At 40.5% G+C, this 72,089-nt stretch overlaps 3 protein-coding genes, 2 long non-coding RNA genes and 2 pseudogenes across 17 annotated transcripts in view; 1 reads left to right on the forward strand and 6 right to left on the reverse strand.

The window, feature by feature from the left end:
• Nucleotides 1-3,269: 3,269 nt before the first annotated feature.
• Nucleotides 3,270-6,540, reverse strand: LOC131241478 (G-type lectin S-receptor-like serine/threonine-protein kinase At2g19130; annotated as a pseudogene).
• A 9,692-nt stretch (nt 6,541-16,232) lies between these two features.
• Nucleotides 16,233-17,368, reverse strand: LOC131241673 (G-type lectin S-receptor-like serine/threonine-protein kinase At2g19130; annotated as a pseudogene).
• Nucleotides 17,369-18,347: 979 nt separating this feature from the next.
• On the reverse strand, nt 18,348-19,510 carry LOC131241777 (uncharacterized). Its single transcript, XR_009169349.1, has 2 exons — nt 18,682-19,510; nt 18,348-18,523 (listed from the first exon to the last, which is right to left on the reverse strand). It is a non-coding gene; the product is annotated as an uncharacterized LOC131241777 (long non-coding RNA).
• A 39-nt stretch (nt 19,511-19,549) lies between these two features.
• On the reverse strand, nt 19,550-22,824 carry LOC131241741 (uncharacterized). 6 transcript variants are annotated; one of them, XR_009169326.1, is made up of 3 exons: nt 21,638-22,582; nt 19,840-20,370; nt 19,550-19,613 (listed from the first exon to the last, which is right to left on the reverse strand). It is a non-coding gene; the product is annotated as an uncharacterized LOC131241741 (long non-coding RNA). The 6 variants fall into 6 exon arrangements; XR_009169313.1 differs by having other exon boundaries at nt 19,785-20,370; XR_009169319.1 differs by having other exon boundaries at nt 19,604-19,739.
• Nucleotides 22,825-22,837: 13 nt separating this feature from the next.
• Nucleotides 22,838-25,354, reverse strand: LOC131241689 (uncharacterized). 8 transcript variants are annotated; one of them, XR_009169296.1, is made up of 5 exons: nt 24,191-25,354; nt 24,026-24,058; nt 23,752-23,908; nt 23,500-23,557; nt 22,838-23,356 (listed from the first exon to the last, which is right to left on the reverse strand). XR_009169296.1 is itself a non-coding variant. In XM_058240309.1 (5 exons), exons 2-5 carry the CDS (start codon nt 23,814-23,816, stop codon nt 22,842-22,844), a joined length of 321 nt encoding a protein of 106 aa, XP_058096292.1. In that variant the 5' UTR covers nt 23,817-23,908; nt 24,026-25,354; the 3' UTR covers nt 22,838-22,841. The 8 variants fall into 8 exon arrangements, 1 of the variants encoding a protein (XP_058096292.1); XR_009169284.1 differs by having other exon boundaries at nt 23,500-23,565; XM_058240309.1 differs by having other exon boundaries at nt 22,838-22,996; nt 23,114-23,148; nt 23,500-23,565; nt 24,026-25,354.
• A 16,222-nt stretch (nt 25,355-41,576) lies between these two features.
• On the reverse strand, nt 41,577-44,233 carry LOC131241641 (G-type lectin S-receptor-like serine/threonine-protein kinase At2g19130). The gene has a single exon (XM_058240307.1). The coding sequence runs from the start codon at nt 44,088-44,090 to the stop codon at nt 41,667-41,669; it is 2,424 nt and encodes an 807-aa protein (XP_058096290.1). The 5' UTR covers nt 44,091-44,233; the 3' UTR covers nt 41,577-41,666.
• Nucleotides 44,234-68,901: 24,668 nt separating this feature from the next.
• The window catches only part of LOC131244449 (uncharacterized), a 3,415-nt gene continuing 227 nt past the window's right edge, over nt 68,902-72,089 (forward strand). Inside the window, exons 1-3 of the mRNA XM_058244047.1 lie at nt 68,902-68,975; nt 69,318-69,552; nt 70,534-70,657. Of these exons, the coding sequence (XP_058100030.1) occupies nt 69,400-69,552; nt 70,534-70,657 (277 nt within the window). The 5' untranslated portion in view covers nt 68,902-68,975; nt 69,318-69,399. The remainder of the gene's footprint in view (nt 68,976-69,317; nt 69,553-70,533; nt 70,658-72,089) is intronic.

Raw genomic sequence — 72,089 nt, forward strand, 5'->3', positions numbered from 1 at the left:
AGCCGACTCAGTGTACAGTAACGAAGAAGACTGGTGTTGCCCGCTGAGTTCGGGTTCCACCACTATCACCTTTTTCTTTCTTCTCGCCATTTCTGGCAAGACCTTCTAGCTTTTCGTTTACATTTCCCACAGATGGTGCTAAAAAATATTGAAGTCAAAATCTGGATCACCCTCCACTCAATGCAGCGGACTTCCAACGAACCTTGGTCCTGCACAAAAGGGCAAGCAAAGGAGACCATGGCTAAGCCGGGGGACCCTCCGATGCCTAAGTCAGGCTAAGGAATCGGGGTCAAAGTCGTATGTAGAGAGAGGGTGCTAGATCTTGCATACCTGTAGCAATGGGGTCCCCTGGTATTTATATTTGTGGGTAGAGAAAATCACGTCCATTAACATCTGCACGATTTACTCAATCACGCAAATACTGTAATCGTGAAGATATTATCCGCAATCTTTGGGTCGTGTGGCGTATCATGTCTTAAGAGCACGTATCCTTGGACGAGATCTTCGGTCACGTCCGCATTTAGGTTAGTCTCCAGGCTCGGCACAGGGAGTGTCCTCACCCGGGCTCGGCCTCAACCTATCTAGACCCAAGGTCGAGTCTTAGTATTCAGAGTGTCAGCCCAGGCTTGACCTTGCCTTGTCTAAGCTTGAGACCGAGCAGTCAAAGTTTACTGTTGGAATGCTTGGGGTCGGAGTTCATGGGATGTCGTCCTCAGATGGGGATGAGGAAGAGGACGAGAGCTCGCCTCGGCCTGCTAATAGTCGTAACTCAGAGGTCGGCTCACACTTGATGTGATATTCTTCTTCCGAGGTTTCAATAACTGAATCAGGTAACTTGGACTGACCCTAATTATCTTTGTTCAAATTTCCCCATAACACTATTCATGATCAATTTCTAAAAATCTGGGACATATAGGGCGATTACTGCAACACCACCACCTTTTTAGACAGCAACTGCAATGCACTTTGCACTTGGAATGATGGAAAATTCTTTTGCTTGGGTAATGCCAACAGGAAGCTTTGTTTGTGGTGTACAAAGACAGGATGGCGTGTCCGTGAAATTGCCGCTCATCACAACTCCATCACATTAATCTCTCTATCTGGATGCTGACGCATTGTGTTGATGAGCAGAAGGGACAATTTGCACAAGTATTCGACATATGAACCTGGCAAGTTTAGAATGAAAGGATATAGCTTCACATGAAATCAGAGCCATTTGTGTGTCAGCCCAGTTGACAGTTATGTCATGGCGGGGTACAGCGATGGGTCTATTTATATTTGGTCGAGATTAGAAGGGGATAGAGTGAGCACCTTAAAGGGCCACACAGGTCCTGTTTTTTCGTGTTCATGGAGTGGGCTGTTGCTTCTGCTGATGAGAATGGAAAATTATGCATATGGACATGGTAGTTTTCATTTTTCTTGATTTTCCATATGGTACTAACTGTAATAAGACATTTATGTCTTATGTGTTTCCTATATCTTATAACATCATCGCTATGTGATAATCAGATCTGTTGTTCTGTCTTCTTCCTCTTCTTTCTGGTGAATGAATGGGGTTTCCTGTATTTGTATTTTATATAATGGTGGAGCCATAAATGATTATAGAATGCTTGTGTTTTCAATTTATGCAACTTGGGCTCATGGTTTAGAGATGGAATCATTGATATATGGGTCCCACCATGGATGGCTACTGTTGTATTTCCCTTCTGTTGAATATGGACCATTGCTGTATTTGCTTTCTTAACAGGTTATTTGCAGGCAACCAATTGAAGGGTTAGGATTTTCACACATAGGAGAATATTGGTGCATGGTCAGTCAACTGTAGCCCATTGAATTAATGTTCGGATCTATTCTCAGATTGAGTTTGTATCATACTTCTGTTTTTCCATGAATCTACTTTATCAGAGGCTATGCCAATGGTCAAGCTTATAGAAACATTGTTGTGCCATGGACTCAATACCAGGATGTGTCGTAATGGCATTTGTGCCACACCATCTTAGTGACCTATTGATGTCGCTGATCGGCACTATATTCGATAAGAAATTTTGGTTTCAAAGCATTGACACAATGATTTTCAATTTGAGATGATGACTTCCAGAAAATGGTTTGGATTCTGAAAGACTTTTACACATTCTATCAGTGGATTTTAGGAGCATGTACAACATTGTGCAACTGTAAGTAGGATCCTCAAAGGTGCAGGTATGTGTACTACGCTGAAATGTTTAGTTTCTATAAGTCGAGCACAGATCTTGGTCATCCAACTGTCCATCTGATGGTTCCCATCACGCATTCCGGTTCTCAGGGGAGTGGAGTGTCAGGAGACCAGCGAATCTGGGTCGACAATCAAATTCTTGCCGGGAACACAGGAAGGAAAGATATGAACTGGGTAAATTGAAATGGAAAAGATATATTTCCAATTCCTCCAATTCAGAAGCTTTTTCTACATCCATATGATCTACTAAAGTAGATCAGTTTCTCTTCCTTGGGTCTTTTTTTCCAAACATAGAAAAAATTGCTACTATGTCGGGCAGAGTGTTGTGTTCAGAAATCCCTAATGGCTTTGTAGCCTGACCCACATGCCGCATTTGTGTTACTTCATTCGAGTCAGGACCTCCTGGACTGACAAAAATGGAGTTTTGTTCATAAGCCAATCTGTTCAATGTCCAAAAATCGGCCTCCCCCATCACCGATAGGGGATTCCCCAAAATTATCCCTGATAGGGTGTGAAAATGCCCCTACATTAATCACCCTCACTGCTCTTATACCACTTTGATACAAGACAATTAACCGCTTGCTCTAAAAGCTCGAATTGTTAGAGCATGGCGAGTCAATCCATTTATCTCATAGCTCAGGCCCCACATCTCATAGGTTAGGACCTCGGCCGAACCTCCCTCGTGGGCCCCAAATCACATGAGTACCACCTCACACGAGCCACCCGCCTCTCACGGGCGGGGCTCGCCTCACATGGGCCGCTCACCCCAAGTGTGTCCCCGCACAGGCTACCCCACTCAAGCCCGGTGTGAAATACCCCTGCATTAATCGCCTCCAGTGAGGAGTCTCGAACACGAGACCTCCCTCATGGGCCCAAATCACATGGATACTGCCCACCCCGAGTGTGCCCCTGCATCCCACAGGCAACCCCACTTGAGCCCGGTGTGAAAATGCCCCTGCATTAATCCATAGATGTACAAGATTGCATGAGCATTGAAAAGGAGCCCCACAGAAGCTCTTATTTTTATAACAATCTCACAAAACAAAGCTGTATTTGCTTATCCTTAGTTTAAACATAATTGCATCCCGAAGGAACTGCAAAAGGCAGCAACTACTGCAAACACATTAAAATTATAGCTAGGAAATTATAGGATCCCGCTCTTAGGCAAAGGTACACTTTACTGAACTGAAAATTTCTATACATGTGTGCCATGTTTCTGTAATCCAAACTGTTAATCTGATGAGGCATTCAGCTAATGGGGGATGCCATGAAAATCCTCCAGATTTGAAGATCATAACCTTTTGAACAATGACCCCACAAAAAGAAAGTAAAGAGATTTTCGTATTCAAAGGATTAGAGTTCAATGATCAAAGGATTGAAATTCCAAATGGGAGACTTTTCAGTTGTACCCTATCCAAGGTAAGCCCATCATATGAACAGTTTGGCGCATTGAAAAATGTCACCGAATGTACAAGGTGAAGCCCATCATATAAACAATCATGGGCCCTTTTAGGATGGAGCATAGCAAAAGAAACCACACTGATCGGATTACTAGACCATCTGATATTATCCATTGAATGTGGAAGCTGACCATTTTCCTTTTAAACTGTCCAATTGAAGGCCACCAATTTAGACAGATCGTTTGAACAGTGTGATCTCTGGCAACCGCAATTTGACCCATGCATGTATGCTCTGCGAAGTGGATGAGTCACCACTAAGGAATGGTGGATTTCTTGGTAGACTATCTAGTCCTGCTTTCCGTGTAAGATACTGTCTCCCTCATTGTCTACAAGATTTTGAAGAAATCTCGGAATTGGAGGCAAACTTACGTCTAAAACTCCCTCCAGAATTTGAACAACCTGACCCATTGATGGTCGAGACACCTTGTCCTCTTGAATACACCAAGCAACTCTGCAAGCTCTGTTGAGTTCTTCAGTGTCAGCATTACGCTCTAATCTGTGGTCTAATAAACAGAGGACATTACCTTCTTTGATCTTGCCTGCTGCCCAAACAGGGAAATAACTAGCCCCAGAAATTCCAGAATGCTTCGTGTTTCTATTGCCAGATACAAGTTCGAAAATCATCTTTCCGTAACTGTAAACATCAGCTTTTGCCGTTATAGCTACCCCATGAATCCATTCCGGTGCAAGATACCCTATGGTTCCCCTCATGGATGTCAGCACTCGGCTGAAATCCCTGCCTACAAGCTTCACCATGCCGAAATCTGTCACCTTGGGACAAAATGCAGCATCCAAAAGTATGTTTTCAGGCTTTATGTGGTAATGTACTATGCATTCTCTGCATTCGTCATGAAGATAAGATAATCCTTTAGCAGTTCCGAGTGCGATTTGATACCGCGTCTTCCGGTCTAAGACATTGGAAACCTTCCTAAACAGATGAGAATCTAAAGACCCGTTCGGCATGAACCAGATTAACATGTTGGATCAACCCAATCGTGCTCACTTCTGACCGGAACTGCTTCTCCCCTTGTCTAACGCCTTCCAGTTTCTTCACAGCTACAACAGAAGAATCAGGCAAATTCCCTTTGAAAACAGAACCAAAGCTTCCTGCCCCAAACTTCTCCGAGAAATCGTTGGTCATGCTTCATAAATCTATATACCAGAATGGAACCAAAGAACCTGCAACCACTGTTGATGCACGATTCGGTAATTTCCTTCAGCTTCTCCAAATCATCACCGAAACAATGACAGAAAACGCCACCACCCCAACTGCCACTCCCTTATGGCTACTCAATGCCTCAAGACGGAGATAAATATCTCTTCCTTCAACATCAGTGTTGGATAGTTGTTGAAGATTCAACAGATCTCCACTCCATATAAAACACCCACTACCGTTGTAGGCATAAGCAGAACAAGAACAGTTATCGAAGCAAGCTTTTTCACATTCTTCAGCTCTCCCTACTGTTAAGGATTGCCAATTTACTGGCAATCGCATGTTGGGCATCACAAGAAACATGTCTTTTTCTCCACCAATGGAGCTGTTATCACTGCACTGCAAATCAGTCTCCCTTACACAGCCGCCGCTCCAGTCACCCATCTCCCAATCTTTCGAAGAGAGTGGATGAAAACCCCGCAAACATGTACAGGAGGGTGAGCTGTTTGCATTACACAGGCCAAAAGACCCACAAAGACCATACACCTCGCATTGATCTCCTGGAAGGGACCAAAACAAAGTCCACTGCTCGGTGTCCTTAGACCATATCTATTGATTGAACTGCCCTGATGTGCTCATCACAGCTCTTAAGATGATGGAAGGATATTTAAAAGAATAGGTGAAGTAGTTCTCATTTCTGTTTGTGACATAACTGTAATTGACCTGATCATGCAACTGACCGATGCTGCTTGATCGCATTTCAGGGACAAAGCTGCAGGAATAGCCGTTCCAGACGCCACTACTCCAGTACCTATAAGAATCGTTCTGCAGAATAGAAAATTGATTGGTTCCGTCTTCTTCCATCTGAAGAGAGAAGGCACCTGGAGCTGGATCTTCTGAATTCCTCCATGAAATAAGGTGCTGCCGTACTCCAGTGATCTTGTTCAATCCAATCCGGTTACCAGGCAGCCATGTATCAGTTGGGTGATCAAAGCTCTGCCAAATCACAGCAGATGAATTTGACACTTCTCTTAGAACAAGATTTCCCATGTCAAGAAGGACCGTAACAGTGGGATTTGAGATTTTAGAGGTTGAATTGGATGACCAATTTGGGATTTTGGTGTGGTTGATGAGGACTAGATTTCCATCTTGTTCTGATATTTTTAGCTGCGACGAAGCATCAGGAAGGGGTGTTTCTCTGTTGGCTACTCAAATGACGGTTTGTTGGGAGACTTTCTTGAACCAGATGCCAATATAGTAGTTTTGGGATGGCCTGGTGTGAAGAAACCCAATTCAAAGTTGCCATATTTGGAGATTATGGTGAGGTTTCCAGAGAGAGGTTGGGCTAGAGAGATGGTGTCAGCTGCCAAGGAGATGTGGGTCTTGAAAGTGAAGAAGAGGATAGGAAGAAAAAAAGGAAGAAAGAAGCAAGGCCTGCTTGTAGTACCCATCTCTGCATGAAGAGAAGCACAGAGAAACAAGGTATTTCATGAAACAGAGGAATTTTGATTGGATTTAATTGCATTTTCGGCTCCGAAGAGAGAAAATTTGATTTTTGTGTTTTAATATCTTTCTGGCAGGCGTTGTTTGATAACGAATTTCTGAGCTTTTGTCGGATGCAGATTGCTTGTTGACCTCAACACCGCGTAGCTCGATGGTGAATGAATGCCACCGTTAAAAAATGGATGAAAATTATGGATAAAACACATACATCATGTTGGGCCCACAGAGCACTGTCCAGTAGCGGGGTCGCTGCTGGTGGTGTTAGAATGCAATCCATGCTAGGGCTGTACACGAACCGAGTTAGCTCTGATAGCTTGCTCGACTCGACTCGAAAAAGCTCAATTCGACTCGGTTCGAAACTAAGTTCGAGCCAAGTCGAGCTGATTTTTTTAGCTCGAAAAAATTTCGAACCGAGTTTGAGCTTACCCGAGCTCGACTTGACTCGACTCGGATCAAACCAATTCAGTGACTCGGTTACTTTGATATTGATGTTGCTCACCAAGTGTTTGATGAAATGACTCAACAAAGTGTCAACTGGTGGTAAGGAAGGTATGTTTCATCAAATAAATACAGTTTTTTTTTTTGGTTGCCTACAAGATGTTAATTTGATGAAATACCTGTAAAACTGTTGTTGGTGTTTTACATACAGTGAGAATTTGAAGGTGCAATCCATGTGTTTGTGAAAATGCTGCACTGCACATGCAAACTCGGCTCGAATTGGCCCAAGTTGTTGACCGAACCGAGCCGAGTTGGCCAGTCAAGCTTGAGGACCAAGCCGAGCCAAGTTCGAGCTGAAGTCAGCTAGTGGCCGAGCCGAGTCAAGTTGTGTCAAGCTCGACTCGGATCAACTCGTGTACACCTCTATCCATGCCCCTTTCAAACATGCTTTTCTGTAGAGGTGTTAATGGACTGGGGTTGGATTTGAAAATTTAGGATTTTGAATAAGGCTGGCCTAATGGCCCAGCCCGAAGTAGTTCATAATCCAGCCTGAGACTCACCCAAGCCTGGCCGTTGACAGTCCTACTTTTATGGAGGCTCCATTTCTGACCACGAAAGTTGGCCCAATCCCTAATCAAATCCCACCATATCCCAATACCAAGTAATGGTGTGATCACCTGTTACACCCCCAAAATCTAACACTATGGTATATTTGGCCCCAATCTCATACAGAGAGCATGACTTATATGTTGAACCTTTATAATTTTATAATCCTACATACATACGTGATAATGCTCATCAAACTATATATGGCTCATCAAAGGAAATATATAAATTGTATAAACTAATTCAAATATACTTAGTTAAGAAAAAAATAAAGAATTCACACTTAATTAATCTTAACTAAAAACAGAAATAAATATCCAAATTCAAAACCATCATCAATCTTCTACTTATAACTAGAGTTGGGCATCGAGTCGAGTCGGATCGAGTTAGACCCGACCGACTCGACTCGGTTTTGAAATAGACATGACCCGAACTCAACCTGACTCCTTACTGAGTCTAGCATGCCTGACCCGATCCAAGTCCGAGTCTGGCCTAGACTAACCGGGACTTGATCTGATCCGGTCACAAGGACTGAGTCGGGTTGAGTTGAGTTTTTTTTTTTTTTTTTTTTTTATATTTTAATTGAGTCATTCATAATAAACATTGTCAAATACTCAAAAGTAATTTGTAAATAAAAAAAAAAAAAAAGTAAATAAGCATTGTCAAAGCTCAAAAGTAAATTCAGAATCTCAGATGGAGTTCAACATACAAACCAATAAACAATTTATTCATTCAATATCCTATGTATAATGAATGCCTTTGTGGCGTGTAACCCGAGTAACCTTGTCCATAATAGTAACCCCCTTCTCCACCTTCATCATTAGAATCATCTTTTAATTCTCTTTTTATAGCTTAAACTGCGAGAGAACTCTATGCTAAGTCTAAGTTGGAGGTATCTAAAAAATGGTTGGTTATTTACCTCTTCTGAATCGGATGGTGGAGATGCATTTCCATAGTCCTCATTTATAGATTTAATGAGTTTTTTCAACATCTTTTTATGATCCGATTTGTATAGGATTTCTAACCACCTATAAAATGCAGCAATACTTTTAAGAAATTTTGATTATTTATTGCCTGGCTTATGTCCCATACTCATGCCTGCTTTGGCACCATGTTGTCTTGGAGGGGTTTAATGTTGTTTGGTCCTGGATGCCAATTCCAAGCTTTGTTTTATGACTTTTTGATAATTTCGTTCTTCTTGTTTCCTTAATAGTATGTCTTCTTCCTCTCTATTAAGAAGTATGGGGTCTCCTCCTCTATTTGAACATTCTTCATTTATAATAGGCCTACTTCTATATCTTCTGTTGTTGGTTATATTGGCTGCAGGGGAAGGGGTGGAAGCCTTTATATTTGACTCAAGAATAACTCGAAATAAATTATGAACTTTTGGAGGAGCTTTGCTACATAGGGTAGTGTCTCCTCCCCAACAAGCCAAATGTAATTTTAACCGATTTGTTTGTTTACAAGTTGTTTTCTACACAACTTGCATTTCAACTTAATCTTTTCGTCCTTCGAGTAGACTTGGGCTTCATAATTCCAAATGTCTATCGATGGATCATTTTCCGATGACATATCTTTATGTGAATTTTGAAAGAGAATATTTGGTTAGGCTAAGGTAACATAAATAATTAAGGAATAAAGATAAACAAATGTAAATAACCAACTATATGAGATTTAAGCAATATTAGGTCATCTAAAAGCATAAACGAAAAAGAGATATATATATATATATAAACATTAAAATATATAAGATGATAAGTGATAAGCATAGAAAATATCCATCTACCAATCAAATATTATAATTTAAGTATACAAATAATAACTGTCAAATTATTTCAAGCAAATGTAAGGGAAATAGAAGGCACTGTCTCATCCTGCTTTATGCATTTGTTGTAGGTTTAGTCTAATCTTTCTTCTCACTCTCCTCTTCTTCGAACTCCTCATCAATAAAATTGTCTTTGTCCCGTATTGGACGTAACCAATCCTAGGTACAAATAAGCACTTTAACTGTTTTTGGTATAAGTGAGTTATGATACTTGTTCACGACCCTATTCCTCATGCTAAAAACAAATTTTGACGCCACAATTGAAATTGGAATTGACAATATATCTCGTACCATCAACAAGAATACATGATACTATGATTCATGAGCTTTCGACTTTCTAACAATTTAAAATATCAAAATCTTTGCGCTTGTACTTTAAAAGTGGCTCATTGAGATAGTGATCAAATTCTATTTGAGTTGTTTGGGTTTGTGTCTCAAATTGTGCCATAAAAGACATGAAATCATCGATCGTGTTTCATTGTACAACAACACTAGAACTAAAACCCATTCGAGGAGTCTGACCCGCGATATTGTGTTTTGCAGCTCCAAAGTTTCTACATAGAAATTGTACAGATCTTCGACTGTATCACAAATCTTATCGACCACATTCGCACTTTTTTCACCATATAACTTTTTAAAAAGAAATATAACCATGAATATCTTGTATTAATGATTAAGAACAATAGTAACAGTCATTACCAAACTACACTCAAACCAATACTTATCAAACTTTAACTGCATACCCGTAGTCATTATTTATAGAAAGTCTGGTCTACTACAGCTTCTATATAAAACATCTTTTACTCTCCAAAGTTTTGGAAGAAATTTATTTGTTGTTAAATACTCGCTTCCTGAAAAGATGTTCATTGTGTCGTAAAAAATTGAAAGGAATACTACTTTAACTCTTGTCCAATCATCACCATAAGGCAACCACTGATACGCACTATCATGCTCCGCATAGTGAGAGAATGCATTTCTGGAAGCTATCGTTGAATCTAACATTTTGTAAGTTGAATTCCAACGTGTCATGACATTCAGTTACATCGTTCTTTAAGATGACAAATTCAACTGTCTCAAAATCTCATTTCATGTATTTAATTGTGAAGGTGACCCCATATATACTTTATACTCTTTTTTATGTTCTCAATCAATGGCTTAATTATTTTAAGCCAATCTTGTACAATCAAGTTTATGATGTAGGCACAACATCTAACATGAAATATTTTCCCATCGAAATATAAGTCACTGGTGGTCCTAAACTAGTTTCGGAAATTCGTTATCACCCTATCATTTGCAGAGGCATTATCTAAAGTTGTTGAGGAGATTTTTTTTCTCAATACCCCACTCCACAAGGAATCTGTAGATGCAGTTTGAAATTATCAAACCAGTGTGAAGATGTGCAAGACAACAAAAGTTTATAACTCTTTTGCAGAGCTTCTATTTGACATCAAGATAGTGGATAGTTAGCGATGTATATCCGATCCCTTTCATTGATTAGATGCAGTCCACAAATCTGATGCTAGGCTGATTCAGAAAACCGATGTCAACTACCTTTTCAACTTGACCTTCTCGTCTGCATACATCTTCATGCACACTTTTTTTATTGTTGTACAGGAGACCTTCTCGTATTTGGGGTTAAGGCCTCTAGCTAATTCGACAAAAGATGGACTCTCTATTATTTGAAATGATTTTTCATTTGCAATAATAAATATGACCCTCCTAGTCAGAAATCTCTCCTTGCGCAGGTGAACCATAACATTGTTGCCCATGTTAAACACCTTCAAGCGCCGATGTGTGTCAGTCGTTTTCTTATAAATGTCGCTAGATGCTTGCAGCTTGGCCTGAATAACAGCATTGACACTTATGATTTAGTTCGCCATATGTTCTACAGCAATGCTCACCCTCGACAACTTGGGCAATGAAGCTAAATCAAGAGTAGGCATAGGTATTTGTCTGTACGAAACTTCAAATGTGGACTTGCAGGTGGAATGGTTTTGGATATTATTGAACTCAAATTCTGCCTTAGTCAATGCAAAATCCCAATGTTTGGGCTTATCACTAGAGATGCATCGTATAAGGCTTTTGAGTGTACAATTCACCACTTCGATTTTCCCATCTGTCTGCAGATGATATGCACTACTAAACTGTAGCTTGATGTCAAATCACCTCCACAAAGTTCTCTAAAAGTGACTAAGGAACTTAGTGTCATAATATGAGGTGATAGATTTTGGGATACAATATAGTCGTACAATTTCTCAGAAGAACAAATCTATAACATATGTAGCGTTCAGAGTCTTTTTATAAGGTACGAAATAAGTCATCTTGGAGAATCTGTCGACCACAACAAACATTGAGTGCACTCCACGCTGCGTCTGCAAAAGACCTAGCACAAAATCTATGGACACAAATCCTCCCAAGGGTCTTCGAGTACCGGCAATGGAGTGTATAGGCTCATGTTCTGTGATCGACCCTTGAAAGCCTGACACACATGGCACCACTACACCACTTTTTCAACATCCCGTTTCAGTTGCTGCCAATAGTAACACTTTCCAAGATAGCTATTGTCTTGTCTCATCCTAGGTGACTGCCGATGCCACCTCCATGTATCTCTTGGATGACATGCTCTCGCAACAAACTTTGTAGAATGCACAACTGATTTTCGTTCAAGAGGAAACCATCTTGAATATAGAGGTCACTGAACTGACCCTCCTGGCATCTAATCCATGTGTTCTTAAAGTCGTCATCATCGACATATAGATCATTGAGATATTTGAACTCGAAAACTTCATTGCTCATGGTTACTAATAAAGCTGCACGTTGGCTAAGTACATCAGCCACCTTATTCTGTTGCCTGACCTTGTGTTTTAGCATGAACGTGAATTCCTGTAAGAAAGAAATCCACCTAACATGCATATGGTTAACATTAGCCCAACTGTTAATTAACTTGAGGGCCTGATGGTACGTATAGAGTATAAATTCCTGTTGAATTAAATAATGCCTCCAACGCCGCAAAGCTCAAACCACTGTATATAATTCTAGCTTATATGTCGATCGTTTCTTATAAGCATCACTAAGTTTCTTATTGTAGAAGACTACCGGCTTGCCATCTTAAGACAACTCACCCCCAATGCTAACATATGAAGCATCGCATTCAACTTTAAATAATTTATCAAAGCTGGAAAGTACGACGACCAGAGTAGTGGACAACCTTCGCTTAATTTTAGTAAAACTTCTGTTGATCTCGTCAGTCCACTAAAAAGTCCCTTATTCATGTAGTCAATAATCTGTGCCACGATGGTACTAAAGTTTCCCCTCACAAACCGATGATAAAAAGTTGTCAACCCATGAAAACTTCGCACTTCATGAATGTTTGTTGGGTCTAGCCATTATCCGATGGTTTTCAGCTTCTCTTCATCCACATGGATGCCCATGAACATCATGATAAAGCCCAAAAACAAGAGATTCTCTAGAAAAAGTTGTCCTTCTTCATATTGAGGTACAACTTACTCTCTACGAGTACTTAAACCACCTGTCTGAGATGACCCAAATGGTTTGCATCGCTCTAACTGTATATTAAGATATCATCAAAATAAACCACCACAAATTGCCCATTAAATTATTTCATAACCTAGTTCATCAACCACATTAACATACTAGGTGCATTCAAGAGTCCAAAGGGCATGACCAACCATTCATACAGACCCTCCTTAGTTTTAAATGTTGTCCTCCATTCATCACCCGATTGAATATGGATCTGATCATATCCACTCCTCAAATCCAGTTTAGAAAACAGTTTCGCCCCCTTTATCATATCCAACATACTATCTAATCATGGTATAGGAAATGAATACTTTACGGTTACTTTGTTTATTACTCTGTTGTCGATGCACATGCACCAACTCCCATCCTTTTTATAGGTCAATAGAGCTGGTACAACCCATAAACTCAATAATTTCTTGTATTAGACTTTTACTGATCAATTCTTCTACTTGTCCTTATAAAATATCGCACTCTTTCAAACTCATCCGATACTGAGAGCGGATGGGTAAGTTAGCCCCTGGGACAAGGTCGATATGTTGCTGTATATCCCACATGGGAGGTAACCCATCAGGAAGGTCATCGGGCCAGTTTGCCTAAAATTATCCAATAACGGTTTCAATTTTTAAAAAATAATCGTAGGCTCTACCTCTTGACCTTTCACAACCAATGTATAGACTTGTCCCATTTCCTTGGATTTCTCCACAAAGTCCCATATGCCTAAGAGAGAACGCCCTTCCACTTTTGAAGCTTCGAGTTACTCATCCGTGCTCATAGGGGCAAGTATCATTTTTTTGCCATCCTTGATGAAAATGTATATATTGTCTCATCACCTATGAGTAGCTTCACGATTTAATTACCAAACCCGACTGAGTAATATATGAAAAGCCTCTATGTCAACTACGTGACATACTACTTGGTCCTTATAATATTTACCAATTGAGAAAGAGATAGTGCATTGTACAGTTACTTTTGTCTCACTGACCTTCTTAATCTAACCGATTGTGTATGGGGATGGATGTTTTTTCATTTTCATCTACAACTTCTCCACCATACAAAGTTCTCATTGCTCCCACTATCTATGATCACATCACATACTTTCCGATTCACAATACATCTTGTTTGAAAGATCTTATATCATGGCAGGTGTACCTCCTTTTGCATATACAATAGCCATCTCACTACTAGAGATTCACTGTGATCTTCCGGGACCCAATCTACTTTGTCCACTTCATCATTCATGGCAGGTTTTGCTTCAACAATCTTTGAGTCTTCCTCTGTATTTTCAGCACTCACATCATTAATAGCGAGGTTGACCACTTTCCGCTGAGGACACACTTTGATAGGTGACCCGGTTGGATGCATCAGTAATAATGGTATGGCCTTAACTGATCGTAGGGGTTCAAGATCCCACTTGGACCAGTAGTAGTGGTTGCTACTCTTTGGAGTTTCGCTTGTCTGCTCCCCGACTCTTAGTTCTCTAGTGTAAGAGGTTGAGGAAGCCTTTTACAAGTTCTTTCTCGTTGTCCTGTGGAACTCCTTCTGAAGGAGCCGCAATGACTGCCCTATTAGTAGGATAGGTCCATGTGTTGGATCGTTCAAGCTATTCCTTCGCTTAGTAGCAAGTTTGATCACTTTGTTTATCGTCCAAACGGGTTGCATCTGAACCTAATCATGTATCACAACATGCAAATCACCGTTGAATTAGGTGACTTGTGATTCACTCTAAACTAAATTGTTTCGTGCCGCCAAACGGTAGAATTCATCTACATAATCTCTCACTGATCAGCTACCCTACCGATAATTTTGGTATTGTTGGAACAATACCTGATCGTAATCACCCGGAAGGAATCGTGCATGTGGCAGTTGTTTTATCTACTGCCACATGCAGATTAGTGCATTCATCTGTCTCATCCGCACAAGCTGAAATTGTTTCCATCAAGCCGAAGCTCTGCCCTTCAAATTGTAAGCCACGAGTTTTACTTTCTTCTCTTCAGAGATGTCCATGTAATCGAAGAAGCGCTCAACTTTAAGCAGCCAATCGAGGAAGTCCTCGATGTAGATTTGATCGTTGAAGCTAGAAAGGTCGACTTTCATCCTAAATTCCCGATCCGTCTAATCTACCTGATCGTCACCTCATCAAGGTTGTTGGAGGATCATGCCATCCATTTTCTCATCACTGGATCCCACATCTTCAAGTGTGATTCTGCAATTCACCACAAGCATCGGCCTGTGATTAACACGATTGTGAATTCCAGCGCATACCAGAGGCAGATCATCATCATGAACAAGGAGTTCCCCTAAGGCCTCCGTCATGTGGTCGAGAGAAGCATGTACCCTTACATGACTTGCTGATTCTCTCGCTAGGTCGACTCGAAAGCTGCCGTTGTTAAAGGATAATTCCCCGGATCACCATCCATGGGGTTGTTGCTCGATCCGTCATTAGAAGCCATCAATCCAAGGAAAAACCTCTTTTTGATACCAAATTGACATAGGGAAGGGTGTGATAAGGATGATCACCATCTTCCTTGAATGATAAACACCTTGAATCCATGCAGCCCTCTTGAATCCACAAGAAATGTCTTGAATCCACGAGAAAAATAAGAAATTTAAAGAATTTTTATTAAAAAATTATCAAAATAAACGAGTTTATAGGCTTAAATACTCTTAAACAAATCCTAAGACGTAATTTGAAAAGACTTAAACAAATAAGGAAACAAAAACTGAAAAAGTGCAAATTTCTGCCATCCGTCGATCGGATCATCGATCAATCAATCGATCGATCAAAATGGACAAAAACATCCAGAGACAAACTCAAAAATTGTATTTATTCATACAGATCAATCAAACTAAATAAAAAATGTCCAGCAAGCTTTCACCTCAAACCGAATTTCCATCTATCAATCATCCCGATCGGTCGATCGATCGAATTGAGCGAAAGATGTCCAGCAAGCTACCTAAATCCGAATTTCCATCAAACGGTCAACTCAACCAATCTCCACTCGATCGACTTCGATTGATCGAACTATACTGATTTTTTATTGATTCCCCTTTAGACTTCTTCTTGGTTCATTTATAAGAGGAACATGCTTGCTCTAATCCTATATTACCACGAAAATCTTCAAGATTGGAAGATCATAACCTTTTAAACAATTGCCCTACAAAAAGTAAGTTAAGAGATTTTCCAAAATTAAATGGATCAGACTTCAATGATGGAAGGATTGAAATTACAAATGGGACTCTTCAGTTGTCCCTCATCCAAGGTGAAGCCTAACATATAATCAGGCTGGCTCATTGAAAATTGTCACTGCATGTATGGAATCCCGCGTGTCAGAGAACAGTACATTTGACTCATACACAATGCTGAATCTACCATATCTACTAACGAACTGGAGACCAAAAAAAAAAAAAAAAACACCCTCTTCACTGCTTTAGATAATGGTGATACATCTACCATGCATGTATGCTCTGTAAAGTGAATGAGTCACCACTAAGGAATGGTGGAAAGCACTCTTGGAAATCTATCTAGCCCTACTTACAGTGTGAGTTAAGTTCCTATCTTATTGTCTAAGAGATTTTGAAGAAATCTAAGAATCGGCGGTACACTCACCTCTAAAACACCCTCCAGAATTTGAACAACCTGAGCCATTGATGGTTGAGATGCTTCGTTCTCTTGAATGCACCAACAAGCAAATCTGCAAGCTCTGTTGAGTTCTTCCATGTCAGCATTACCCTCCAATTTGTGGTCTAATAAGCAGAGCATATCACCTTCTTTGATCTTGCCTGCTGCCCAAACAGGGAAATAACCAGCCACAGAAATTCCAGAATGTTTGGTGTTTCTATTGCCCCATACAAGTTCCAAAATCATCATTCCGTAACTGTAAACATCAGCTTTCGCAGTTATAGCTACCCCATGAAACCATTCTAGAGCAAGATACCCTATAGTTCCTCTCATGGTCGTCAGTACTCGGCTGAAATCCCTGCTCACAAGCTTCGCCATGCCAAAATCTGCCACCTTGGGATGAAACACAACATCCAAAAGTATGTTTTCAGGCTTGATATCGCAATGTACTATGCATTCTCTGCATTCCTCATGGAGATGAGCTAATCCTTTAGCAGTTCCGAGTGCAATTTGATACCTTGTCTTCCATCTAAGATGTTGGAATCCTTCCTAAGCAGATGAGAATCTAAAGACCCACTCAGCATGAAATCATAAACCAGCAACCTTTTACTGCCTTCATAACAGAACCCATGAAGGCAAACCAGATTAACGTGTTGGATCATCCCAAGCGTGCTCACTTCCGACCGGAACTGCTTCTCCCCTTGTCTAAGGCCTTCCAGTTTCTTCACAGCTACAACAGAAGAATCAGGCAAAGTCCCTTTGAAAACAGAACCGAAGCTTCTTCCACCCAACTTCTCCACGAAATCATTTGTCGCACTTCGTAAAGCTGTATACCTGAACGAAACCAAAGAACTGGTAACTGCTCTTGATCCATGAATTGGTAATTTCCTTTGGCATCTCCAAACCATCACCAAAACAATTACAGAAAAAGCTACCACCCCAATGCTACCGACTACAATAACCCCAGCTGCCACTCCCTTATGACTACTCCATCCTGCAAGACAGAGAAAAAGAGCTCACTACAAGAAAATCTGGCTTTACCGGTGGCTAGAAACACCCCTAAAAAGCCAAGAAACCGCCGGTAAAATCATTACCGGCGGTCATACTCGAGCCACTAAGGGGGCGTCGCTAAATCTTTTACGAGCGGTCAGAACTCTTTACTGGCGTTTTTTATGGCTGCCACTAAAACAGAAACATTTACCGGCGCTTATTATTCTTCACCGGCACCTCTGTAGACTGCCGGTAAAAACTATAAAAGCGCCGCTAAAAACTGTTTAAAACGCCGGTATGTACGAAACGCCGATAAAAACTGTACGAAGCGCCAATAAAAGTTGTAACAAACACCGATAAGATATAGAAAAAATGCCAATAAAGCTGTAAAAAGCACCGCAAAAGGTTGCCACAATGCCGGGAAAAGATACACAAAAACGCCAGTAAAGGCCTAAGGAAAAGTCGTTTAGACATATCAAAGCGCCACTAAACACTACAAGAAAAGAGGACTTTAGCCTCTATTCAAAACTGTGGCTAAAAAGGTTAAAAACTGATGTTAAAGCCCTTAGCCTCAGTTTTGCCTCAATTATCCAAACCGAGGGTGAAACACCAGTGGGTAAAGGCTTTAGCCTCAGTTTTAGCAACTGATGCTAAAATGACTTTTATAGCCTCGATTCTTCAAGTGAAGCTAAAAGAACCTTTTTAGCTTTAGTTTTCTTGAAATGAGGCTAAATCAAAATTTTAGCCTCAGTTGCCTCCAATTGAAGGAAAATTTATTTTTAACCTCGGTTCTCAATAACCGAGGTTAAATCCTTTAGCCAGGGGAGTTGTAGTCTCAGTTTAGGTAACTAAGGCAAAACTGAGACTAAAGATGGATTTAGCCTTTGTTGGCATCAACTGAGGCTAAATTCACTTTTAACCTTATTTCTCTATCAACAAAAGATTGAACCTGTACATATTTCACCCATTTAACATTCATCAAGACAATAATCAGCACAATATCAACAAAACAATTAATTTACTAAAACAAACTACAAATGTTTTCTTTTCCTAGCCTTCCACCCACAACATCTTTACACAACAAATAATGAAAGAATACCACTACCAGCACCAACATCAACCACCACACGACCATGGAAATCTGCACGGTTCTCAACAACTGCAGCATGATAGGTTCCTGAAACAAGATTGGGTTTAGCATGTCAATGGAAGATGCAATATATTGACTGTAAATGCTGACCATAAATCAAAAGCATGCATGCATATGCACCCATGGGCAAAATATATGCATGCATGTAATGTAATTGTATGTTGGATGAAGAAATCAGGGTATACCTTATAAAGGTCAACTCGCCTCTGAACGCTTGCATTTTTAGGCTCAATCTCAATTTCCTTGCCTGTTTCTTGTTCAATAAATTTCTATTCTTCTGACTGAGATACTGGCAATGGTTGTCCCAACAACGGCAATAGACTCTTCAGCCTTTGTGGTTTTAACAAGGTCTGGTATAAAAATGAGTGAATCCATCTTGCTCCTCGGTCTTGGTGGGGCCTCACCTGGCATGCCTTGCACACTCGTAATTCTCAAGTAACATCTTGCCTGCCTGTTCATTCAGGGCCGATTCTAGGAATGACTCTATCAGTAAACACCTGACCACCTGCCATCATCAGCAAAATCACTGACAAAATCAAGAACATAGAAACAAATATCAAGGCTACTAAGTAGGTGGGGTTCATATATAGTGGGGGATAGCTGGGTCATCAGCTGTTAATCACTGTGAACAATGACTGGCTAAAAAATCAAGGTCCATCGTCAGGTATTTCACAAGAGTGCATTGAATATAACCATTGTTTCATCTAATTTCTTACCATTAGCCTCAAACACATGCTGCCCTACTAGATGAATGGACCGGCCTGGCTTGACAACAGTTCTGTTTTAATGTACCACTTCCATGGTTTCATACCTAAGGAGATTGCTGGATTGACCATAATTTATGGAAACAAGGGAAGCCTACAACGGTCAATGAAACAAAGTCCAAAAGAGCTTGATTTAAATATTAGCAATCACATCACTCTGAGCAACTGATGGGAAGTACTGCTCTAAAGAGCTTGTAGCAAATAATTCATGATAATATCTCTACGTAGAAGAACAGAACAAAAGGATAGCCCTCACCTGCTCTGCGAGAAAGTGTGCAGAAACAGAATTCGAGAAAGTGTGCAGAAACAGAATTCAAAGAATATGAACTCAGCTTATAGTCTCGTTGCATAACCTGCAAGCAAAGAGGGGTGTAGTCAAACAAGCTAGTAATGGTTTAACTAGATGCAAGTACCTTTTTTCTCTTTCAAGGATCTTTAGTTCTTGTTGGTTGTATCTCCACTTGTTTTTCTATTAAATCCTTGTTATTCATTAAAAGAAGAAGAAGAAGATAAGAACTGCATACAGTGCATAAATAAGAAAAAGCAACATGGCATGGGTACTGATAATAATGGAAGTACATTTTAGCTGAAGCGGCCTCTATTTTATCATCAAACTTGCTTTTAACTGAAACAGATCCATTTTCCAATCGAGATCCTGAAAAAGAAATAACATGACAAGACAATCATAATCATTTATCTAATATTCAATGGATAGGACCTTTGGTTTTAGATGAATCTGAAACATTGGCAAGCGATATGCCAGTACTTCACCATCTCACAGGCAAGCCTCCGTTTCACTGCTAGTGTAGCCTTTGTACTATCGATTGCCATCCCAAGTTGAATATCAACACCCAATTTCATCCAGCAAGAAAAATAAATGGTGAAAGAGTGCCATGAGTGACTTGTCTATTTACACAACAAAATGTAGTAATTTATTCTGTTTACAAAACGTTACACAAATATACATATGCACCCCCTAAGGTCAAAAGCTGGCTACAAAACTGATGTAGATCCATCAATTAGAAAAACTTGCATCCATTGGCAAGAAGTCATGGTCGTCATTGTATTTCTATAATTTGAATGTGGCCCACATTGGCAATTGATGAAAACCTAGGAAAACCACAATGAATAAATAAATAAATAAACCTCACAAAAATCACCATGAAGAGATCAACAAGATGGTAGCAGAAATCATCAGCAAAGAAACAGTATTATGGAAATTAAATGCACCCAAATTTGACTTTCAACAAAGACAGAAGATATCTTGTCCTTGGCTGAAAAATATAGTCAATCTAACCACATGCATCAATCCAACATGCAACTAACCATATTTCTTCTCATCAAAGCTATAGATGAATTATTGAAAATGGCCCGCACAATCATCACAGTTTATTTTCCTCAAAAGATCAAATTGAAGCAAAGGATAATGTTGATTGTTGAGACTCTATAATGAAAAAATGTACAACTAGCTGTGCTGGGGCCCACCTTGGTGTATGTTAGTCATCCAATCCAATCCATCCAATAGGATTGTACCACCATGAAATAGAATGGCCCAAAGATCATGCCCATATGATTATCATGTGTGCCACACAAAAGAAAACAATGGAAAACCATCCGAAAACCTCCAAATCAAGTGGGGGCCCACTTGATGGTTGGATTGGCATGGCTTTCGAGCACTCACAGAGACCAGAATTCACCCATGTCATTTCTTATAACCACCATTTTGACCTCCAATGAGAACCATCATAATTTAGTTTCCAACCCCTGACTGATGGCCACTTTCATCTTTTTGTAATTATTTCATTGTACTGTCTTCACTTCCATTGTGTTCAAGTCTCTTAATTCTCTGATTTCGTACAGTGGTACTTCATACTTGGACCAATTCCTTCTCCATGTAGTCCTACATTTTGAAATAAGTAACCAAAACCAACTCATTTGTGACCCTACTCAAATTTTATGGGAAAATGAGTTGAGGCAATTGATTAATTAAAAAAGATAATATCTCACGTTGCCTTTGTGATGCATGTGACTGTGTTCAAGTTACTTAGGATCTAGCCATTCTCAAACCGATTTTTTTTCCTTTTCTTTTCTAATCAAGTTATAAATAGTTAAATCAGCATTTAGTCCAGCAAACTTGTCTTAACATGACAAAAATTTGCATGAACAGTCCACTCAACATGAATTCTAACATAGAAGTGAAAAATCAGAGTACATCAACTAAGAGTATTTATACTTAGACAATATCTACAAGCAGGAACAATGGGCCAGCATTAAATATCCATAAACTCTAGTGAGAAGATTAAATTGTGATGTAAGAGGAAGGCTATATAAAATTGCAAAGCGACGTATTGAACGATGTTACAGAATTGGCAAGTACCAGGCCTAATGCTTGCAGAGAAAGAGTTCGCAGCACTCCTTCCGACATGTCTACTAGAATACAGATTACACATCAGATCGAAAACATTACAGTCAAACAAAATCATGAAGATTATCAACCACGTGAGGAGAGAAAAAAAGTTTAGTAGGTGAAACACAAGCAAAATTTCAGAAACAATAAGGAAACACAGTCAAAATTCACCTGTTTTCAATCTTTTCCTCCCCACTTTTCAGAAACGGTAAGTGTCTAGGACATTGAGCGACACATGAAATGGCCTCTCCTATGAAGATGACCATACACAAAAGAGGAGACCTTCAACAAGCATTAACAAGCAAGAGGAATTATAAACAAGAAAAAAATATAACTGTCTTTTTTTCCAACCATTAACAAGCCAGAGGAATTGCATGACAGGCAGCCCTCATTAACTTGGTGAAACTAATTTATTCAATAAAAAATAACAACAAATTTTCCATAATAACTCCATACTAGCGACTTTAAAGCCATATAACGAAGTCATACCAAAAACAAGAGAAGCTCAGTCTAAACGCCTACTGACCCAAATACAATACCTTTCCTGCAATATCTCCAACTTGAATATAATGATTCAACAACTGAGTGAATATAGCACAAGGATTAAACTAACACGAACATACTGCTTTGGACCTGAGATGCAGGGTTCAACATCTGCAAGGTCCAGATCTAGATAAGATGAATATACTCTCTTTTTTAGGATGGATCCACAAAAAGAAATCAATTACATTTCAGAGTCAAATGCTCAATTAAAACTGAATGGTTAAGAAAGATGTATACCTCGTTGTAGTCAACGAACATGTTGTTTGCTCTCAGATAGGCTTCTATCATTGCCACCTGGTATATAAGAGGGTGGTTTCCCCATCAACCAAATTTCTAATCCCCCCATTCCCCAGTCAAAACATTCACAAGTACAATACTTACAGTTTCATCACTTCATCTTGTTAGCGTGAGAGATTGTAGAGTGACATGATCTACAGGAAAGAAACCCATGGTTGCTCCATATTCAGGAGACATATTAGCAATAGTAGCCCTATCAGCCAATGATAATTCACCCATGCCCCCACTTATATGAGAAAAGTAAAGATTTAGAACAACAGATTTACATCAGAATAAATGGAACAGAAAGCCTGCGGCCTAATCTATTCAACTCCATGAAAATGTACAGTTAAAACTAAGTCGGTAGCTGTAACACCATTGTGTTCAATTTTCCAGACAACCTGAACCCAACAACACCAGGCAACTGCTTTGTTGATTGCTGAATTGAATACACCTCAATGATTTTAAGCCCACAACAGTCAAGTAGAACAATTATCTGGATGATGTGAGCTGAAAAAAAAAACACACATTTTCATGAAATGGGTAGGTGTCTCAAGTACAAGTTTCTGCTTCTATGGAGTTGGAACTCTCAACACCTGTATAAAATGACACTGACAAAGGCCCAACCTGTTGTGTTGTGATAATTCCGAATGGAGTTAATGCTGAAAATGAAACAAGATTGGTTTTTAGTAAATTTCTGAAAATTGGGATCATTTCATGCATTCTTTGATGATTCTGATATCTTGGTTACTTGTAATTGCTTCATATTCAAGAATGATGAAACTTGCAACCATGTGCAAGAAAAGTAGGCACTAGAAAAGGGGAAAGAAAGTAAAATCAGGTTTGACAATGCTAGAAGCCAAGTCATATCTGACAAAAGTGAAATAAAAGTTGATGTGGAATTCCGAACAATTCTAGTGAGGAATGGTTAATTGATTCAAATTAACATATCGTGCAGCATACTTTTCTAGCTCATGTCTGATGTCAAGTACTGCTTCTTTGATAGCAATTACCTTATAAAGGCACTTGTAACTGAGTCAAGGGAAGAGGTTCTCCATTTGCTACATGGATCTGTCACTCTACAAGGTGTTGGCAAACAATCATCTCAATTACAGGGTGCTCAACCTATGAATATGCTCAACCTCAAAAATAACCACCTGGTTGAGAATATTGAAAGTACTAGTGGATGTCTACTGCTTGTTAGATGAGCTGGTAGAGACAAGTGCACCTCTATAAAATTGCCTATGAATGGCAGTTGATTCCACCTCTGTAAATGTAGAAGGGAGACCCTGGATTGGGACCATCCACCTAATCTGGTCCTGCTTTGCATGGACCATGGCTAAAAGCATCTAGCTAGTAGGACAACTAATTTCTTTGCTGCTCCATATATTCACTCATATCCAATCGTATCATGGCTGCCTCCTACAACAATGTCAGCAAAAAAATGAAATTAGCTATACAGTAAAACAACCGTTGTAATATAGAACTCTCTCTGGCCATTAAAAAAGACCGGATTTATTTTTTTTTAAAAATCCATACAGTTTCTGCCTAGATTTTTGCATTTTCCACCACCTGCATAAACATAATAAAGACAAGATTCAGAATGAAGCTCTAGCTAAACCATCAAGAACCCAAATTCCTCAGTTTAAAAATGACGAATAGAGTCACGGAAATTACAAAGTAGACTGCAACTCAAGCCAATACCTGAAAATCTGTAAACCCCTTGATGGGGTCTACTCCAAAGGCTTCCAAAACCTAGCCATCAACAAGCTCGTCTGTCCTCCTACACCATACTGAAAACAGAGACCTAGTATGTGTTTATATTAGTACATTGTTGTTTAATCCCCACTGGATTCATGGAGAATAGCCGAAGACACTCGTTGATTTCAGGGGGCCTAAGTTGTATAAGCTAGCCATGTTGTAGCGGTTTGTGCACCTCAGAGCACTAACCTTTTGTAGAGTTCTCAAGTTCTTTTAATATAAAATGTTCTTGTGCTTTTATATTTCTGACATGTAAAATGGTATCAAAGAAGTTTAATTGTGTTTCACTATGATTTTGTTTTGAGTTGGATTGAGGTTGACCAGATTAGTAACCAAACCTCGAGATAGAGAACAAAATCAAATCACAAGAGCACATCTATGAGCAAATGAGCAAGGGAGGCATCTACTTTCCTAAAAAATTGGATTAGGAGACTACAAAGAACTTGCAGATGAAACTTTCACCATTACATGGAATATACGTTGTAGGAAAACCTTTCTAACAAAGCAAGCCTTGCCCAATTACAACCTCCCAAGTAGGAATCTATTAATCGATTGGTCCAATCAACCAAACCTATGACTTTCAAGTCACAACTTTTGAAGACTGTCATGGGACCTTTTGAAGAAATGTGTGTGTGAAAATCACCCTGTTTTAGAGCATTAAAAGAGCTTACAGCCCAAGACTCCCAAGTTCTATATTCAAGTAGGAAGTTAAGGCCAAAGCACGCTCACACAAACTAAAACATCAATAGTTCAAGCTAACATTGTAAAAGTCGAATCCAAGTAGGAAGCTATAGCCAAAATATCCAGACATACATGCCAAAACTAAAACAACAATCATTCAAGCCAAGCATTGCAAGAGACCATTTGGAACCTTGTATTGGTCAATACAAAACGGACCAATACATGCATTTTTAACTGGATTAGCACAAAAAAAATTGTTTGAACTGCAAGCATTGCCAATCCTGGATTGACCAATACAACAATCCAAATGGGCACTAAATGTACTGAATGCTCAAATAGTCAAATCCATCAATCTGAACCGCCCATTCAGTCCTAACAGTGTCATATGGCTGATCAAACAATCATGACCATCCAAACCAAACAAAAGCAATGGGTGAACAGACAAATACCCACGCATCGAAGGAAAGGAGCTGCGGGTATCAACAGCTCACAGGACTTCTGATACTTCTGTATCTCCCGAAGACCCACAGTCCCCGGCCTGAACCTACAGGGGTTCCGCGGCTTCCTCCCTAATGAAGGCCTTGCTCTTCCAAAACCGATCCACCATCAAAACTCAACAAAGACAAATAAAATAATAATAATAATTAAAAAAACACACACACACACCTGCCCATGCATTTGCAGGTACCTCATCATGTCCACTTGCTTGACATTCCTGTTTTATTCTAATTATTTTTCAGAAATTTCAAGAATCCAACAAATCAACAAGAGAAAAATAAAATAAAAAGAGGATCAAAAATCGAAGTGAGAGAAGTACCGAGGCCGGGGTTGGGCGAGCCGATGACGCTGGATCTTCTTGAGATCCTGTAAGTTAGAAATGGGGGAAGAAATGGAAATTTGATTTTCAGGGGTTTTGAGAAAGACCCAAATAGGGGAGAAAAAGGTACACCATCAGCAAGAGCACCTGTAGGTTAGAAAAGGGGGAAGAAATGGAAATTTGATTTTCAGGGGTTTCGAGAAAGACCCAAATAGGGGAGAAAAAGGTACACCATCAATAGGAGCACATGAAATGGTAGTCTATGGGAAGAGGTGCAGCAGACATTGTGGCCTACACCCTACCTGTTGGAGCTGTTAATCGAGTGTCCTGAACCATGGAAGGCACCATGGATTATGTGATTCATCCGACCCTTACACCCAATGCAAATGGATGGATGACGATGAAATGGCAGGAGATTCATCATCGAGAAGCGAAAAGTCACCAACCCAATAGGGCGATTCTAGCATGGCGGACCGTCCATGGTGGGGGCCTTAAAGATGAGTGATTCTGACCTACACAGAGTGGGCCCCATGTATGGCGGAAGGGTTGGTGACTACATTTTAAAATGGTACCACGGGCTACTGAAACGAGAGAGAGAGAGAGAGAGAGAGAGAGAGAGAGAGAGAGAGAGTTTTGGTCGGTTATTGAAGGGATGAGAGAAGAGGGGAGAAGGGTTTTGAGAGAGAAGAGGCAGGAGAGAAGAGGGGAGAAGGGTTTTGGGAGAGGAGGCGCGCGGGAGAGAAGAAACGCGATTTGGAGAGGGCGCGCGATTTGGGGGGTAAAAATTAGATTTTAGGTTTTTTTATTTGGAAGGAGCGGCAGTGGATTCACTCTACAGGGGCGGCTACATAAAAACACCCCTGATTTTCATCTAAAGTGGCGGTTTGTTGTGGCCGCCTGTGATAAAAACGCCCCTAATACTGGTATGTTTTGTAGTGTCTCTTCCTTCAACATCAGTGTTCGATAGTTGTTGAAGATTCAACAAATCTCCATTCCATATAAAACACCCACTACTGTTGTAGGCATAAGCAGAACACACTACAAAAAATATAGTTATTAGGGGCGCTTTTATCACTGTTAAGGACTGTCAATTTAATGGCAATCACATGTTGGTCATCACAAGAAACGCATCTTTTTCTCCACCAATGGAGTTGTTATTACTGGCAACCGCCGCTCCAGTCACCCATCTCCCAATCTTTCGAAGATAGTGGATGAAAACCCCGCAAACATGTACATGAGGGTGAGCTGTTTGCATTGCATACGCCAAAAGACCCACAAAGACCATACGCCTTGCATTGATCTCCTAGAAGAGACCAAAACAAAGTCCACTGCTCTTTGTCCTTAGACCATATCCATTGATTGAACTGCCCTGATGTGCTCATCAAGGCTCTTAAAATGATAGTGTAAACTGTGAACCTAAAAGGTTTTCTGTATTTGAGACAACCCAATGGGGTTGAATATATAGAGATTACATACATCTATACAAGGAAAACAATAAATTCAGAATCCTCTACCTATGGAAATAAACTATACAAGGTATACTAGTTATACAAGATATGTGAGTTGTCTAACATCCCCCCTCAAACTAATACTGGTCATCGACAAGTAATAATTTGCCAACTAGAAAAGAGTGACGTGTAGAAGTGAGGGACTTGGTGAGAATGTCGGCAATCTAATCATGGGATGCAACATATGAAAGAGAAATAAGCCCAGACTAAATTTCTTGCGGATAAAGTGACAGTCAACTTCAATATGCTTCGTCCGTCCATAAAAAACCGGATTAGAGGCAATCTGAATGGCACTTAGATTATCAACATGGAGTGGAGTAAAATTCTGCAGAGGAACGCCCAAGCAGAAAAGAAGTCCACGTAACCAAACAAGCTCACTACACGCAGCGGACATCGCCCGATTCTCGGCTTTTGTGCTTGATTTGGAAACAGTGGCTTGCTTGTTACACTTCCAAGAGATGAGAAAAGTGTCAAGAAAAACACAGTAGCCAGTGGTAAATCTTCATGTGAGAGCGCAACCGGCCCAATCAGCATCCGAATAAGCACGAAGGTCCAGAGTCGTCATGGAGGAGAAGAATAGTGATCGATCTAGAGTTCCACGTAGGTACCGTAGGATGCGCAACACCTTAGTTATATAAAGAATCCGAAGAGCAGAAACAAACTGACTGACGACTTGGATAGCGTAGGCAATATCAGGGCGAGTCATAGTTAAGTAAACCAGACTCCCAACCAAACGGCGATATAAGTCGGGCTGTGCAAGTAGATCACCATTGTCACGACCATAGTGAACGTTAAGTTCTAAGGGAGTTTGAACTGTCTTTTGATCCGTCAATGATGCCAATGCGAGAAGATCCTTGGTATATTTACGCTGGCTGACCAGGATCCCATGGTTGGAATGTGAAAATTCAAGTCCAAGAAAGTATGTTAGATGGCCGAGGTCTTTCATCTTGAAGGATGATTGCAGAACTTCCTTTAAAGCCGAAATGCCAGTACCATCACTACCAGTCAGGAGGAGGTCGTCAATATAGACCAGAACAATGACAATTCCGTGAGCAGAGGTACGCAAAAATAAGGATGGGGTCATGACCACTTTGAGTAAAGCTACCCAAACGATGGTTTGTTGGCAGACTTTCTTGACCCAGATGCCAATATAGTAGTTTTGGGAGTGGCCTGGTTTGAAGAAACCCAATTCAAAGTTGCCATCTTTGGAGGTCATGGTAAGGTTTCCAGTGAGAGGTTGGGCTAGAGAGATGGTGTCAGCTGCCAAGGTGATGTGGGTCTTGAATGTGAAGAAGAATAGGAAGAAAAAAAGGAAGAAATAATAAAGGTCTACTTGTGGTAACCATCTCTGCATGAAGAGGAAAAGCTTCAGAGTCAAGGTATATGAACAAGAAGCAGAGGTCTTTTGCTTGGATTTAAATTTGGTTTTTCAGCAAAGAGGCGAGGAAAATTGATTTTTGGGACTTAATACCTTCTAGTGGAGATGCGTTTTTTGGTGGAAGCGGATTGCGTGTGACCCCGGGCACAAAGATATACCTGTGCCCCTGGTATGTGTGGGGCCCACAGAGATACCTTGACATGTACACTCCGTCCATCTGTTTTTAAATACCACAATAGAAAGCGATTATAAAAATCAGGCAGATCCAATACTCAGGTGGGCTACACCAATGAAACAGTGAGAACAGAAACGCTCACCATCGAAACTTTCCTAAACCTGACATGATGTTTATATACCATCCAAAACGTTCATAGTGTTATTATCACTCAGATAAACTGTAGGAACAAATATCGTCTAGGTACAAAGCTTCTACCACCCTCTGGCATTCAATCTCCACTGTTTCGTGTGGTTTGGTCCACATTATTTTTAGATCTTCCAGATTTTTAGAATCCTATTCTATTATTATCTTGCAAAACATATGAACAGAGTAGATTTGTCACGGACATCTTTGTAGACCCCACACAGCCCTCGGCATGGTAATATCTCTGGGCCGGAGATCACAGGCAATCAACCGCCTTGTTTGGTCGTTGGATGACGAATTTGTGGGTTTTTGTCGGATGTGCATGGCGTGTTGACCCTTGTATTTGATCGTAGCACACGTGCCGATATAAGAGATGAGTGCCGTCCTAACTTGACAAGTTTCAAATTAACGCGGATTGCATGCTGAAACTGTCCTTAGCGACTGGCCACTGGATGGTGCCATGTGGCTTATCCATGCCGTCCATCCATTTATTTCAGCCCATTTTAGGGCAGAGACCAAATATGAAGCAGCTCCAAATCTCAGATCGCCCACACCACATGAAACAGTGTTGATGGAACGCCCACCATTAATAATTTCTCAGGGCCTCAACATATATATATAGAGAGAGAGAGAGAGAGAGAGAGAGAGAGAGAGAGAGAGAGAGAGAGAGAGAGAGAGAGAGAGAGATTCGGTGGTTTCTCAGATACGATGAGTTCTTTAAAAGTCCGTGCGAACTGGTGAGCAGGTGAGCGTTCCTATGTATATATAGCGAGAGACAGAGAGAGAGAGAGAGAGATATCAGGTCCGTACGTGTCACCTAATCAGCTGGTTTGATGGCAAATAAGCACTACAACGAGCCTTTAGAAGCTTTTATTGTAGGTGTTGAATTATTGATCTTTTCTTATGGTGTGTGGTTCACATGTTATTTAGATCTGTCCTAAAATAATGATCCAAAATAGATGGATGGTGTGGATAGTGGAGCCTACGAAGTACTGTCTAACAGCAACAGGCAGTCTCGAACTCTCAATCCGCATCCCTTCAAACATGCTTTATGCAGCCTCATTTCTTATAAAACACTTAGCCTAATCAAATCCTACCACATCTCAATACAGCCAAAGTATGTGGAGGTGGATAACCTGTGAAATCTGACACCCAAAATATATCGAACCCCATCTTATACTTCAGGGCATGATTTATGTATCATATATTTATTTTATAACCTCATGCATACATAACATAATGTTCATTGAATCATACATGGCTCATCAAACAATATATATAACTTTCAAAAACTAATCCAAATAATTTTAATTAAGAGAAGAATAAAGAATCTACAATTAATTAATCTTACTTGAAAATAGAAATAAATATCCAGATCTAAAATCACCATCAATCTTTTATTTATAATCCATCTCTATTACAATAATTTCAAGAAAAAAAAAAAAAACTGCAAAAACAAAAACTATACTTATATAAGAAATAAAAGTAACTAATAAATTTTTTAGCTAAACTTTTCTTTTCTTATGCATTTTGGTGCAATCCTAAATCTACAATTTAAAAATCTCAAAAGGGTAAGGCAAAAAGCCTAGTGAGTAACTCTCTCATCACTAGTTTTACAAAGTAACAATAAACAATCCAAATAAAATACATTTATTTAAAACATAATAAATTTTTATGCAAAGTTTAAAAAGTAAAGAAAAAAAAAGAAGAAGATGTCATTGAAGAGAAAAAAACAAGATATCAATGCTAATGCGTATGGTATAAAGTATGAATGAAAGTAAAATATGCAATGATCCACAATAATCAATATGTCTCAATCTTTTGAATGTTGGGGCTAGTTTACACCAGTTGGCTAATACTATTACCAAATACAATACTTGGCCTCACAATGGTTTTTTATAATTCTAACATGCTCACCTATCTCGACTTATAGTGAGGAACCCATTCATATCTAGCCAGACTACTACCCTACCAACCTCGCAGTGAACTTTCGCAATCTCAACAATGCTTGTCCACCTAGCCTAATAGTAGAGATTTCAAGAGGTACCATTAAAGCTTTATACCAATTGAGCTTTAGAAACTTTCAATTCAAAGGTTTAGATCACTCCACCTATTTATACTACTAGAAAATTTCAACCCATGGGACTTGACCACCCTACCTATTTTTTCAGTGTTCTAAACATAATACAATGATGCATGATTCTAATAATACATGAAACAAATATTCTCCAAATATCCTATGATTGCCCTTTTCTAATCAAATTTATAATACATATGATTGTAAACAACCCAAATCAAGCCAACAAGCTGATTGGATTGGGCCAAGGCAACCAAACCCCAACTCTATAAGCTTAAGCCCTGGGAACCCTAACCCGGTCTACCCAGTCTGCCCATTCTACCTAGTCAAACCCCACTCAGTGACCGAACCGTAAAAACCCTAACACTAAAAGTTTAAATCATAGGAACTCTAATTAACCCTAATCAAACCTAGCCAATTAAGTTTAAACCCTAACACAAGAAACCTAAACCCTAGCCCTATAAGCCTATACCCTAGGGAGCTAAAACTAAAGAACCCAAAACTTGACTCACCAAGTCAATTTGCCGAGTCGACCCACCGAGTCAGCCCACCAAGTCAACTCATCTAGTTAAAATGAGCCCAAAACCAACATAAGGTCAAACCAAACTTAAGCCCAGACCCGAAGAACATAAAAGATCTAGAGGGACAACGACTTGACCCCAAAGGAGCTGAAGCTCCCACACGCTTATGGGAGACCCCCTGCCAAAAGAGGACCACATGTCGGGCCCGAACCTTAGTAGGGGTCTCCAACTCATGTGGAGGTCTCCTTGAAATGAGGTGTAATCGTGTGGTAAGGTGCTAAGATATGTGTACCCTTCTCTTAGGCATAAAATCACACTTTTACTAGCCAATCCAACCATCAAAATCCTGCCACGTGGCAAATCTCGAATCCCGGCCTTCTAAGCCATTTTTGAGCTTGGAGTACTTCTCAAGAATTACAGAAAACTCGAGTTTGGAGGCTATAGATAGCCCCCTCTCCTTTACATTTAAAGCATCAAAAAATCCCATAAACCCCTTTAGCCATCTTAGCCATCCCATCCCTCCTCCAAGGAGAGGAGAGAGTGACAAGAAGAGTCCAGCCCAGGTCAACCAAATCCATCTAAGCATATAGCCACCAGAGCAAGCAAAGCCTCACTCCTACCCACCAAGCCATTCAATCTAACCCTTACGACACCGCAGTCCGACGGGCCATCTAATTATCTTCAATCAACTACGACTATTCCCACATTAGCATCATGCAACATACATTCCCTTCTCAACCCCTGTGTTACCTCATATATCTGTATTAGATTACATAGCATCGTGCACCTAATCGATTACAAGCGTATACTCTGTGGCTTGTCCATATATTCAAACCTTGATCATATAAAACTCTGGTCGATTAATTTACGCTTCGATGAGTGAAAAAATCAAGGCAGATTTATCCAAGCAAGGCAACCTGTCATAGCTGGTTACATTCAACACAGCATCACACACCCAACATCACATAATACTCTCATTTACTTTGCATTACATACATGAGAAAAGGTGATGCGGATACAAGCGCATTCAAGGTGTACCAACGAAGAAAGCGCCAACCACAAGTGTCGTCCTTGTGGATAGGCGACTATTGAGAAGCTAAAGACCTTTCACATGTGATTGGACATATAGAAGACCCCACTTAAGGAAGACACATGTGAAGGAAGATTAGAGAAAGAAGACCGAGAGCCCAAACTTTCCCATACTTATGTTATTTGCGCATTTTTGACTTAGTTAGGGGTCTTTTAGTAATTTTATGTCTTTATTTGCTTATCATAGAGGTATTTTAGTAATTTTATGTCTTTATTTGCTTATTTAAGTGGGCTAAAACCCTAAACTCGAATTTTAACTATTGATTAATGAAAAGCAAACCCTTTGGTTGCCTCCTTCCTCTCTTCTCTCTAATGGTGCTTCTTCTCTGCCCTTGATCTTTTTCTTCTAATTTCTTCTTGTGCCCCTCCAACTTCTTCAAGGTAATAATTTTTTTCCTTCTATTTTTCAGTTTTGGCTAATCCTTCTTCGATCAAAATCTTGAGAACCGATCTAAACCCTAAATCCCCAAATTCTCAAATCCCTAATCGAGAAACTTCTTAGTTCTTCGGACTAGTGATCTTCATTGATCAATTGAGTGTGACCATGCAAGATCGGGAGGTCTCATCCCTCGCAGGATCCAACCTAAGTAGTAATTGAATTTCATAATCCATGGTTGTAGTGATGGCCCGCTCCATTGCATGCTTCCTTTATGATTTTCTCAATTATGATGATTACTGTTAGAATTTTAGATCATTTATTCCTTTTATTTCCGCTGTTTTATTATCTCCATGAGCATGCATCATAATTAGGGTTATCCTGCGTCAAATTTGGTATCAAAGCCTAGGCTTGCATGGTTTTTGTCTAGATCGAGTTATCAAATTAGGGTTTTGATTTTTTAGGTTTAACTTAGGAAAGTTCCGGGTTTAGAAAGTTTTCAATTTTAGAAACTTTCCAATTTTAGAAAGTTCCTAATCTGGAAAAATTTCCAGATTTGAGTTGTTTCCTGTTTCAACTTAATTGTGTCAGTTCATAGTAGTTTTGCATTCATTGCATTCATCTTGAGAGTCATAACACCTAGTAGTCTAGTTAGGTAGAGTTTGGTTCAAGTCTTCATTGTATGCCCACGAGAAGAGGTAGAGGTTTCGGACTTCAACCTACCATGAATAACGAGCAGTTATCTGAGCAACTTGCTCAATTGATACAAAAGATAACCGCCCTAGAAGCGGGTCAAAGGCGTGAGTTTGCCCACCTTGAGAACCAAATTACTACTACTATGACTAAGGTGGAGCAACTAGAGGCGTCACAAAAGGAAAACCCCGCTGTAGGGGAAGATGCACACTCCCAAGTGGAAGGAATCATTGAAGAACGCGCTGCCACACGTGGTGGAGTGAGGATAGAGATCGTGGTTACGGTCGTGGTGTGGTGCGAGAGGCACGAGCCACATGTGGTCATCAAGACCGCTATGATCCAGATGAGCGTGCGATGAAGAGCGTGAGAGTTGAGGCCCCGAGTTTTGATGGGCGCTTGGATCCCAAGGCGTTCCTTGATTGGGTTGCTGACATGGACCACTACTTTGAGTGGTATGGCATGTCGGAAAACCGTCAAATGCGGTTTGCTAAGATGAAGCCTGTGGGTCAAGCCAAGTTCTTCTGGACCAACACTGAGCGTAGGATAGAGAGAGTTGGTAGAGCCCCTATCACACATTGGTATGAGATGAAAGAGAAGTTGAAGGTGAAGTACCTTCCTCTCTCATACTGTCAGAAGCTCCTTGACCAATGGCAATCCTTACGCCAAAGGTCAATGCCTGCCGCTGACTACATCGCTAAATTTGAAGAGTATGTGATGCGATGTGATATCCGAGAAGACCCTCTAGTAACGCTCTCGCGTTTCAAGACGGGCCTTTGTGCGGATCTTCAGCGCGAGCTTATTACTCGGCCCTTAACGGACTTAGATGAAGCATATCAAGTCGTACAGGAGTTAGAGCAATATTTGAAGGCTCCTGTCGTTCGTCGTTTTGAGTCCCGAGACTCCAGTGCTAGATCTGGTTTCCAAGGAACTAGACCTAATATTGGTAGTCAACCTAGGGCACAGGCGACCATTCCGCCTAGGCATAGGGAGGACAAGGGTAAAGGGGTTCTTGGTGCCGATCCTAGTAACATGAGCCAAGTGAGGTGCTATGAGTGTGGCAACCTTGGTCACATGTCTAATCAGTGTCCTACGAAGAGCCGTGGGAGAGCCTTAGTTATAGGCGAGTCCCACGAGGGTGGAGATGACCAGGGTGATTATGAAGTTGAAGAATATCACCCTGAAGGAGGACTTACTGATGAAGAAGAAGTGAATGGAGAAGCAACGCTTGCAGTAGTCAGGCGTGTGTTAACTCAGTCTAGAAGTAGTGCTGACTGGCGTCGAAGCACTATCTTCTAAATTATTGCCAAGTGTGGTGAAAAGAATTGTAAGGTGATAGTGGACAGTGGAAGTTGTCAGAATATGATTTCCACTAGCACCTTAGATCGCTTAAAACTAAAATCCACACCTCATCCAGACCTGTATAAAGTTTCTTGGGTTGACAAGACATCCCTACCTGTCACCCAACAATGTCTAGTCCCCATCGAGTTTGGGTCATACAAAAAGTCTCTGTGGTGTGATGTTTTACCTATGGATGTGGGACATATTATCCTAGGTAGACCGTGGCTATTTGATAATGATGTCACGATCTTTAGCCGTTCGAATGCGTGTACTTTTATTTATAATGGTAAAAAGATCAAACTTAATCCCATGCCACCTGAGAATACACTAGGGAAGAAGAAGGATGAGAAGGCAAGTGAGCCTAAAGAAATGGAAAAATCCAAACCTAAGTTTTTACATATAATTAGCGCAAGAGAGTTTGAAAAAGAGGCTAAGGAGGATTCTATGGTGTATGCCCTTGTGGCTAGAGAAATTACACCTGAGGTTCCATCAGAGTTGCCCCGTGAGGTGACCTCGGTCCTGAAGGAATACAGTGATGTATTTCCTGAAGACTTACCGAATAAGTTGCCACCTATGAGGGACATACAGCATGCCATTGACCTTGTCCCAGGGTTTACTCTACCGAACCTTCCTCACTACAGGATGAACCATGCAGCGCATGCAGAGTTGAAGAAGCAAGTTGATGAGCTTCTACAAAAGGGTTTCATCCAAAAGAGTATGAGCCCGTGTGCCGTGCCTGCATTGTTGACGGCAAAGAGAGACGGCACATGGCGCATGTGTGTGGACAGCCGTGCCATAAACAAAATTACTGTCAAGTATAGGTTCCCTATACCTAGACTTGATGATATGCTTGACATGATGGCCAGGTCCACTATATTCTCTAAGATAGACCTCAAGAGTGGATATCACCAAATCTGTATACGCCCAGGAGATGAGTGGAAGACGGCATTTAAGACGAAAGATGGGTTGTATGAGTGGTTGGTCATGCCCTTCGGTTTGACTAACGCACCCAGTACTTTCATGCGGGTGATGACACAAGCTTTGAGGTCGTTCATGGAAAAATTCTTAGTGGTGTACTTTGACGATATTCTTATTTATAGTACCACTAAGAAATTACACCTTAAACATTTAAAGAAGGTCTGTAGTGTCCTTAGGAAGGAAAAGTTGTACGCTAATCTTAAGAAATGTGCATTCATGTCTAGCCAACTTATGTTCTTAGGATTTATAGTGTCATCTGAGGGGATGCGCGTAGACCCTGAAAAAGTCAGGGCCATAGTTGAGTGGCCAGAACCAAGGAACATTCATAAGGTGCGAAGTTTTCACGGCCTAACAACTTTTTATCGTCGGTTCATTAGGGGTTTTAGCACGATCATGGCTCCCATTACCGAGTGCATGAAAAAGGGACTTATCTGTTATCCTACTCTTCTCGCTACTCTTTTCATGGGAACCTTTGCATTTTATTTTGTTATGACAAGTATATTGATCCCTCACGTAATACATTTCACCTTTGTTATTTCCACCATTTTTATTTTTATATATTGGTAGTGACAGGCAAATTAATATGTGCCTCGAATAGGGAAATTAAAATTCTTCTAGTGGAAAAATAAAAATGGTCATTGACAACTAGGTATTTGGGCTATATTCACAAGGTTTCGATGCCCCTTATTTTTTCAATTATTCATACCAAAAAATGTAAAAGTAGACATCATTCATATTTTTTATTTTTTAACACTACAAACAGGTGCTTCTAAATTCAAAGTCTCTTGTTGATGTAAGAGACGGGAAGAGTAAATCAAGAACTATTATTATTGCTAGCGACCAGTATTGGCATTGGTTTCTGGATGAGAAGCCCAGGAGGTAATTAACTTGATTTCTTTCTTTCTTTCTTTCTTTTTATTTTATTTATTTTTCATTTTTTCGAAGGTAAGATAAGGGCCTTTTTGGTACCTAGTTAACATTCAATGCCTTTTTAGTAGCAACTTAAAAATGAGTTTATCTCATTTTATTTAATTCTAATTATGTATTAGGGTGTGTTTGGTTGCACAAATATCATGATTTTTCATTATTAATCAATTTGTTTTGGCCACACTATACAAAAGAAATTTATGGATGGAAAAAAAAACTTTATTTATTTATTTATTTATTTTTTGTAAATCGTCCACCTAACTGAATGTTATGTTATTCTAGAGAATTAATTTTAGTGTGATGGAATCAAACTTCGAAGTATTTTATGCAAGGCATACTTTTAAATTTCTTATGAAGTAGGTATTTTAAATAGCCCAATTCTGTAGACATGAACGACTTTATAGAAGGGGTGAAGGGAACTTGTGCAATCTGCTTGGAGGCTCACAAAGTTTTGGGGTATAATGTGGATGGTGTTGGGCCAAAATTATCGTCCATTGGACAATCCTAGCCATCCATTGATAGACCTTTGCATGCACATATGGCTTGTTGGCTATATTTTTCTTTTGACCATCATTTTTTGGCTTAACACCAATAACCAGGATGTTCCAATAGCTGAGTAATGAGTAGCATCCCCAACCATTGTGGGGATTTGGTATTTTTCTTGGAGTATGAGTTGTCATGACTTATATTTAGATTACAATAACATTTCTATGTTGGAGTTTCATGAATCACATGGAAATTCATGTAAATTGGATTCAATGTTGTCAGGCATCTTCATTATCAAAGACTAGTGCTTAAAAGGGTTAAATGGTGTGTTATAAAATAATACAGTTTCGATTTCCCGATCAGTGCCAGTCTTCATCTCTTTGTGAATATAAACAGTTCTGCTTCATTTTGACAGATTGATATAGAATTAGAGTTTTCTATTTCGGTCAGTCGGTTCCTTTTTCTGAATTTAGGATCATATATCTTGGTTTTGATGGATTTTCAGGAGCTAAACTCTTAGTTTTGAGTTGAAGATGAGAGTTTTTCTGCATAGTTTGAGATTGCCTGTATCATATCGTTGAGAAATGAACTTAACATCAATGCAAAATACAATATAGATTTCGGAAAACATATGTATTTTAGAAATGAGATTGTGTGCTTCTTTGAGCAGGTTGTTGCCGTAAAACAATTGGATGGAGATGGACTCCAAGGAAATAGGGAATTTTTTTTGTGGAGGTTCTCATTGGAAGTACATCTTCATGGCAGGAAAGCAATGCTGCCACACTTCAATTTTGGTTATTTACCATATATTTAGTTCAGTTTGCTACTCAGGCCAATTGAGCATCCAAACACACCCAAAATGATATTTAGTCCAATTTCTTATCCAATCTAATCTTTTGAATTTTGTGAATGAGGTTCTTATTAAAGAATCTTATAAAAAAAATTGGACGACTATGAGGTGCAACAGATTCAAAAAACAACTAATACAATGCTTTGAAAAAAAATAATAATAATAAATTTCTAGATATTTTAACGACTATCGCTAATTTCTGAACAAGTCCAAAATCAACGATGGATTCAAGTTGTTGCTTTTCGCAACATCAGCAATGGACCATATCCGTCGCCAAAGTTTACGAGTAATCCAGGTGGGTTTGTAGTTCAGCGACGGATAGGATCCGTTGTTTATCTGCGATGGACTGAAACCGTCGCAGTGTTACGACAGATCCGATCCGTCGTTGATTGCGTTTTGCGACGGATCTAGTTCGTCCCAAATTCTTGATTTTGGCATAAACTAGATTTTTGGAAACAAAGTGTACTATGCATTTCTGGTCAATTAAGACCAGTTCAAGTTCGACATATCATATATCCAAAATTTTGATTTTTTTAACAAGAACAAGCTTGTTCCAGTGGTCCTTGATCGGGCGGTCAGGGACAACTTGCAAACAAGTTGAGAAATTGGACACGCCGGTATGTAGCAGGAATGACTACTGCTATGATGCACCAAATGGACCTGGGTACCGGTGCAATTTCTCTGAAGGGTACGCTGGGAAGCCTTATCTTAGGGACCATTGCCAATGAATATTCTCGCATCAAAACTTTCACTTCTTTGTAGTAGGTTAAGTTAGCTTACAACCAGCTATAGGTGACCAGTCTTAACTCTTCTTCTTATTCATTTTTCTTCTTCCTTTTCTTTTTGGTTGTATGGGTTATCTTTCAACTGTTGAATGGTACAACCCATCTAACTGGGTTACAAGCTAGAGTTACCTTCTTCCCAGTGGTGAAATGACTAAAATACCCTTTATTCATTTTTTTAAGAAAGGTGTGCAATCAAGCATTGTGGGCCTACACGGGGTGTGTGTGTACATGTGTGTGAGACATCTAACCAGTCCAACAAGTGTAGTAGTCAAACAATCCAAAAATCAGGCAGATTAAAGGAGAAACATGTGGATTTAGACGTTTTTGCAATGCACACCGTTTTGTATGGTAGTGGGTCACCTCACTGTTAGATCATCCAGATTTTGAGGCATCAAATCATCAATGCGAGGGCCGAGATTAAGTGAGGCTGGGGTAACAGCTTAGTTGGGGAGGAAGATTAGGTGAGGCTGGGGTAACAGCTTAGTTGGGGAGGAAGATTAGGTGAGGCTGGGGTAACAGCTTAGTTGGGGAGGAAGATTAGGTGAGGCTGGGGTAACAGATTAGCGGGTGAGTTGCTGCTTTGCCAATTCATTCAAGAGCATGATCCAAAAAATAAGGCAGATCCAAATCTCAAGTAGACTACACTACATGAAAACAGTAGTGGTGAACGCCCACCATAAAAACTTCTCAGGGCACACTGTACTGTTTATTTTCCATCCAACCGGCTGATAAGTTCACACAGAGTTGGATGAAGGGATAACACAAATAGCAGCTTGATCCAAAACATGTGGCCCCCAATTAGTTTTTAATGGTGAGAATTCAATCCCTACTGTGTGCTCCACCAAATATTTGGATCCACCTCATTTTTGGGACCATGATCCAAAATGAGCTGGCAAAATGGACGAAAAGATTGGATATAAACGAAAGTGGATTCCATACCGAGTAAACTCTGTGGGATCCACCATGATTTATGTATTTTATTCACTCGTCCATCCATTTTAACAGTTAATTTTGGGTCTTGATCCCAAAAATGAAGCATATCCAAATCTCAAGTGGACCACACCACAGGAAATAGTGTGAATTGAGTGTCTACTGTTGAAAAAATCTCAGGGGCCACAGAAGTTTTGGATCAAGCTGATATTTTTATTTTCCCTTCATCCTGGTCTTTATGATCTTATGAATAGGTTAGATGACAAATAAAGATCACTGTGAGCCCTAGAAAGGTTTCAACCGTCGAAATCATTATTCCCACTGTTTCCTGTGGTATGGTCTACTTGAGCTTTGGATATGCTTCAAATTTTGGCTCAACGCCTAAAGTGAGCCAAAAAAAAATGGATGGACAGAGTTGATAAACTGCATACATTCACGGTGGGGCCAACTGAGTTTACTCAGTATGCAATCTCATTTCCATATAAACACATACATTGAGGTGAGCCCACAGACAGGGCGTCACCCACTAAGCTGCTACCCTGCCTCACCTAATCTGTCATTTGTACTGGTTGGACATGCTGGGTGTTATATATACATATACACCACATGACTCCACCACTGTTTAGCAAAAAACAGAGTATTTTGGTTAAAGAAAAACCTGTTTATGGAATATCCGAGTTCTTTCTTTTCTCACTTAATTGGTTGAGATCTTTATTAAAGCTATTTAAATTTTCAGAGTTTAAGAGAAAACCACGTTTTACTAATTTAATTAATTTATAATACGAGGCCTCAGTTCACCATGAACAGAGAACTTCTCTGTTTGGTACCTAATATGTACATAACGGGTCATGTTTGGTTTATCAAGTCCATTGAGCTGATGGTCCCCATCATGGATGAACCATACCCAAAAAAATATCTTCATTTGGTCAAATCTAACCTTTCCCTTGTTAGCATGTAAATAAATGGTTAAGAAGAAATGTACTGACTGTCCATATTCAATGAAGAAAAAACATGATTGGATGCTTAGGACTTCCAATTTGGTAGATTTTTTTATGTCATGGTTCATCCATGATGGGGACATTAAATCAATGTATAGGACAAACAAATTGTTGGGCCCTACATGCACCCATTAGGTACCAAATAGGGAACTTTCAGCCTCTTACAGTACATGTGATGACTTCAAATTCTGAGAATAGTTATTATAAAGAAGATAAATAACTTTTGCACTGAGGTGAATATATTTTTACATGTAGATAAATCAATTATAGAAAATGATTACTGGTAAAGGACTTGTAGAAGAATCAAACCTTTTCACTTTTGTTTTTCTAATCTGCAAAAATTTTGAGAAGTTAAACCATATATTAAAATTGATTGAAATAATCTCAAAATAAGGCTTTCAGTTTTATTTTCCATATCAATTAAACTGCAAAAGCTTTCCAACTACTGGAAGTTGGATAAAAACTAAAATGAGAAATGATCACACACAAATGTACCCAAAAAAAAAACCAACGACAAAAAAAGAAAAGAAGGAGCATAGCCAAAAGAAACCACACGTATTTAGATTACTAAACCATCTGGTACCATCCATTGAATGTGAAAGCTGACCATTTTCCTTTTAAGATATTTAGATTGCTAAACCATCAGTATGATCTGGTAATCTAGTCCTGCTCCCAGTGTGAGAGGTTATCGTCTCCTCATTGTCTACAAGATTTTGAAGAAAACTTGGAATCGGTGGCATGCTCACCTCTAAAACACCCTCCAGAATTTGACCAACCTGACCCATCGACGGTCGAGACTCCTCATTCTCTTGAATACACCAACAAGCAACTCTGCAAGCTCTGTTGAGTTCTTCCATGTCCGTAATACCCTCCAATCTGTGGTCTAATAAGCAGAGGACATCGCCTTCTTTGATCTTGCCTGCTGCCCAAACAGGGAAATACCCAGCCTCAGAAATTTTGGATTGCATCGTGTTTCTATTGCCTGATACAAGTTCGAAAATCATCATTCCGTAGCTGTAAACATCAGCTTTTGCTGTTATAGCTACCCCGTGAAGCCATTCTGGTGCAAGATACCCTATGGTTCCTCCCATGCTTGTAAGTACTCGGCTAAAATCCCTGCCCACAAGCTTCGCCATGCCAAAATCCACCACCTTGGGACAAAATGCAGCATCCAAAAGTATGTTTTCAGGCTTTATGTCGCAATGTATTATGCATTCTCTGCATTCCTCATGGAGATAAGCTAATCCTTTGGCAGTTCCAAGTGCAATTTGATACCGTGTCTTCCAGTCTAAGATGTCAGATTTCTTCCCAAACAAATGAGAATCTAAAGACCTATTCGGCGTGAAATCATAAACCAACAACCTTTTACTCCCTTCAGAGCAGAACCCATGAAGGCGAACCAGATTAACGTGTTGGATCATCCCAATCGTGCTCACTTCCGACCGGAACTGCTTCTCCCCTTGTCTTAGGCCTTCCAGTTTCTTCACAGCTACAACAGAAGAATCAGGCAAAGTCCCTTTGAAAACAGAACCAAAGCTTCCTCCTCCTAACTTCTCTGTGAAATCATTGGTTGCGCTTCGTAAATCTGTATACCTGAATGCAACCAAAGAACCAGTAACCGCTGTTGATGCACAATTCAGTAATTTCCTTCGGCATCTCCAAATTATCACCAAAACAATGACGAAAAATGCTACCACCCCAATGATGCTGCCGACAATAACCCCAATCGCCACTCCCTTATTAGCTCCAGTACTCCATGCTGCAAGACGGAGATAAAGATCACTTCCTTCAACATCATTGTTGGATAGTTGTCGAAGATTCAACAGATCTCCATTCCATATAAAACACCCACTACTGTTGTAGGCATAAGCAGTACAAGAACAATCATCGAAGCAAGCTAGTTCACATTCTTCAGCTCTCCCTACTGTTAAGGATTGTGGATTTACAGGCAATCGCATGTTGGGTATTGGAAGAAACACATCGTTTTCTCCACCAATGGAGCTGTTATCACTGCACTGCAAATGGGTCTCCCTTACACACCCACCACTCCAGTCCTCCATTCCCCAACCTTTCGAAGAGCGCGGGCGAAAACCCTGCAAACATTGACAGGAGGGCAAGCTGTTTGCATTACACACACCGAAAGATCCACAGGCACCATAAACATCACATTGATCTAGTGGAAGGAACCAAAACGGAGTCCACTTCCCGTTGTCCTTAGACCACATCGATTGCTTCAACTGCCCTGACGTGCTCATCACTGTTCTTACAATGATGGAAGCATTACTATAGAGAAAGGCGAAGTTGTTCTCGTTTTTGTTTGTGATGTAACTGATGCTGACCCAGTCATTAATTTGACGGTAGCCGCGTGCTCGCATTGAAGGGAAGTAATTACCGTTCCATATACCACTACTCCAGTACCTATAAGAATCATTATGCAGCATAAAATACTGATTGGTTCCATCTTGTTCTATCTGAATAGAGAAGGCACCTGGAGCAGGATCTTCTGGATTCCTCCAAGAAATAAGGCGCTGGCGTAGTCCAGTGATTTTGTTCAATCCAAATCGTTGACCAGGTAGCCATGTATCAGTTGGGTGATCAAAGCTCTGCCAAATCACAGCAGACGAATTGGACACTTCTCTCAGAACAAGATTTCCAGTGTCGAGAAGGACAGCAACAGAGGGATTTGAGATTTTAGAGGTCGAATTCGACGACCAAGTTGGGATTTTGGTGTGGTTGATGAGGACTAGATTTCCATCTTGTTCTGATATTTTTAGCTGCGACGAAGCATCAGGAAGGGGTGTTTCTCTGTTGGCCACCCAAACGACGGTTTGTTGGGAGACTTTCTTAAACCAGATGCCTATGTAGTATTTTTGGGAGTGACCTGGTGTGAAGAAACCCAATTCAAATTTTCCACCTTTGGAGGTTATGGTGAAATTTCCAGAGAGAGGTTGGGTTAGAGAGATGGTATCAGCTGCCATGGAGAAATGGATCTTGAAAGTGAAGAAGAGAAAAACACCAAGAAAGAACCATGGCCTGCTTGTGGTTTCCATCTTTTCATGAAGAGGAGAAAACAACAGACCAGGAAGATATATGACCAAGAAGAAGAGGAAGTCTTAATTGAATTTATGGATGATATTTCCCAAGCGGAGAAAATTAATTTTGGTGATTTTGATTTAAAAATGACTGTGGATGATAACCTCTTTTGCCTCTTGCCTGAAGGGAGGAAAACGACAGTTAAATACCGCGTTTTCCACTGTTTGGATATTTCCAACGAAATTTCGGAGAGACGCGGATTGCGTCCTACCCTAATCCGTCCGGGCAGGGATTGTGGACCACACAAAAGGAAGCTGCACTGATAATGACACCACCCACCGTTGAACCCTTTCTAAGGGTCAACGTTATGCTTTTTTACCGTCAAGGTCATGTAGGTATGGATGAAGTGAAAACAAAAATATCAGCTTGATCCTAAACTTCTCCAGCTTCCTGTAATTTTTTAATGATGGATGTTTAATCTCCACTTTATGGTCCACTTAAGCCTTGGACCTGCCTCATATTTTGGTTCATAAATTAAAATGATATGAGAAAAGCGTTCAATGGTGTGGATAAAATAATTACATCATGGTGGCCCCACAGATCCCTGCATCCGGGCAGGGTAGGATGCAATCCGCGTCCCTGGAGGCTTTACGGACGCAGATTGCGTCCCGCCCGGACAGTGATCCATCCAGGCAGGGCTCCATGGGGCCCACCATGATGTAAGTATTTTATCCATGCTGTTAATCGTTTTCCTTGGATAATTTTAAGATAATGTAAAAAAGGAGATAGGTAGAAGGCTTAGTGAACCACAAAGTGAGCATTGACCATCCACCATTAAAAACTTCCTGGGAGCTGGAGAAGTTTCGGATCAAGCTGATATTTTTCTTTCCATTCATCCACGTCTACATGACCTTATGAATAGGTTGGATGGTAAAAAAAAACATCATAGTGGCCCTTAGAATGGTTTCAACGGTGGGTATCATTATCACTGCATCTTCCTTTGGTGTGGTCCAATGGAACCGTAGACCTGCCTCATTTTTAATTTAAGATCTTAAAATGATCAAAGGAAAACTATTAACGGCATGGATAAAACACTTACATCACGGTGGGCCCCACAGAGCCCGTCCGGGTGGGGGTAGGACGCAATCCGCGTCCATGCTTTACTAGAAGCGGATTGGTTGATGTACCACACACCACCAACTTGGCTAGTGTGGGCACGTGTCCTATGAAGAGGGGCGCTGACTCAGAAGCAGATTGGCTAGTGTACCACACACCAACTATATAAAGGTACGTGCCGTGCAAAGACGAGCACTGACGCTCCTCGAAGTCCTCCGATTCAAAGGAGATCAAAATTACATGGGCCCCACACTGATGTATTTGTCATATCTACACCGTTCATCTATTTTTAGAGATCATTTTAGATCATTATCCAAAAAATAAATTATATCCAAAGATCATTTGGACCACACCACAAATAGCAACGGAGATAATGATTTTCACAGTTAAAATATTGTAGGGCCTACCATAACATTTATTTTCCATCCAATCTATTCATAAGATCAAAAAGACCTGAATGAAGAGGGGGAAAAAAAATCATACTGATCCAAAACGTCTGTAACCCCAAAAAAGGTTTCAATGGTAAACGTTCAATCTCACACTGCCTTTTTTAGTGTGGTCCAATTGATAGTTATATCTGTTTTATTTTTCCTCCAAAGCTTTAAGACAAGCTCGCCAAATGGATGGATGGACGGCTTGAATATAGCACATACCTCATGATCAAACCCACGGAACTTGTTGACATCATTACAGCAGCTATATAGCTGGTGTGAGGTAGACTAGCCAATCCGCTTCCTGCTTACTCATGCTCTGAGTTGTACGAACGTCTAGAGAAGATTAATGTTACATGGCACCACGGTGATGTATTTATTATATCCACACCGTTCATCCATTTGGCGACATCATTTAAGAGCATGACCACAAAAATGAATCGTAGCAAAAGCTCAAGTGGACCACACTATAAATAGCAATGGGACAATGATTTTCAATGTTAATAACATTTATTTTCCAATGAATCTATTCATAACTTCACACAAACCTGGATGAATAGTAAAAATAAATATCATACAGATTCAAAACTTCTGTAACCCTCAAAATGATTTCAATGGTAGACATTCAATCCCCCACTACTTTTTATAGTGTGGTCCACTTGATCTTTGGATGTGTTTTATTTAGAGCTGGGCATCGGTCCGGATCGGATCGGATTGGGTCCAACTCAATCTGATCCGAAATCTCACTGGCCTGATCCGAACTCGATCCGATCCTATACCGAGTCCGGGTCACCTGACTCGAACCTATTCGATGCGTGGTTGGCCTGACCCGAACCGTGTCCGACTCGGCCAAGGAAACCGAGTTGGATCGGGTTGGGTGCGAATCGGATCGTATGAATTAATTCAATTGTTTCACGTGGTGTGGTCCACTTCAGTATTCAATATACCTCCTTTTTGTGCACAAAGCCTAAAATGATATGTCAAAGTGGATGAACGGCTTAGATAAAACATACACATCAAGGTGGGCCCCACATGGCTCTGAAAGAATTATCTGTCTACCTTATGCACGCTTTTATCGGACGTGTTCTTAGTGTTGACGTGCATTGCACGTGACGTACTAATTTTTTGCGTAATTTTCACGCAAAGTGCTGCTGTGCACACTGCATTGCTGACATGATCATGGGGTATGTGTTATATCTAAACCTTCCATCCATTTGGCGAGCTCGTCTTAAGGCTTGAGACGAAAAATAAGACAGATCTAACTATCAAGTGGACCACACGAATTTTTTTAATGGTGAAAATCATTTTATGCTGCTAGTTGTGGTGTGGTCCAGATGATCGTTGGATATTATTTATTTTTGGATAATGCTCTATAATGATCTTTAAAAATATATGAACGGTATAGATATAATAAATACATCACTGTAGGGCCATATAACTTTGATCTCCTTTGAACCGTTCATATAACTCGGAGCTCGAGGAGTAGAGCTGGGCATCGGTCCGCATCGAATCGGATTGGGTCCAACTCGATCCGATCCGAAATCTCACTGGCCTGATCCGAACTCGATCCGATCTGGGACCAAGTCCGGGTCACTTAACTCGGACCTATCTTGTCACGCCCTAAACTCGGAGACTGGGCTCACAAAATTCCCAATCGCCGAATCCGGCGCCGACAGCCTCCGTAGTACTCCATTCTCGGCTCTCGGCGCCCATTCGTCAGGTTCCGATCCTGAGATGCTACAATGAGGATTTTCAACATCAGTTTGATTCGTAATAAGCATAACCAAAGGCATAACCCACAAACAACAACCAAAAACTCCATTACATTTCCACTATGATCAAAATTTATAAGTACAAAGTACATAAAGGGAAATACAATGACAATAGACAAAAGTCCAAAATGATCTACCACGTGCTCTAGCCTCAGCGCTGCTGAGATCCAACATCACCTCCACGCAACGGTTATGCATAAGCTTATGGAAGGCTTAGAAGGTGGTGAAAGTGTGTGCACAAGGTAGTAATACAATTATACAGTATTAGAGTAATGCGGAATATGCTGATGAATCCATGAATACCATTTGTCGTACCAAGGCTATGCGATGCAAGGCATGAATGATGTTAGTCATACCAAGTCCATGCGATGCAAGATGCACTACAAATCTTCATCTGAGTCCATATATTAATATAGTTCAACTCTGGAATATAACCAGAGTCTAGTACACTCCAACCAGATTGTCGCGCCATCGCGCGCAATAAGGTGAGTGGAAGAGACCTCACTATCCGCCTGCCAATATCGGGCTCGACTCATCGATAGCGGACCCATTCCTCGAGCTGGTCAAACTTAGCCTAGCTTTGCCCCCTCATCTCGGGCGGGTAAGGCCGCACCCCCTTCCAACCGACCACGACACAGTGGAAAGCGTGGCCTTCTGGTAATCGGCACTCGGCGCTTATACAACCACTCAGTCTAGATGTTGGAGCAACCTCCCTGTACCATAAGGGTTTAGGAACTTTCACACCCAGGGATATCTATAGCACCCCATGTAGAATAAGATTTTCGGTGTCCAATCCTGCCAACCACGATATGCCTGTGGCCGCTATGACCCTGATGTCGTTAGGGCGTACAGTAACCATGTCACACAATGCGAAATGCATGAATCACACTATCCAGTCATGCAGCAATCCAGCGCGTATCGTGCGCACATGTAGGGCAACACCGCCTATCCGAGAGCCCATAAACAATCTACCCAAAGACACATGCTATGATCAGTCACTTCTCATATCAAGCATACATATGATGCGTATGATCATGAATCATGGAACTATACTAAACATGTTATATGGCGATGGATTCTTGTTCGTAATGAAGATGGGCCTAAACGGCCTACACACTACAACTATGGGCCTAACAATGGGCCCTCAGGAGAGTTACAATGCAAACATTTAACCATCATTGCTCTACAATATGGAACGTCAAACCATCATTGCTCCCAAGGCATGACCGAATCGAATGGGCCGAATCAAATGGGTCGAATCGAATGAGCCAATTCAAATGGGCCGATCAAATGGGCCGATCAAATGGGCTTCATGTATATCAAATAAGCCGCACCGATTAGCCTTATGTATATCGACTCGGGCCGCACCAATAGGCCTCAGGTATAACAATCGGGCCCACCCTTATGTATTTTGTGATCCGACCTATTCATAAGTTATAGCATAGAGATAGATGAAATGAAAACAAATACTAACTTAATTGGAAACTACCTTGATTCTTAGGAGTTTGAACGGTGGATGTCACGGTCCACTATTTAAATGGTGGGGTCCACTTTGAACTTTAGATCTAACCCATCCTTTTACTCATGCCATGAAATGATATCTCAATATGGTTGGCTGGCTTGGATGCAACATATGCATCATGGTGGGCCCCACCGTCGAAACAATGGACGGGTAAACAAGACACATACATCATGTGGGGCTTGCGGGCTTGCTGCTACCAAGAGGAGCAGCCACATAGCTGCTACACGTGCAGCTACTGCACAGAAAAGGCATAGGTGGGTCCCATGTAGGGCCCACCATCATGAATATTTAATATATAATGTAACATATAATATATAATATATATAATATAATATATAATATATAATACATGTAACAACGTCCAGGCCTGGACAGTCACATGCAACAGGTGAGGGGGGTATCCCCATACGTGTGATGGGTCCCACCGTCCAAGGACGGTGGACGATGCGGGTAAAACACATACACTATGATGGGGTCCATGCAAATGGATGGATGGTGTGGATGGCATCCATACAGCAGCTGGGTCCCACGTGGGGCCCACCATAATGTTTATCTGTCGTCCAAATTGTTGATAACATCACACCGACCTGGATGAAAAGAAAAAAAAACAAATTTCAAAATGATCCAAAACTTCTAAACGCCCAAAGGGTTTCAAGGGCAGGCGTTCAATCAATACTGTTTCCTATGACGTGGGCCACCTGAGTGCAAGGTATGGCTGATTTTTAGGATGGCCCATAGTTAGAAGGGGGCCCACCCAATGCATGGTGCGGATGATCGGCACACATCACAGTGGGGCTGGTGGCTGGGACCCATGGTCCCTGCCCCTTTTCCGTCCACGGCGCAGCAGCGCCTGCGCACGCTGTTGACAGTAGTAGAGCCTGTTGCAGCAAGCATTTTTTTTATTGTTTTCCCGAGGTTTTTCGCATGTGGGGCCTGCGTCTTGAGAATCCACTCCACCCATTGGATTCTAGGACTCAAAACACACCAAACAAGACCAATATTCAGCATGTTTGGCGTTTAGAAACAGCAAGGTGGTCAGCCTTGAATGGTAGAAAATACATTTTTCTATGGTATGGCCCGCTTGATTATCGGATTGGCCTCATTTTTTTTTGCTCAACGCCTAAAATGAGCCGAGGAATAGGATGGACAGCGTGAATTTGATGTACACATCAAGGTGGGGCTTGCATGAGTGGTCCACCCCAAGCTTGTTGAAATCAAGCTAATATTTTTGTTTTCAAATCACGTCCAACGTCCCTGGACGCTGGACGCTGGACTGTTTTGGGCACAACACATATATGATGTGGGCCTTGCTCAAGTGGGCCACCAAATGACTGGATGAGGTGGGTAATACATCAAGGAGGGCCCCACCCATACGTGTGGTGGACCACGTCCTAGATGGATGGTTGGGATGATATACAAACATCATGGTGTGTCCCACATGGATGGGGTCCACCGATAGATGGTATGGATAAAATACACACATCATAGGTAGGCCATTGATCATAGGAAGAGAGAAAAAGAGAGAAAGAAACATGTAGGGGAGGGACCCCACCACTTTTGGGCCCTCCCTTGAACAATACATACATCAAGTGGGTCCTACAACAAGTGTACCCTTAAATCACAAAAAAACAAGAATGTGGGTCCAAGATCACCCACTATCTTCTTTTTGCTCCCTTGGCTTCCTTTGCTCCTTAACTTCAATCTTAACAGAGGAAATGGAGTTTGGATGGCTGAGATGGGAGATGAGAGGGTAGGAAGTGGGCCACACTAGTTGCTTGGGAGAGTTTGGAGAGGCTTGGACGTATGGAATTCTTGGGTTGCTTGGAAAGTGTGTTTGAGAAATGAGAGAGAGGGTTGTAAAGAGAGAGAGAGAGAGAGGGATGGGTGATGGAGTGATGGATGTGGTGAGTGATGGGTGTGTAAGAGCTTTTTGACTTTAAGGGTAAATGGTGTAAGAAAGATATGGGCTTGTGTAAGAACTTTTTGACTTTGGATTTGCTTGGGAATGGGTGAAAGGTGATGTGTACTTGACATGAGATGTGATGTGGTTGATTATTGATGGGATTGATTTGACATGTTTTCGAGATTCTCTTCAGTTTTGCAACGCACGGCGTTTCCCTCGAACAGAACACGAGCCCACATCTCCTAGCCTGGGTATCGTCTCGGCGCGCGAGATGCGGCATCAGAATTGCGGCGACGGCACGGTCGCTAGGGTACAGGTCATGGATTGAGTTGACTCGGGTTGACGGCATGTAACTCAGGGTCGTGCGCAAACGTTGGATAAAGGTCGAAGGTTGCCGGAATTCGACCGAAAAAATCGCGGAAGCCTATGGAAGGGTACGGACTAAGACACGGGGCTTACATATCCGATGCGTGGTTGGCCTGACCCGAATCGAGTCTGACTCGGCTAAGAAAACTGAGTCGGATCGAGTTGGGTGTAAATTAGATCGTATGAATTAATCCAACTGTTTCATGTGGTGTGGTCCACTTCAGCCTTCAATATACCTCCTTTTTGTACTCAAGGCTTAAAATGATATGTTAAAATGGATGAGCGGCTTAGATAAAACATATACATCAAGGTGGCCCCCACATGGCTCTGAAAGAATTATCTATCTACCGCATGCACGCTTTTACCGGACGTGTTCGTGTTCTTAGTGTTGACATCACTGCATGACGTACTAATTTTTTGCGAACTTTTCACGCAAAGTGCCGCTGTGCACACTGCATTGCTGACTTGATCATGGGGTATGTGTTATATCCAAACCGTCCATCCATTTGGCGAGCTCGCCTTAAGGCTTGAGACGAAAAATAAGATAGATCTAACTAGCAAGTGGACCACACGAATTGTTTAACTGTGAAAATCATTCTTTGCTGCTAGTTGTGGTGTCGTCCAGATGATCTTTGGATATTATTCTTTTTTGGATAATGCTCTATAATGATCTCTAAAAATATATGAACGGTATAGATATAATAAATACATCACTATGGGGCCCATATAACTTTGATCTCCTTTGAATCGTTCGTACAACTCGGAGCTTGAGGAGCGCCACTGCTAGTCTATGCATGCGACACGTACCTACAGTTCGTACTTTTTCTTCTTCTTTTTGAAATTTTCAAAGAAAAGATTAAGCTCTAGTGCTCTTAGTTGCATCGTGTAACTTGGACTGTCCAATGGATCGATCCAAGCCGTCCATTAAGTCTAGAACACATTTCAAGTACTACCATGCAAAATTTGCTTATGGCTCTCTTTTATTGTACTGAGTAAACTCTATTGGGGCCCATCATGAAAATGCATATGGTTTATCCACTCCAAATCGAGTCGGATTGGATCGGTTCGAGTAGGTATGAATCAGAACTCGACCCGAAAAGCTTTCGGATCTGGACTGTCCTACTCGATCTGCACCGATCCAGGCCGTCGGATCGGTTTGGATCAGGTTGGATCTGGTCGGATCGGGTTGGATCCACTGGATCGGGTGAGGATTGCCCAGCTCTATCGAGGAGTGACACTGCTAGTCTTCGCACGCGACACGTACCTACAGTTCGTACTTTTTTTTTCTTTTTGAAATTTTCAAAGAAAAAAGCTCCAGTGCTCTTAGTTGCATTATGTAACTTGGACTGTCCAATAGATCGATCCAAGCCGTCCATTATGTCTAAAACATATTTCAAGTACTACCATGCAAAATCTGCTTCTGGCTCTCTTTTATTGTACTGAGTAAACTCTGTTGGGGCCCATCATGAAAATGTATATGGCTTATCCACTCTGGATCAGGTCGGATTAGATCGAATTGGATCCAATCGGATCGGATCGGTCTGAGTAGGTATGGATCCGAACTCGACCCAAAAAGCTTTCCGATTTGGACTGTCCTACTTGATCCACACCGATTCAGGCCGTCGGATCGGTTCGGATTGGATCGGATCCACCGGATCAGGTCAGGATTGCCTAGCTCTATCAAGGAGTGTCACTGCTAGTCTTCACACGTGACACATACCTACAGTTCATACTTTTTTTTTCTTTTTGAAATTTTCAAAGAAAAAATTAAGCTCCAGTGCTCTTAGTTGCATCGTGTAACTTGGACTGTCCAATAGATCGATCCAAGCCGTCCATTAAGTTTAGAACACATTTCAAGTACTACCATGCAAAATCTGCTTCTGGCTCTCTTTTATTGTATTGAGTAAACTCTGTTGAGGCTCATCGTGAAAATGTATGTGGTTTATCCACTCCGGATTGGGTCGGATTGGATCGGTCCGGGTAGGTATGGATCTGAACTTGACTCGAAAAGCTTTTGGATCTAGACTATCCTACTCGATCCGCACTGATCCAGGCCATCGGATCGGTTTAAATCGGGTCAGATCTGGTAGGATCCACCGGATCGAGTTAGGATTGTCCATGCCAGATTTATTTTCAGCTCAAGCATTACCACCATCTCGAAAATTGCAAGGACGGTTTGGATATAACACATATCTTAGAACTTGTGGACGTCAACACACTAAGGAAGTCGGTGGTGTGTGGTACACGAGCCAATCCAGTTCTTGCTTTACGCACCTATGGTGTATTGTGTGGCAAAGTTCTCTATTGCCTGATGTAGAGGGGGTTGCCTGAACTTTCATCTCCAAGATGGACCATAGAAGATTCAATTGCGATTGCAGGTGGAAGTGATCAGGATTGTCAGAACTCTAAAATAGACGTATCTCACAAACCAAAATGAGTTATTCGACATACCATGTATGATTTTGCATAGGAGAAGCTGCTTTAGCCAACCAACCCACCTATGCCGGATCGCCCACGCCAGATTTGTAAAATTCCATCAAATTGATGGTCGAAAGTCAATTTTAATTTTGTTTTTACTTTTTATAGTAAGTTTTAATTCAATCATAACTCTTGATTCTTTAAGCTTTAGGAGTCGTGTCCAACATGAAAAGGACTTAGAAAGATTAGGAGAACAACATGGTTAGGCCAAATGAAACTTACTAGTTTTAGCCGAAAATCATAAAGTCTAGTATAAATCATGACCGTCTATTTATAGTAAGTCATGTTTTTAAGGAGTTTGAGCTGAAGCTTGATTATGAACTTCTTTCTACATCTGAAATTACTATCTAAAGGGTTGTAATTTCATTTTTATTATCAATTAATCTATTTTTGAATATATTAAAATTTATTTCTATTTTCTATTTCTTTTCGTGAATTTGAGGAATCTCTGTGAGTAGTCTAAAGAAGCTAGTGAATTCAAAGTGTAGTTATCTATGGCGAAGACGGTAATCGACCTCATCATGACCCCACCACGATGTATGTATTATACTCGTACCATCCATCCACGTGGCAAAAACCATTTAAAGGCATAGTCTAAAATTTAAAATGATCCAAAGCTCAAGTTGACCATACTATAGGAAGCAGTGGGACAATATATGCCCTCTTTTGAAACCTTCTTAGGGCCCACTGTTATATTTATTTTCCATCACTATGTTATGTACCTGGAGATGTGGATGAAGGGAAAACATAAATATCAGCTTGAGCCACTACTTTTGTAGCCCTGAGGAAGTTTTCAATGGTGAGGCCCACTGCTTTCTGTTGTGTTAGTCCATATATGATTCTCTCTCTCTCTCTCTCTTTCTTTTTCCATTTTGTCCCCTCTTCTTGAGTTTGTTTTGCCTTTGTAACGTCTCCCAATCCAGTGTGTCGCCATCCACTGGACCCACGTGGTGAGATGATCTGATTATTTGAATAGTCCATATTCGACTCAATGCATGTTTGTTAAAATTGATATGTACTGAAATGCCTGTTTGGGAAGCTGTGTGAAAAAATTACCAACCACTGAAATGAATTCAAAATTTTATGTTTGTTTAAAATGCCTAAAATTTGACAATGTTACCAAATTACGGCTAATTTGGATCTATATCCTAATATGATCTAAAAAAGTGGATAGACAAGGGTGAATTTCTCACAAATATTACTGGGGTAATGTTGGATGGTGGGGCCCTCCCTTATATATGTGTTGTATATCCACTCGGTCCATCCATTTTTCTAGATCATTTGGAAATGGTTACAAAAATGAAGAAGATCCTTGTTCATTCCCCAAATATAGGGTTGTGATGCAGTAATAAACTCGGTGAGACCGAGGTCGAATCCCAAGAGACTGATACCTGTACGTTATCTGAAACTAAGTAGAACTAGAACTAGACTAAGACGAAATCTAAATCAAATAAATTTAAAGAGTAATGGTAAAATATTTATCTAAAATTTAGAGAGATCAGAGGTAGGAAACTAGGAATTCAGAGGATCCACTTGTAGAGATCAGTGAAATCTTATGCTTGCTTCAAGAACTCAACTGGACTTGGAGTCCCATCTTCATCCAGTTGAAGAGTGTAACCATGAAAATCAAGACTAAACTTTCTTTGATATAGTTTTCAAGAGAAGAAAGGTATATGAATTAGAATGGATTCCATCACCAAACCATGCCCAGGAGATAAAGTAAACAACAGAATTAAACTAATTGCCAACCAATCAACAATGTATGAAGGTTAGGAAGGATACCGTCATCCGACCATGCCCAGGACGACGGTGAACAATAGGGCTTCCTGACGTAATAAACATAAAAAGGAAAGGAACATACTCAAAGCTATCTCAGAACCATTGTAATTTTAGTCACAACAGATCATTAAAAACTAAAAACATTCCCTTAATTAAATTAAAATCAACATCAGTTCAGTCTAAACAAAAGGCACAAGCAAAAAGTCTCCCCATCATGTTACAAGCTTCACCTCTTAGTCCTAGCTAAGAGGTTTAGCCCAACATGATTGGACTATCTATCGAAAGAAAATAATAAAAAGAACAATGAACATAAACACTTCTCTGTTTAAAACTCTCTTTCTGCTCCACGTCCACTGCCTAATGCCCCTTTGCTCTCTCTATTCTCTTCTTCTTTATAGCCGCCAGAGGGTCGGTCGGATGGTGAGGACGGTGGTATCTATGGTCGGCTGGAGTTTACGCATTCCTCGAAACAGAAACCGGACGTGCGTTGGGTATTGGAGTCGGTGGTATCTGTGGGGCCCACTTACAGTGATCTTTCAGCGAATCTATATCGATCATTGTCTTAGTAGGGTCCATTTAGGCCAATATTCAAAATTTGGAATAGATATGAGCTTTTGGTGGGCCACCGCGTGGATCAACGTCTGGCGAAAGATCCACCCTAACGATCTTATCTGTATAAATGGTTGCAAGGGAATAGAAGGTTTTGGTCGGCACCCTCCTCTGGACACTCTGGACGGTAAGATCAGCCTTCCGATGATGAAGGTGGGCTGCTGATCGAGCAGCGGACGGACTGTGTGCGACAGAAAACAAAGAGCTTCTGTCTCTGTTTAGGAAACCCAGCTAGTGCGGATTGGGTTTGATTCCCTGTTGACACTGGAGGTGAAAGATGCAGTGTCATGTCGGTTTTGAGCTGGCTTCAAGATGGACGGTGTGGATTTTACTGATGGGCCCTGATGGTGACCCACAAGGATCGGCCGCAGCTCTGTTTTGCAAAACAGAGCTTCCGCGTCGGCGCTGTGATGGATGGTGGTCCACTGATTGATGTCAGGAAGAAAATCCATTCCGTAAATTGGAATAGAGAAAATGAACACTGTAGACAAAACCTTTTATCCAGCGGTTTTTATGAAGGAATACAAACTTTAGTTACCAACTTAGACACGCACGTGCGAACAACGACTTTAAGGACGAAACTACCCATCCTTTTCACTGCGAAGACGAGCGTTGACGCTCCTCCAACTGAGAGTTGTACGAACGGCTTAAAAGAGATCAAAGTTACATGGCCCCACAGCTATATATTTATTATATCCACAACGTTCATCCATATTTCGAGATCGTTTCGGAGCATTATCCAAATAAAAAAAATTAAAAAATCACATCCAAAGATCAACTGGACCACACCACAAAGAGCAGCGGGGAAATTGATTTTCACCCTTAAAACCGTTAAAAATTTTGTAGGGCTCACCATAATATTTATTTTCCATCCAATCTATTCATAAGTCACAAAGGCCTAGATGAAGAGGAAAAACAAATTTCATAATGATCCAAAACTTCTGTAACCCCTAAAAGGGTTTCAATGGTAGACGTTCAATTCCCTACTGCCTTTTACAGTGTGGTCCACTTGATAGTTAGATCTGTCTTATTTTTCATCTCAAGCCTTAATATGAGCTCGCCAAATAGATGGACGGTTTGGATATAACACAGACCTTATGGTGGGGCCCACAAAAGCAACGAAAATTTCACAGAAAAAAAAATACAGAATCGGCGATGAATCGCGGATTCCGCGATTCCACCGCAGCTTGCTATAGGGTTTGGGGATGGATCACGGAATCCGCGATTGATCTTGGATTCAAACAAAAGGCTATGGCTACGGATTGTAACCGTAGCTATAGCCGTATCCTGTGTACTTTTCTTTTTATTTTTTTTATATTTTTTTTAATTTTATTTATTTATTTATTTATTTATTTTTTACATTTAGAATTTTATTCTACCTACATTTTTCTCTAACACATATTTATATAAATATGTATATATAAGCATCTATAAAAAAATTTGCCTCCTTTTTTCATTTCTTTCTTTATTCATATAACAAGAGTATCTTCTAAACTAAAATTAGTTACTTGACGTACCATATATGATTTTAGGGCTGAAAGTTGGGCGGGTTCAACCCGTGACCCACCCTACATTGGGTTGGGCTTGGGCAGGATGTATCAGGTTTGGTCTTGGGGTTGGGCCATACAAACACCAACCCGATAAAACTTGGAAACGGAATCGCTGGGATTGACCGTCAAATGCATGGAAATGACCATGAAGTGAAGGGAATTGACCATGAAGTGCATCGAAATGACCGTAAATCTAAACGGAATCGTTGGAATTGACCGTGAAATGCATGGAAATGACCGTGAAGTTAAGCAAATTGACCGTGAAATGCGTGGAAATGACCGTGAAGTGAAGGGAATTGACCGTGAAATGCATCAAAATGACCGTGAATCTAAACGGAATCGCTGGAAATGACTGTGAAATGCATGGAAATGACTGTGAAATTAAGCAAATTGACCATGAAATGCATGTAAATGACTGTGAAGTGAAGGGAATTGACCGTGAAGTGCATGGAAATGACCGTGAATCTAAACGGAATCGCCAGAATTGACCGTGAAATGCATGAAAATGACCGTGAAGTGAAGCGAATTGAACATGAAATGCATGGAAATGACCGTGAAGTGAAGGGAATTGACCGTGAAGTGCATCGAAATGACAGTGAATCTAAACGGAATCGCTACAAATGACCGTGAAATGCATGGAAATGACCGTGAAGTTAAGTGAATTGACCGTGAAATGCATGAAAATGACCATGAAGTGAAGGGAATTTACTAGAAATTGAGCGGGACAAACTGGAAATTGAGCGGGACAAACTGAAAATTGAGCAGGCCAAACTAGAAATTGAGCGGGCCAAACTGAAAATTGAGCGGGCCAAACTGAAAATTGAGCGGGCCAAACTGGAAATTGAGCGAGACAAACTGGAAATTGAGCGGGCCAAACTGAAAATTGAGCAGGCCAAACTAGAAATTGAGCAAGACAAACTGGAAATTGAGCCGGCCAAATTGGAAATTAAGCGAGCTAAACTGGAAATTGAGCAGGAAAAACTGGACTACGTGTCAAAATTCTACGTGATAGGTCAATATTAGCTTTTCCATTTTGGTTTACCATAGACAATTCACATTCAACTGAAAAAAATAAAGGTCTAGATGTTGGTAGCTGGGATGTTCAAATGACAGGTTTTCTGGGACCTGCTCTATCCACTGTTGGACACAACAAACCAAGAGTCTGGATTAACGAAATATGTGCTTCATTTATTTGAGATGAAAGACGGTTTATACCGTCGAAAGATGTGTGCTAATCATCACATGATTCCTCCTCCACTGTGATGAAACATGTGGGAGATGCCAACCATTCATCAAATGGGTCTAGAACATATGCCTCACCTACCCCAGAAAGCCATCTCTATCTCCTTATGTGGCGACCCACGCATACAAAGATTAACTATAAGGGTCAGGTCTATTTCATGACCCAACCGGTCTAATTTGCGAAGATGTAATACCCAATCTTAAAACGACCTAGATCGAAGCATGTTAGCATCCCAATCTTAAAACAGGGTCAGCTACAATGGGTCATTGATGTATTGCAACAAGACAAGTAGGATTATAGCTGTTGGATTTGGGTCATATTGGAACGATGTCAGTTTGGCCCGCTCAATTTCCAGTTTGTCCCGCTCAATTTCCAGTTTGTCCCGCTCAATTTCCAGTTTGGCTCACTCAATTTTCAATTTGTCCCGCTCAATTTCCAGTTTGGCCCACTTAATTTTCAGTTTGTCCCCCTCAATTTTCAGTTTGTCCCGCTCAATTTCCAGTTTGGCCCGCTCAATTTCAAGTTTGTCCCGCTCAATTTTCAGTTTGGCCCGCTCAATTTCCAATTTGTCTCACTCTATTTTCAGTTTGGCCAGCTCAATTTCCAGTTTGGCCCGCTCAATTTTCAGTTTGGCCCGCTCAATTTTCAGTTTGGCCCGCTCAATTTCCAGTTTGGCCCGCTCAATTTTCAGTTTGTCCTGTTCAATTTTTAGTTTGGAAATTGAGCGGACCAAACTGGGTTCCAAACTGGAAATTGAGCTGGACAAATTGGAAATTAAGCGGGCCAAACTGATATCGTTCCAATATGACCCAAATCCAACAGCTATAATCCTACTTGTCATGTTATAATACATCAATGACCCATTGTAGCTGACCCCGTTTTAAGATTGGGATGCTGACATGCTTAGATGTAGGTTGTTTTAAGATAGGGTATTACATCTTCGCAAATCAGACTGGTTGGGTCATGAAATAGACCCAACTCTTATAGTTAATCTTTGTATGCGTGGGTCGCCACGTAAGGAGATAGAGATGGCTTTCTGGGGTAGGTGAGGCATATGTTCTAGACCATCTGATGAATGGTTGGCATCTCCCACGTGTTTCATCACAGTGGAGGAGGAATCATGTGATGATTAGCACACATGTTTCGATGATATAAACCGTCTTTCATCTCAAATAAATGAAGCACATAGTTTGTTAATTCAGACTGTTGGTTTGTTGTGTCCAACGGTGGATAGAGTAGGTCCCAGAAAACCTGTCATTTGAACCTTTGTGTCCAACGGTGGATAGATTTTTTTCAGTTGAATGTGAACCGTCTATGGTAAACCAAAACGGAGAAGCTAATATTGTTCTATCACGTAGCATTTTGACACATAGTCCAGTTTGTCCCGCTCAATTTCCAGTTGGTTCGCTCAATTTCCAATTTGTCTCGCTCAATTTTCAGTTTGTCCCACTCAATTTCCAGTTTGTCCCACTTAATTTTCAGTTTGACCTACTCAATTTCCAGTTTGTCCCGCTCAATTTTCAGTTTGGCCCGCTCAATTTCCAGTTTGTCTCGCTCAATTTCCAGTTTAGTCTGCTTAATTTTCAGTTTGTCTCGCTCAATTTCCAGTTTGCCCTGCTCAATTTCCAGTTTGTCCCGCTTAATTTTCAATTTGGCCCACTTAATTTCCAGTTTGGCCCTGTCCTGCTCAATTTTCAGTTTGTCCCACTCAATTTCCAGTAAATTCACTTAACTTCACGATCATTTCCATGCATTTCACAGTCAATTCACTTAACTTCACGGTCATTTCCACGCATTTCACGGTCATTTCGATGCACTTCACGGTCAATTCCCTTCACTTCACGGTCATTTCCACGCATTTCACGTTCAATTCGCTTCAGTTCACGGTCATTTTCATGCATTTCACGGTCAATTCTGGCGATTCCATTTAGATTCACGGTCATTTCGATGCACTTCACGGTCAATTCCCTTCACTTCGCAGTCATTTCCATGCATTTGATGGTCAATCTCGGCGATTCCGTTTCCAAGTTTTATCGGGTTGGTGTTTGTATGATGGTATATCGAGGGTTTAGAACATATGAAAGCCTAATGGATAATAGGGTATTTTCTCGTATTCCTCTTGGTTTTTCCTCTCTGTAGTTTCGGGATGCCTCTACATTAAGAGAGTTCTTCTTTTTATAAAGAGAATCCGAGAGAATTAGGAAGAGTTGGTTTACAATAGGGATAAGGTCTTTGTATCCAACCTCATCTTTATCCCCTCTCAATTAGATCCCAATTTGAGAGAGAGGCATGCACATAGCTAAAAGGATATCTACTCGGAGATATTTGATGGGAAAACCATGTAGGACCCACCCACTTGTGGATACCCACAAGTGGGCCTCCAGGGCCCATATCCAACACAAATGGGTCAGGTTGACTCAAAGACTCAAATGAATCTTTACATGACTTGGTTTAATATCCACTAATTAAATAAATAAAATTTTGTTAACTCGTTGATTGTAATCAAACTATGTAATACTCTATTGCATGCGTCTGTGGGAGTTTTTGTGCTCTCTTTGCCAGTCCCATGCCTAGATAAAGGAGGGTTGCGTTAGGTTGGTAGCCAAAGTGTGGTTGCATGAAGCAAAGTAGTATATATTCAGGTGAGGAAGCCGGGAAGCGTCTGTTTCAAAATGTTAGCAAGTATAAATGGCTAGGAAGAGGGAGCGAGAGCGTGATTCGAAGCTTGATTTGAGGTGGGAGTTTGCAATAATTTTCATCACGAATCTGCACAATAGGATATTCCAAAGCCCTTGTTAGAGTGGACTGGCATAACAGGATTCATGTCTCCAATCCCAATTAGTTGGGATAAGTCTTAGATGCTGCTGATGAAATAAATAGCTGTTTTAATCAGTAAAATAGTCATCTTTGCATAATATATATACAAGAAAGTAAACATGTTCACGAGCAATGAAGTGCTGGTGGTATATGTATCCTGCAATTTGGGAGGTTGCTATTTCAAATTTCTTTGTATGCTTATTGTGAAAAAGAATTGTTCTTAGGCTAGTGACTTGGTTTGGGACATTGTGAGTCAACGAGTCGACTCAAAGAGTCACACTGAATCACATTTGAAATCAAATTCCCCACTGACTTCACTTGCAATCTCGTCAAGTCGAGTCAATTCTGTCGAGTTTCAAGATGATTCACTGAGTTCTATAACTATGGCAGAAATAGAAACTTTAGTCTCCTCAGCATTCAGATTGATGGTGTCTCCAAACTGCAATTAGTTACTTTCAAGTTAGACTTGAAAGGAACACAATTGGAATTTGAGGGTACTTCCTTATTATGAGTGCTAGGAAACATATTAATTTTTGTCATTTCCTCTTGATTAAACTCGACTGTTGAAAATCCAATCAAGTTGTGCATCCAAACATTCCAAACACAGCACAACATGCATACCTTCCTAGCCATTAGCTTTCGTACATTACTTACATAGAGTTTCAGGTCTTCTTTCTCTTGCTCTGAAGGGTAGTAGATGGGCAGGTAGGTCACCTCCATATAATTCACAAATTGACAAAGAAGCAAAATTACATGGCAGACTTGCAAATATGTATAAATATTGGACCTTGTAGATAGTTGAACAAAGACGAGGGAATCAGACATAGTTTTGGAAGATAGAGAATTTGGTGCTAAACACAAATGCTGAAGCTAGTCATCAAGCACTCAATTCCATGTATGTGGCGTGAATGTAAGAAATCCAGACTGTTCATCCATGGGCCCTACTGTAGACAACTTTTGAGGATTACGATTGGGCAGGTAAGAACGGCACGACCATGGTCAACATTCAATGGAAAAAAGTGCCCTACATGTTGGCTAGCATCATCTGACTGGTGGGTCCAACAAAATAAATGGCCCACATCTCATACACGGACACTGTGTGCATAGAGATTCATTTGCTTTAACACTGGACTTTTCCCCTTCAAATACGTATCTTTTCTTTCAAGGATAGATTTCAATACAATCTTTGAAGCCTCTGGTGAGGAAACTCATTAAGCGATGGACTCGCAAGCTTCCAAGAAACTTCAGAAGCCATGCAGATTGAGTAATGAAAGATAAGCTTCATTATCCCAGTCTTTCACACCTAAATGTAAAATCTTGTTGAAGCTATGAATAAACCAAGGGCTTCTCACCGCAGATATAGTGTCCCATGGCGGACTAAATCTTTCGTAAGGATATCTCAGGATCACCGGAAGGACTGTCATTTTGGATAGAAAAGCACCTGTCTTAAACGGAAGAAGGAAATCTCCATTCGTAGTTGTGCCCTTTGCAGTTGGAAATGGAAATAATCAACCATGGTCCATAATGATACAAAGAAGCACACTGGCGTTTAATTCGCTTCACTTCACGGTCATTTCCATGCATTTCATGGTCAATTCCAATGATCCCGTTTAGATTCACGGTCATTTCGATGTACTTCATGGTCAATTCCCTTCACTTCACGGTCATTTCCATGCAGCGGTCAATCCCGACAATTCTGTTTCCGAGTTTTATCGGGTTGGTGTTTGTATGGCCCAACCCCAAGACGAAACCCGATACATCCTACCCAAGCCCAACCCAATGTCGGGTGGGTCACAGGTTGGTCGGGTTGAACCCGCCCAACTTTCAGCCCTAAAATCATATATGGTATGTTAAGTAACTAATTTTGGTATAGAAGATACTCTTGTTATATGAATAAAGAAAGAAATGAAAAAAGGAGGCAAAATTTTTTTTATATGCTTATATATACATATTTATATAAATACGTGTTAGAGAAAAATGTAGGTAGAATAAAATTCTAAATGTAAAAAAATAATAATAATAATAATAAATAAAAAAATAAAAAAGAAAAAGAAAAGTACACTGGATATGGCTATAACTATGGTTACAATCCATAGCCATAGCCTTTCGTTTGAATCCAGGTTCAATCGCGGATTCCGTGATCCAGCCCCAAACCCTACAGCAAGCTGCGGTGGAATCGCGGAATCCGCGATTCATGCCGATTCTGTTTTTTTTTTTTTTTTTTGTTTCTGTGAAATTTTTGTTGCTTATGTGGGCCCCACCATAAGGTCTGTGTTATATCCAAACCATCCATCTATTGGCGAGCTCATATTAAGGCTTAAGATGAAAAATAAGACAGATCTAACTATCAAGTGGACCACACTATAAAAGGCAGTAGGGGATTGAACGTCTACCATTGAAACCCTTTTAGGGGTTACAGAAGTTTTGGATCATTATGAAATTTGTTTTTCCTCTTCATCCAGGCCTTTGTGACCTTATGAATAGATTGGATGGAAAATAAATGTTATGGTGAGCCCTACAAAATTTTTAACGGTGAAAATCAGTTTCCCCGCTGCTCTTTGCGGTGTGGTCCAGTTGATCTTTGGATATGATTTTTTTTTTTGGATAATGCTCCGAAATGATCTCGAAATATGGATGAACGTTGTGGATATAATAAATATATAGCTGTGGGGCCATGTAACTTTGATCTCTTTTAAGCCATTCGTACAACTCTCAGTTGGAGGAACGCCAGCGCCCGTCTTCGCAGTGAAAAGGAGGGGTAGTTTCATCCTCAAAGTCACTGCCTGCACGTGCTAGTCTAAGTTGGTAACTTAAGTTTGTATTCCTTCATAAAAACCGCTAGATAAAAGGTTTTGTCTACAGTGGTCATTTTCTCATTGGAATATACGTGAAAAACCATTCCGAAAGGGATGTTTTTGGCGTGTAATCAGTGGGGCCCATACGATCTTTTATTCCGCCGTTCATCCTTCGTTTAACGGCTAGGATCTTCCAATAGCTTGCATGGTGTCAAAAGTACACCTAGGTGAGGTTAATACCTCCCCTATGTACACAATGGACGGTCCAGATTGATGATTTGGATGAGGAGTGGGCCCCACTAGGAGGAACCGGTGGACCGGGTGTGTCCGCTGATTCTTTTTACGCAAAGAAGACGGGTCAGCGCACGCTGACCCCTTTTTTTGGTTTTTGGTGCACAGCGAGTGCCGTGTAAATGGTGTACACGCACTGGCCATTTGGGGTCTATAGTGATGTATATGTACAATCCTTTCCGTCCATATCTTTTTAACAGTTGGGACCAAATTTGAGGCATATCAAGCTTACAAGTGGGCCCAGAATCCGAATTTTAGGGACTGATCTATCCATTGGGCCACTTACTCAGAGATCCAATAGTTGAAATTTTATATGTACAGTTAATTTATGGTATTCAGGCTATGTATGTAGTTTTGAGCCGAACAGATGATGGGAACCCTGTGATCTTGCATTTTGGATGATTTTCAAGCCACTCGAGCTTCAGTTTCTCGATTTTCTCATATCTCTGGCTAGTAAATCCATCAATCTTGGTCCCTGGGGTATGTCCCTTGCCTTTAGTGTCATCAGAGCATTAAATTCATGCTTTAAGCACCCTGTTTCAGTCTAAGCTCGTAAATACACCTTGCATCACAAACACGATTAAATTGAGCTGTTAAACAGTACTATGTTCGTAAATCTAGGTAATAACTGGGTTTGGTATGCAATATTTGACCCTCAACACTGACCTTAAGAGACCATACCACAGGGATTGAATTCCTGCACTTAAAAACTTTTTGGGGCAACGAAAGTTTTGAATCAAGCTAATATATGTCGATTCCTTTCATCCACGTCTATGTGACCTTATAAACAGGTTGGATAGCAAACAAATATTATGGTGGGCCCTATGATGTTTTTAATGGTGGTCGTTCAATGATCATTGTTTACCGTGCTGTGGTCCACTTGAGATTTGGATGTGCTTCAATTTTTGGCCCATGACCTAAAATGAGCAAGAAAAACTAATGGATGGCATGCATATAAAATATATTTATCAAAATGGGCCCCACAGTCATGGCAACACCCACTATTGTGTAACCCAGGTAACAAGTAATCCGCTCTTGCTCCAAAGGACGTGGATTTCCTAAAAAGGCGTCTCATAAGTTCCTTCGATGACGGGAGGGTGGAGCCCAACTTGATGATTGTGAGAAATCCATGTGTCCATATGCTTTTCCATATCATTTTAGGATATGGGACAAAAAAAGAGGCAGATACAAAACTCAAGTGAGCCATATGATAGGAAATAGTGAAAATTGAACTTACATCATCGAAACATTTGTAGGGCGACGACAAATTTGGATCAGGCTAATAGTTTTGTGTTTTCAGTTCATCCCAGTAGGAATGACCTAATAAATGGTATGAATGGCATATAAATGGATCAAGGAGGCTTCAATGGTAGGAATTTCCTTACCCACAATTTCCTCTTGTGTGACCCACTTGAGATTTGGATATGCCTCATTTTTATTTTTATTTTATCTCATGTCTTAAAATGATATGGCAAAACGGATGGACAAGGAGGATTTCTCGTAAATATCATGTTGGGCCCCACCTAGCTTCCCATTGCAGGAACTTATAGCAAAGGCTTTTGAAAGAAATCCATGTGAATAGCAAATTTCCTAACAGGACACCTCCGTGGATATTGTGTTGATGTAATAAAATTCTATAGGCCCCATGACAAAGGGATGAACGTGATGCAGATAACTACTCCGAATCCACGGAGCTTCTCTGGACTCCTCACAGAGACTTCTCGAATCCACGAGGAAAGAAAGCAGAAAATAGAAATAAATTTTAATAAATTTGAAATTGGTTAATTGATCCATAAAAATGAGTTCACAACCCTTTAAATAAGGGTACCAAGCAATAAGAAAGAAATCAGAAGCAAACTAAAATTAAAACTCCTATAAATTCGCAACTTACTATAAATAGTAAATTTACTTTTTATAGTAAGTTTCATACGTGGCTTAACCACGTTATTCTCCTAATTATTCTAAGTACTTTTCATGTTGGACACAACTCCTAAAGCCCAACGAATGAAGAGTTATAATCAAACTAAAACTTACTATTTATAGTAAAAACGGAACTAAACATGGAATTTCACTGTCAATAGGATGGAATCTCGCAAATTTAGCATGGGTAACCTGGCATAGCTAGGTTGGTTGGCTAAATTAGCTCGTTCTACCCCAAAATCATATATGGTACGTCGAGTAACTCATTCCGGTTTGCGAGATATGCCTGTTTTATGGTTCTGACGGTCTTGATGATTTTCTGTCTCTGATCGGGCCTTCTCTAATCCATCTTAGACATGAAAGTGTCTACGACCCTCTCTACATCAGTCCCCTCCACTTCAAAAGAACTCATCCTCGAGTTCTCGTGTTGCTTCAGTTCATAATACTCGGTCTGGTGCGCAGTAAAGATACTCGGATCAAAAGTTACAATCAATTTATAGTCCACCTTCCTTTGGTCCAACCATGCTAGGAATGTATATATGACACGTCCTACATCAGACCCCTTTGCTTGGAAAAAACTCGTCCTCGAGTTACCTAAGGGACTTAGTTCATGATTCTGAGATAAATTTTAATGCCAATGTTTATTAGCTATTTCCTTGTACATGACATTAGGCTCTTAAGTTGACATAATACATATACTCATGCTCGCCTTGACTTGGCTAGTATGAATCAGTTCCTTCACTTTTGCCTTCAAGATTTCACATTCCTTCTGATAATGTGGGTAATTAAGCAGACTTATCCCTGTGATAAGATCAATGTGGTTTTGTATATCTCATATGGGAGACAATTTATTAGGGAGTTCATCAAGCACATTCGTCTTGAACTGCTGCAACACTAGTTTCAAATCTTTTGAGATATTCATAGGCTCCACATATTTTTTCTTTTCAACTAATGGATATATATCTCTTGTTTCCTCAGATTGTCTAACAAAAGCCTGTTCAATTGTGAGAGATTGTCCCTCCACTTTAGAAGTCTTCGGTTGGTTCTCCCTTCCCATAGGGGCAAGGATAATCTTTTTACCATCTTTAATAAAGATAAATAGGTTATCCCGATCCCTATGTATAGCATTAATATTATTTTGCCAGGGTTGACCACGTAACATGTGGCAAACTTTCATGTCGAACACGTCACACATTATTTCATCCTTATAATATTTACCAATGGAAAATGATATACGACATCGTTCAGTTACCTTTGTTTTGTTGACCTCCTTGATTCATCCAATCGTGTATGGAGATGGGTGTCTTTCTGTTTTCAGTTGTAGCTTTTCCACCATTATTTTCGACACGAAATTCTCATCGCTCCTGACATCGATGATCACATTGTAGACTTTTTTGTATGTAGTGCACCTTGTTTGAAAGATGTTGTCTCGCTGTAATTCTATTTCTACCTTTGGCATGTATAATGGCTTTCTTATGATCGAAGTGGTAGCCTGTGATTTACTATCATCTGATGGTGCTGTGCAGAAATTGGGGTTGTATCGTACAACGTCCACGGGCGGTTGAGCCTCACTTTGAGCTTGGGGCAAAATTAGCGCATCCGCAATTCGGTTGAGGATTGCCTATAGCCCTTGCATAGTCAACTGACTCTCCTGGTGAAAAGCTTCCATTCTTTCCAAAAGATAACGAATTCCTGGATCACCGTCCATAGGATTTTGGTTCATACCTTTGTTGTTTACCATCGGCCCAAGGGGAAACCTGGCTCTGATACCAATTGACGCAAGGATGAACGTGATGAGGATAACTACTCTGAATCCACGGAGCTTCTCTGGACTCCTCACAGAGACTTCTCGAATCCACGAGGAAAGAAAGCAGAAAATAGAAATAAATTCTAATAAATTCGAAATTGGTTAATTGATCCATAAATACGAGTTATTAGAATTTATAAGAAGCATCTTCAACTAGAACAATGTCTCTAAGCTTAAAGACAATGTTTGAGCAGCTTGCATTGGAAGTTGAGACAAAACGATGAAAGCAAAGAGAAAACGATTCTCCTTTGGTTTCTTGTGTATTTGAGACAACCCTAAAGGGTTGAATATATAGAGCTTTACAGACGTCTATACAAGGTAAATGTTAAAAACAGAATCATTTATCTATAAAAATTATGGAAATTTGCTATACATCATCTATCTATAGAAATTAGCTATACAAGGCATGTGGCCTGTCTAACAAAGCCCAGTACCTCAGAAGCATTGGATCAAGAGAAAGAAGAAGTGTTCCCAGATCTACCAAATGAAGTTACCCAAGCAAGGTGGTGTTTGTAGGCTTGTTGCACTGTTACAAAGTCTGGATTTCAGAAAAGCTCAATAAGTCAAACATCTATGGTTGTTAGAAAATTCAATAAGAAAAAAAGATAAGGCTGATTTCAAGAAATTTTCAGAGGAGACAGGAACAATACAAATTTTATGGATTTTTCTGGTTTTTTTCTTTCTCTACTGATTGAACATTCAGGAATAATGATCCGATCACAAGTTGTTTGCATTATTCATGTGAATTTTTAGTTCAAGCTCATGAATTTTTCAAAAAAGAGAATTTCAAATGTTTGAACTCGCCCCATTTTGTAGCCATGCAAATGACATGTCTGATTTTTCAGTGAACTGCATGATCGATCAAGACCTATTCCAAGATTTTGCAGGGGAGAAAGCTCCCAATTAAGGGAGACTTTAGAAGATGATATGGAAACGGGCCGATTGATAAGCAAGAACCAGATAATCGAAGCAGAAGCAGAGGAGGGTACACTAAAAGCCAGAAAGGTAGAGCCTAAGAAACGGATGTCAACTGATCATAGGATACCTTTGGAGATGCCAGAATCAAAATGGTTGATTCAGGTGTGTGAATTTTCAATTCGTATTAACCATTAAGATTCATACCCGTGTCATAAATCTTTCTAATCCCTATTCACATGAATCTGCATTTCTATTTGTATCGACCATTCGGATTCATGTTAAACGAATATTTCATTTTCATGTCTTTGAGACGAAACTGCTCATACAACAGTTGTGTATCTCCTACTGGGAACCAATGTGGTTTCAATCATCAACTAATGTTATAGTTTTATTTTATCACAAACTGCATTTGGATTATATTCTTTTCAATCTTCTGAAATTTGCTTGAAATTTGAAGAAATGCGGCACATCTACACTGCCATGTTTCCGTGTGACATATTAATGCATAATCCAAGCTATCCATAATGTGAATCCCACTCTATAGATGCTCTGGCTAAAAAATTGTGCCAAGTCACTTATTTATGTGGACCACAATTGTTAGAAATAAATGGACTGCTTAATCTTGTTCTTTTCTTCTCTTTTTGGCCATCCACATTTTTATTTTTATTTATTATTATAATCATTTAAAAAAAAAAAATTTGGGACAGGTAAGCTTGGCTTGAACCTGTGACCTCGATGTTGAAATCCACTGTTTCTCAATCTATGATCCTCGTGATGAAAAGTCTGGCCTGATTTTTGGACCACATCTAAAAAGTAGAAGCCTTGTGGCAGATTCGATATTGATCCAATGTGTCACAATGGCACATGTGGAATCTAGATGAGCTTCCTTATATGCTTGTGTGGGATCAACAAGCCTTGTTCTGTTTTGTTGTATATTTCTTTGTGGGGCTCGAATCACTCTTTTGCTTTGCATCTCCTGATGGGCCTTCTCATATCATCAAATTCTATTTTTTCACTGCATTCCTTTGGGAATTTCATCGTCCGATGTGGATTTTCTATATCTCAGTGGGTTTGCTAACTGGTGTGCCTAGAAGTAGATAACCATTATATTGCAACTAATTGTACTTCTGATTGCAATTTCAGCCTAACGCAACTTACAAAGACGAGATAGATTGGCTCAACGGCAACAGTGAAGATGACAGTGTGGTTCATGGCGGATTCATCTGTTCGTCTATTCCCTCTGAATACAAGCACAAGGTCAATGCCTGTTCACACCCCAAGTGCAGGGTTGTGATGTAGTAATAAACTCGGTAAGACCGAGGTCGAATCCACAAGGACTGAAACCTGTACGTTATCTGAAAATAACCAGATCTAGAACTAGACTAAGATGCGATCTAAATCAAATAGAATTTAAGGAATAATTATGGAATAATTATCTAAAACTTAAGGAATTCAGAGGAAGAAAATTAGGGATTCAGAGGATCCACTTGTAGAGATCAGAGAGATCTTATGCCTGCTTCAAAAATCATGAAAATTAAACTGAAATTCTTCTGATATAATTTTAAAGAGATGAAAGGTATATGAATTAGAATAGATTCCATCACCAAACCATGCCCAGGAGACAAAGTCAACAACAGAATTAAATTAATTACCAACCAATCAGATGATTATGAAGGTTAGGAAGGGTACCGACATCCGACCATGCCCAGGAGACGATGGCGAACAACAGGGCTTCCTGACGTCATAATCAAAATAAGGAAAAAGAAATACTCAAAGCCATTGCAGACCCATTGTAATTTCAGTCACAACAGACCATTAAAGACTAAGAAAAACATTCCTTTAATAATCAACTAAAATCAACATCAGTTCAGTCTAAATAAAAGGCACATGCAAAAAGGTCCCCCATCACACTGCAAGCTTCACCTCTTAGCCCTAGCTAAGAGGTTCAGCCGAACATGGATGGGCTGGATCTCTTAAAAACAAAATAAACAAATTAAAATAAAAATAAAAGGAAAAAGGAAAAAAAACAAAACTCTCTTCACGCGTCAAAGGATGTCTCCAAATTTCCCTCTAAAAAGCTCTCCTCCTCCTTTCACTTTTTCTTTCTTTTATAAGCTAAAAGGACGTGGGCCGGGAGAGAGCCGAAGCTCCTTACGCACGTTGCTGGAGTTGGAGCCGTCCTCTCTTCGCAGTTCGAATCGTAACAGGAATGGATTTCTTACGGTGTTTTTCTGGTGGGGCCCATTCTCGGTTTCAGACAGGAGATCCACTCCGTTCACCAGATTCTCCTCGAAATTTCGACCGGAGATGGTCGGTTCTAGTCGTCCGTTGATGCGGCCCACTGAGATAATCAGGCTGCAACGGCAGTTAAACGGTCTTCTTGCGATCACTATAACAATCATGTGAATGTACATGGCCGCCAAATATCAGCATGACTTCGATTGATTTTGGAATTCCTACAATATGAACCGGTCGGATCTTCCTCTTGGCCAGCCATGGTGGCCCACCTGGGTCGACAGATCCAGCCGCAAAACAGAGCTTACGCAGCTCTGTTCGCGCTGGTGGGATGGTGAGGCCCATTATTGATGTCATCGGAGAAATCCACCACGTCCATTACGTTCTACTCGAAAAACCGGTTGGAAAAGACTAGTTTTGGACGTCCTCTGATGTGGTCCACTGGATTTCTTATTGCACCGCTC

This window comes from Magnolia sinica, chromosome 1, assembly GCF_029962835.1.
Source record: "Magnolia sinica isolate HGM2019 chromosome 1, MsV1, whole genome shotgun sequence".
Lineage (NCBI taxonomy): Eukaryota > Viridiplantae > Streptophyta > Magnoliopsida > Magnoliales > Magnoliaceae > Magnolia > Magnolia sinica.

What these genes read in the sequence shown, in the direction of transcription:
- LOC131241689 (XM_058240309.1), bottom strand. Translation starts at nt 23,816, where the DNA reads ATGCAAAGCAGGACCAGATTAGGTGGATGGTCCCAATCCAGGGTCTCC. An exon ending in TCCCTTCTACATTTACAGAG is followed by an intron (nt 23,566 to 23,751) that starts GTGGAATCAACT and finishes AACACCTTGTAG; the next exon opens with AGTGACAGATCCATGTAGCA. An exon ending in GTTACAAGTGCCTTTATAAG is followed by an intron (nt 23,149 to 23,499) that starts GTAATTGCTATC and finishes TTTCATTTTCAG; the next exon opens with CATTAACTCCATTCGGAATT.
- LOC131241641 (XM_058240307.1), bottom strand. Translation starts at nt 44,090, where the DNA reads ATGGAAACCACAAGCAGGCCATGGTTCTTTCTTGGTGTTTTTCTCTTC.